This window comes from Salmo salar, unplaced genomic scaffold (assembly GCF_905237065.1).
Source record: "Salmo salar unplaced genomic scaffold, Ssal_v3.1, whole genome shotgun sequence".
NCBI lineage: Eukaryota > Metazoa > Chordata > Actinopteri > Salmoniformes > Salmonidae > Salmo > Salmo salar.
The window spans coordinates 156,880-228,968 of NW_025548932.1; positions in this window are offsets into that span (position 1 = coordinate 156,880).

Here is a 72,089-nt window from a genome sequence, read left to right on the forward strand (position 1 = left end):
TCAGGGTTAGGACCGTTCAAAGCTGGGTTCATGGTTAGGGTTGGGACCGTTCAGAGCTGGGTTAGGGTTGGGACCGTTCAGAGCTGGGTTAGGGTTGGGACCGTTCAGAGCGGGTCAGGGTTTAGGTTGGTACCGTTCAGAGCTGGGTTAGGGTTAGGGTTGGGACCGTTCAGAGCTGGGTCAGGGTTGGGACCGTTCAGAGCTGGGTCAAGGTTGGGACCGTTCAGAGCTGGGTCAGGGTTGGGACCGTTCAGAGCTGGGATAGGGTTGGGATCGTTCAGAGCTGGGTTAGGGTTGGGACCGTTCAGAGCTGGGTCAGGGTTGGGACCGTTCAGAGCTGGGTCAGGGTTGGGACCGTTCAGAGCTGGGTCAGGGTTGGGACCGTTCAGAGCTGGGTCAGGGTTAGGGTTGGGACCGTTCAGAGCTGGGTCAGGGTTAGGGTTGGGACCGTTCAGAGCTGGGATAGGGTTGGGACCGTCCAGAGCTGGGTCAGGGTTAGGGTTGGGACCGTTCAGAGCTGGGTCAGGGTTGGGACCGTTCAGAGCTGGGTCAGGGTTAGGGTTGGGACCGTTCAGAGCTGGGTCAGGGTTGGGACTGTTCAGATCTGGGTTAGGGTTGGGACCGTTCAGAGCTGGGTCAGGTTTAGGGTTGGGACCATTCAGAGCTGGGTTAGGGTTGGGACCGTTCATAGCTGGGTCAGGGTTAGGACCGTTCAGAGCTGGGTTCATGGTTAGGGTTGGGACCGTTCAGAGCTGGGTTAGGGTTGGGACCGTTCAGAGCTGGGTTAGGGTTGGGACCGTTCAGAGCTGGGTCAGGGTTAGGGTTGGGACCGTTCAGAGCTGGGTCAGGGTTAAGGTTGGGACCGTTCAGAGCTGGGTTAGGGTTAGGGTGGGGACCGTTCAGAGCTGGGCTAGGGTTAGGGTTGGGACCGTTCAGAGGTGGGTCAGGGTTGGGACCGTTCAGAGCTGGGTCAGGGTTGGGACCGTTCAGAGCTGGGTCAGGGTTGGGACTGTTCAGAGCTGGGATAGGGTTGGGATCGTTCAGAGCTGGGTTAGTGTTGGGACCGTTCAGAGCTGGGTCAGGGTTGGGACCGTTCAGAGCTTGTTCAGGGTTGGGACTGTTCAGAGCTGGGTCAGTGTTAGGGTTGGGACCGTTCAGAGCTGGGTCAGGGTTGGGACTGTTCAGATCCTCAGATTTGTCTTCTGTCTTTCTCTCTGCTGGCCAGTTCTCCCTTTGTCAGTGTAGCTTCCAAACAGAATGCACAGCGTCTCATTGGCTGCTAGCCTATCCAGCGCAGCGTCTCATTGGCTGCTAGCCTATTCAGCACAGTGTCTCATTGGCTTCTAGCCTATTCAGCACAGCGTCTCATTGGCTGCTAGCCTATTCAGCACAGCGTCTCATTGGCTGCTAGCCTATTCAGCACAGCGTCTCATTGGCTGCTAGCCTATCCAGCGCAGTGTCAAAGCTAGCTAGCAAGACCCTCCCTCCTCTGATTTAGTTATCGCACAGTTGCGCCGCTGCTAATTTCCATAAACCTGGGACTTTCCGAGCTCTTCGCCGCCAATCGTCACTGAATGTCTCCCTGTGTCTCCTGCTCTTGGCAGTGATTGGTCTCTGGTAGTTTTATTGGTAAAGGTCGTGCCTGGTATAACTTGGCTTCTCTCTCTCTCTCCTCTCTCTCAGGGTTGTGTCTGGGGCGTGGCATATAAGCTGCCGTCTGGCCGAGAGCAGGAAGTGAAGTGTTAACTTGACCACCGGGAGAAGGGCGGTTACCGCGTCATCGCAGTGAACTTTCACCCCGACCCTCCGTGACCCCCCACACGACACGCTGACACTCCCCCTACACCCAGCCAAGCTCTGCTCTACATCGGTTCTAATGACAACCCCTGACTACCTGGGTCCCGCCCCCTGGAGCTGATAGCCAATCAGATTGTAGATGCAGTCGGACAGAGCGGACGGAACACTGAATACCTGTTTTCATTGGCTGAGGCGCTGAGGACCCTCCTCCCTGAAGACTCAGACACACACCTCTTCTCTCTCTCGAGGACCTGGTTAGAGAGAGACTAACACACACACTTACTAAATGTGTGTAAGTAAACCATCGCAGGGGATGCTGTTGATTGTCAGTCACGTGATTGTCTCCAGGACCATTCAGAGCTGGGTCAGGGTTATGGTTGGGACCATTCAGAGCTGGGTTAGGGTCGGGACTGTTCAGAGCTGGGTTAAGGTTAGGGTTGGAACCAGAGCTGGGTCAGGGTTAGGACCGTTCAGAGCTGGGTCAGGGTTGGGACCATTCAGAGCTGGGTCAGGGTTGGGACCGTTCAGAGCTGGGTCAGGGTTGGGACCGTTCAGAGCTGGGTTAGGGTTGGGACCGTTCAGAGCTGGGTCAGGGTTGGGACCGTTCAGAGCCGGGTCAGGGTTGGGACCGTTCAGAGCCGGGTCAGGGTTGGGACCATTCAGAGCTGGGTCAGGGTTAGGGTTGGGACCGATCAGAGCTGGGTTAGGGTTGGGACCGTTCAGAGCTGGGTCAGGTTTAGGGTTGGGACCGTTCAGAGCTGGGTTAGGGTTGGGACCGTTCAGAGCTGGGTTAGGGTTGGGACCGTTCAGAGCTGGGTCAGGGTTAGGACCGTTCAGAGCTGGGTTCATGGTTTGGGTTGGGACCGTTCAGAGCTGTGTTAGGGTTCGAACCGTTCAGAGCTGGGTCAGGGTTAAGGTTGGGACTGTTCAGAGCTGGGTTAGGGTTAGGGTTGGGACCGTTCACAGCTGTGTCAGGGTTAGGGTTGGGACCGTTTAAAGCTGGGTTAGGGTTGGGACCGTTCAGAGCTGGGTCAGGGTTTGGGTTGGGACCGTTCAGAGCTGGGTTAGGGTTGGGACCGTTCAGAGCTGGGTCAGGGTTAGGACCGTTCAGAGCTGGGTTCATGGTTAGGGTTGGGACCATTCAGAGCTGGGTTAGGGGTTGGGACCGTTCAGAGCTGGGTTAGGGTTGGGACCGTTCAGAGCTGGGTCAGGGTTAAGGTTGGGACCGTTCAGAGCTGGGTTAGGGTTAGGTTGGGACCATTCAGAGCTGGGCCAGGGTTAGGGTTGGGACCGTTCAGAGCTGGGTCAGGGTTGGGACCGTTCAGAGCTGGGTCAAGGTTGGGACCGTTCAGAGCTGGGTCAGGGTTGGGACTGTTCAGAGCTGGGATAGGGTTGGGACCGTTCAGAGCTGGGTTAGGGTTGGGACCGTTCAGAGCTGGGTCAGGGTTGGGACCGTTCAGAGCTGGGCTAGGGTTAGGGTTGGGACCGTTCAGAGCTGGGTCAGGGTTGGGACCGTTCAGAGCTGGGTCGAAGGTTGGGACCGTTCAGAGCTGGGTCAGGGTTGGGACTGTTCAGAGCTGGGATAGGGTTGGGATCGTTCAGAGCTGGGTTAGGGTTGGGACCGTTCAGAGCTGGGTCAGGGTTGGGACCGTTCAGAGCTGGGTCAGGGTTGGGACTGTTCAGAGCTGGGTCAGGGTTAGGGTTGGGACCGTTCAGAGCTGGGTTAGGGTTGGGACCGTTCAGAGCTGGGTCAGGGTTGGGACCGTTCAGAGCTGGATCAGGGTTGGGACCGTTCAGAGCTGGGTCAGTGTTGGGACCGTTCAGAGCAGGATCAGGGTTAGGGTTGGGACCATTCAGAGCTGGGTTAGGGTTGGGACCGTTCAGAGCTGGGTCAGGGTTAGGGTTGGGACCGTTCAGAGCTGGGTCAGGGTTAGGACCGTTCAGAGCTGGGTTCATGGTTAGAGTTGGGACCGTTCAGAGCTGGGTTAGTGTTGGGACCGTTCATAGCTGTGTTAGGGTTGGGAACCGTTCAGAGCTGAGTCAGGGTTAAGGTTGGGACCGTTCAGAGCTGGGTTAGGGTTAGGGTTGGGACCGTTCAGAGCTGGGCTAGGGTTAGGGTTGGGACCGTTCAGAGCTGGGTCAGGGTTGGGACCGTTCAGAGCTGGGTTAGGGTTGGGACCGTTCAGAGCTGGGTCAGGGTTAGGACCGTTCACAGCTGTGTCAGGGTTAGGGTTGGGACCGTTTAAAGCTGGGTTAGGGTTGGGACCGTTCAGAGCTGGGTTAGGGTTGGGACCGTTCACAGCTGTGTCAGGGTTAGGTTGGGACCGTTTAAAGCTGGGTTAGGGTTGGGACCGTTCAGAGCTGGGTCAGGGTTTGGGTTGGGACCGTTCAGAGCTGGGTTAGGGTTGGGACCGTTCAGAGCTGGGTCAGGGTTAGGACCGTTCAGAGCTGGGTTCATGGTTAGGGTTGGGACCATTCAGAGCTGGGTTAGGGTTGGGACCGTTCAGAGCTGGGTTAGGGTTGGGACCGTTCAGAGCTGGGTCAGGGTTAAGGTTGGGACCGTTCAGAGCTGGGTTAGGGTTAGGTTGGGACCATTCAGAGCTGGGCCAGGGTTAGGGTTGGGACCGTTCAGAGCTGGGTCAGGGTTGGGACCGTTCAGAGCTGGGTCAAGGTTGGGACCGTTCAGAGCTGGGTCAGGGTTGGGACTGTTCAGAGCTGGGATAGGGTTGGGATCGTTCAGAGCTGGGTTAGGGTTGGGACCGTTCAGAGCTGGGTCAGGGTTGTGACCGTTCAGAGCTGGGCTAGGGTTAGGGTTGGGACCGTTCAGAGCTGGGTCAGGGTTGGGAACCGTTCAGAGCTGGGTCAAGGTTGGGACCGTTCAGAGCTGGGTCAGGGTTGGGACTGTTCAGAGCTGGGATAGGGTTGGGATCGTTCAGAGCTGGGTTAGGGTTGGGACCGTTCAGAGCTGGGTCAGGGGTTGGGACCGTTCAGAGCTGGGTCAGGGTTGGGACCGTTCAGAGCTGGGTCAGGGTTAGGGTTGGGACCGTTCAGAGCTGGGTTAGGGTTGGGACCGTTCAGAGCTGGGTCAGGGTTGGGACCGTTCAGAGCTGGATCAGGGTTGGGACCGTTCAGAGCTGGGTCAGTGTTGGGAACCGTTCAGAGCAGGGTCAGGGTTAGGGTTGGGACCATTCAGAGCTGGGTTAGGGTTGGGACCGTTCAGAGCTGGGTCAGGGTTAGGGTTGGGACCGTTCAGAGCTGGGTCAGGGTTAGAACCGTTCAGAGCTGGGTTCATGGTTAGAGTTGGGACCGTTCAGAGCTGGGTTAGGGTTGGGACCGTTCATAGCTGTGTTAGGGTTGGGACCGTTCAGAGCTGAGTCAGGGTTAATGTTGGGACCGTTCAGAGCTGGGTTAGGGTTAGGGTTGGGACCGTTCAGAGCTGGGCTAGGGTTAGGGTTGGGACCGTTCAGAGCTGGGTCAGGGTTGGGACCGTTCAGAGCTGGGTTAGGGTTGGGACCGTTCAGAGCTGGGTCAGGGTTAGGACCGTTCAAAACTGGGTTCATGGTTAGGGTTGGGACCGTTCAGAGCTGGGTTAGGGTTGGGACCGTTCAGAGCTGGGTTAGGGTTGGGAACCCGTTCAGAGCTGGGTCAGGGTTTAGGTTGGTACCGTTCAGAGCTGGGTTAGGGTTAGGGTTGGGACCGTTCAGAGCTGGGTCAGGGTTGGGACCGTTCAGAGCTGGGTCAAGGTTGGGACCGTTCAGAGCTGGGTCAGGGTTGGGACCGTTCAGAGCTGGGATAGGGTTGGGATCGTTCAGAGCTGGGTTAGGGTTGGGACCGTTCAGAGCTGGGTCAGGGTTGGGACCGTTCAGAGCTGGGTCAGGGTTGGGACCGTTCAGAGCTGGGTCAGGGTTGGGACCGTTCAGAGCTGGGTCAGGGTTAGGGTTGGGACCGTTCAGAGCTGGGTCAGGGTTAGGGTTGGGACCGTTCAGAGCTGGGATAGGGTTGGGACCGTCCAGAGCTGGGTCAGGGTTAGGGTTGGGACCGTTCAGAGCTGGGTCAGGGTTAGGTTGGGAACCGTTCAGAGCTGGGTCAGGGTTGGGACTGTTCAGATCTGGGTTAGGGTTGGGATCGTTCAGAGCTGGGTCAGGTTTAGGGTTGGGACCATTCAGAGCTGGGTTAGGGTTGGGACCGTTCATAGCTGGGTCAGGGTTAGGACCGTTCAGAGCTGGGTTCATGGTTAGGGTTGGGACCGTTCAGAGCTGGGTTAGGGTTGGGACCGTTCAGAGCTGGGTCAGGGTTAGGTTGGGACCGTTCAGAGCTGGGTCAGAGTTAAGGTTGGGACCGTTCAGAGCTGGGTTAGGGTTAGGGTGGGGACCATTCAGAGCTGGGCTAGGGTTAGGTTGGGACCGTTTAAAGCTGGGTTAGGGTTGGGACCGTTCAGAGCTGGGTTAGGGTTGGGACCGTTCACAGCTGTGTCAGGGTTAGGGTTGGGACCGTTTAAAGCTGGGTTAGGGTTGGGAACCGTTCAGAGCTGGGTCAGGGTTTGGGTTGGGAACCGTTCAGAGCTGGGTTAGGGTTGGGACCGTTCAGAGCTGGGTCAGGGTTAGGACCGTTCAGAGCTGGGTTCATGGTTAGGTTGGGACCATTCAGAGCTGGGTTAGGGTTGGGACCGTTCAGAGCTGGGTTAGGGTTGGGACCGTTCAGAGCTGGGTCAGGGTTAAGGTTGGGACCGTTCAGAGCTGGGTTAGGGTTAGGGTTGGGACCATTCAGAGCTGGGCCAGGGTTAGGGTTGGGACCGTTCAGAGCTGGGTCAGGGTTGGGACCGTTCAGAGCTGGGTCAAGGTTGGGACCGTTCAGAGCTGGGTCAGGGTTGGGACTGTTCAGAGCTGGGATAGGGTTGGGACTGTTCAGAGCTGGGATAGGGGTTGGGATCGTTCAGAGCTGGGTTAGGGTTGGGACCGTTCAGAGCTGGGTCAGGGTTGGGACCGTTCAGAGCTGGGTCAGGGTTGGGACCGTTCAGAGCTGGGTCAGGGTTAGGGTTGGGACCGTTCAGAGCTGGGTTAGGGTTGGGACCGTTCAGAGCTGGGTCAGGGTTGGGACTGTTCAGAGCTGGATCAGGGTTGGGACCGTTCAGAGCTGGGTCAGTGTTGGGACCGTTCAGAGCAGGGTCAGGGTTAGGGTTGGGACCATTCAGAGCTGGGTTAGGGTTGGGACCGTTCAGAGCTGGGTCAGGGTTAGGGTTGGGACCGTTCAGAGCTGGGTCAGGGTTAGGACCGTTCAGAGCTGGGTTCATGGTTAGAGTTGGGACCGTTCAGAGCTGGGTTAGGGTTGGGACCGTTCATAGCTGTGTTAGGGTTGGGACCGTTCAGAGCTGAGTCAGGGTTAAGGTTGGGACCGTTCAGAGCTGGGTTAGGGTTAGGGTTGGGACCGTTCAGAGCTGGTCTAGGGTTAGGGTTGGGACCGTTCAGAGCTGGGTCAGGGTTGGGACCGTTCAGAGCTGGGTTAGGGTTGGGACCGTTCAGAGCTGGGTCAGGGTTAGGACCGTTCAAAGCTGGGTTCATGGTTAGGGTTGGGACCGTTCAGAGCTGGGTTAGGGTTGGGACCGTTCAGAGCTGGGTTAGGGTTGGGACCGTTCAGAGCTGGGTCAGGGTTTAGGTTGGTACCGTTCAGAGCTGGGTTAGGGTTAGGGTTGGGACCGTTCAGAGCTGGGTCAGGGTTGGGACCGTTCAGAGCTGGGTCAAGGTTGGGACCGTTCAGAGCTGGGTAAGGGTTGGGACCGTTCAGAGCTGGGATAGGGTTGGGATCGTTCAGAGCTGGGTTAGGGTTGGGACCGTTCAGAGCTGGGTCAGGGTTGGGGACGTTCAGAGCTGGGTCAGGGTTGGGACCGTTCAGAGCTGGGTCAGGGTTGGGACCGTTCAGAGCTGGGTCAGGGTTAGGGTTGGGACTGTTCAGAGCTGGGTCAGGGTTAGGGTTGGGACCGTTCAGAGCTGGGATAGGGTTGGGACCGTCCAGAGCTGGGTCAGGGTTAGGGTTGGGACCGTTCAGAGCTGGGTCAGGGTTGGGACCGTTCAGAGCTGGGTCAGGGTTAGGGTTGGGACCGTTCAGAGCTGGGTCAGGGTTGGGACTGTTCAGATCTGGGTTAGGGTTGGGATCGTTCAGAGCTGGGTCAGGTTTAGGGTTGGGACCATTCAGAGCTGGGTTAGGGTTGGGACCGTTCATAGCTGGGTCAGGGTTAGGACCGTTCAGAGCTGGGTTCATGGTTAGGGTTGGGACCGTTCAGAGCTGGGTTAGGGTTGGGACCGTTCAGAGCTGGGTTAGGGTTGGGACCGTTCAGAGCTGGGTCAGGGTTAGGGTTGGGACCGTTCAGAGCTGGGTCAGAGTTAAGGTTGGGACCGTTCAGAGCTGGGTTAGGTTAGGGTGGGGACCATTCAGAGCTGGGCTAGGGTTAGGGTTGGGACCGTTCAGAGGTGGGTCAGGGTTGGGACCGTTCAGAGCTGGGTCAGGGTTGGGACCGTTCAGAGCTGGGTCAGGGTTGGGACTGTTCAGAGCTGGGATAGGGGTTGGGATCGTTCAGAGCTGGGTTAGGGTTGGGACCGTTCAGAGCTGGGTCAGGGTTGGGACCGTTCAGAGCTGGGTTAGGGTTGGGACCGTTCAGAGCTGGGTCAGGGTTAGGACCGTTCAAAACTGGGTTCATGGTTAGGGTTGGGACCGTTCAGAGCTGGGTTAGGGTTGGGACCGTTCAGAGCTGGGTTAGGGTTGGGACCGTTCAGAGCTGGGTCAGGGTTTAGGTTGGTACCGTTCAGAGCTGGGTTAGGGTTAGGGTTGGGACCGTTCAGAGCTGGGTCAGGGTTGGGACCGTTCAGAGCTGGGTCAAGGTTGGGACCGTTCAGAGCTGGGTCAGGGTTGGGACCGTTCAGAGCTGGGATAGGGTTGGGATCGTTCAGAGCTGGGTTAGGGTTGGGACCGTTCAGAGCTGGGTCAGGGTTGGGACCGTTCAGAGCTGGGTCAGGGTTGGGACCGTTCAGAGCTGGGTCAGGGTTGGGACCGTTCAGAGCTGGGTCAGGGTTAGGGTTGGGACCGTTCAGAGCTGGGTCAGGGTTAGGGTTGGGACCGTTCAGAGCTGGGATAGGGTTGGGACCGTCCAGAGCTGGGTCAGGGTTAGGGTTGGGACCGTTCAGAGCTGGGTCAGGGTTAGGGTTGGGACCGTTCAGAGCTGGGTCAGGGTTGGGACTGTTCAGATCTGGGTTAGGGTTGGGATCGTTCAGAGCTGGGTCAGGTTTAGGGTTGGGACCATTCAGAGCTGGGTTAGGGTTGGGACCGTTCATAGCTGGGTCAGGGTTAGGACCGTTCAGAGCTGGGTTCATGGTTAGGGTTGGGACCGTTCAGAGCTGGGTTAGGGTTGGGACCGTTCAGAGCTGGGTCAGGGTTAGGGTTGGGACCGTTCAGAGCTGGGTCAGAGTTAAGGTTGGGACCGTTCAGAGCTGGGTTAGGGTTAGGGTGGGGACCATTCAGAGCTGGGCTAGGGTTAGGGTTGGGACCGTTTAAAGCTGGGTTAGGGTTGGGACCGTTCAGAGCTGGGTTAGGGTTGGGACCGTTCACAGCTGTGTCAGGGTTAGGGTTGGGACCGTTTAAAGCTGGGTTAGGGTTGGGACCGTTCAGAGCTGGGTCAGGGTTTGGGTTGGGACCGTTCAGAGCTGGGTCAGGGTTAGGACCGTTCAGAGCTGGGTTAATGGTTAGGTTGGGACCATTCAGAGCTGGGTTAGGGTTGGGACCGTTCAGAGCTGGGTTAGGGTTGGGACCGTTCAGAGCTGGGTCAGGGTTAAGGTTGGGACCGTTCAGAGCTGGGTTAGGGTTAGGGTTGGGACCATTCAGAGCTGGGCCAGGGTTAGGGTTGGGACCGTTCAGAGCTGGGTCAGGGTTGGGACCGTTCAGAGCTGGGTCAAGGTTGGGACCGTTCAGAGCTGGGTCAGGGTTGGGACTGTTCAGAGCTGGGATAGGGTTGGGACTGTTCAGAGCTGGGATAGGGTTGGGATCGTTCAGAGCTGGGTTAGGGTTGGGACCGTTCAGAGCTGGGTCAGGGTTGGGACCGTTCAGAGCTGGGTCAGTGTTGGGACCGTTCAGAGCAGGGTCAGGGTTAGGGTTGGGACCATTCAGAGCTGGGTTAGGGTTGGGACCGTTCAGAGCTGGGTCAGGGTTAGGGTTGGGACCGTTCAGAGCTGGGTCAGGGTTAGGACCGTTCAGAGCTGGGTTCATGGTTAGAGTTGGGACCGTTCAGAGCTGGGTTAGGGTTGGGACCGTTCATAGCTGTGTTAGGGTTGGGACCGTTCAGAGCTGAGTCAGGGTTAAGGTTGGGACCGTTCAGAGCTGGGTTAGGGTTAGGGTTGGGACCGTTCAGAGCTGGGCTAGGGTTAGGGTTGGGACCGTTCAGAGCTGGGTCAGGGTTGGGACCGTTCAGAGCTGGGTTAGGGTTGGGACCGTTCAGAGCTGGGTCAGGGTTAGGACCGTTCAAAGCTGGGTTCATGGTTAGGGTTGGGACCGTTCAGAGCTGGGTTAGGGTTGGGACCGTTCAGAGCTGGGTTAGGGTTGGGACCGTTCAGAGCTGGGTCAGGGTTTAGGTTGGTACCGTTCAGAGCTGGGTTAGGGTTAGGGTTGGGACCGTTCAGAGCTGGGTCAGGGTTGGGACCGTTCAGAGCTGGGTCAAGGTTGGGACCGTTCAGAGCTGGGTAAGGGTTGGGACCGTTCAGAGCTGGGATAGGGGTTGGGATCGTTCAGAGCTGGGTTAGGGTTGGGACCGTTCAGAGCTGGGTCAGGGTTGGGACCGTTCAGAGCTGGGTCAGGGTTGGGACCGTTCAGAGCTGGGTCAGGGTTGGGACCGTTCAGAGCTGGGTCAGGGTTAGGGTTGGGACTGTTCAGAGCTGGGTCAGGGTTAGGGTTGGGACCGTTCAGAGCTGGGATAGGGTTGGGACCGTCCAGAGCTGGGTCAGGGTTAGGGTTGGGACCGTTCAGAGCTGGGTCAGGGTTGGGACCGTTCAGAGCTGGGTCAGGGTTAGGGTTGGGACCGTTCAGAGCTGGGTCAGGGTTGGGACTGTTCAGATCTGGGTTAGGGTTGGGATCGTTCAGAGCTGGGTCAGGTTTAGGGTTGGGACCATTCAGAGCTGGGTTAGGGTTGGGACCGTTCATAGCTGGGTCAGGGTTAGGACCGTTCAGAGCTGGGTTCATGGTTAGGGTTGGGACCGTTCAGAGCTGGGTTAGGGTTGGGACCGTTCAGAGCTGGGTTAGGGTTGGGACCGTTCAGAGCTGGGTCAGGGTTAGGGTTGGGACCGTTCAGAGCTGGGTCAGAGTTAAGGTTGGGACCGTTCAGAGCTGGGTTAGGTTTAGGTGGGGACCATTCAGAGCTGGGCTAGGGTTAGGGTTGGGACCGTTCAGAGGTGGGTCAGGGTTGGGACCGTTCAGAGCTGGGTCAGGGTTGGGAACCGTTCAGAGCTGGGTCAGGGTTGGGACTGTTCAGAGCTGGGATAGGGTTGGGATCGTTCAGAGCTGGGTTAGGGTTGGGACCGTTCAGAGCTGGGTCAGGGTTGGGACCGTTCAGAGCTTGGTCAGGGTTGGGACTGTTCAGAGCTGGGTCGTGTTAGGGTTGGGACCGTTCAGAGCTGGGTCAGGGTTGGGACTGTTCAGATCCTCAGATTTGTCTTCTGTCTTTCTCTCTGCTGGCCAGTTCTCCCTTTGTCAGTGTAGCTTCCAAACAGAATGCACAGCGTCTCATTGGCTGCTAGCCTATCCAGCGCAGCGTCTCATTGGCTGCTAGCCTATTCAGCACAGTGTCTCATTGGCTTCTAGCCTATTCAGCACAGCGTCTCATTGGCTGCTAGCCTATTCAGCACAGCGTCTCATTGGCTGCTAGCCTATCCAGCGCAGTGTCAAAGCTAGCTAGCAAGACCCTCCCTCCTCTGATTTAGTTATCGCACAGTTGCGCCGCTGCTAATTTCCATAAACCTGGGACTTTCCGAGCTCTTCGCCGCCAATCGTCACTGAATGTCTCCCTGTGTCTCCTGCTCTTGGCAGTGATTGGTCTCTGGTAGTTTTATTGGTAAAGGTCGTGCCTGGTATAACTTGGCTTCTCTCTCTCTCTCTCCTCTCTCTCAGGGTTGTGTCTGGGGCGTGGCATATAAGCTGCCGTCTGGCCGAGAGCAGGAAGTGAAGTGTTAACTTGACCACCGGGAGAAGGGCGGTTACCGCGTCATCGCAGTGAACTTTCACCCCCGACCCTCCGTGACCCCCACACGACACGCTGACACTCCCCTACACCCAGCCAAGCTCTGCTCTACATCGGTTCTAATGACAACCCTGACTACCTGGGTCCCGCCCCCTGGAGCTGATAGCCAATCAGATTGTAGATGCAGTCGGACCGAGCGGACGGAACACTGAATACCTGTTTTCATTGGCTGAGGCGCTGAGGACCCTCCTCCCTGAAGACTCAGACACACACCTCTTCTCTCTCGAGGACCTGGTTAGAGAGAGACCAACACACACACTTACTAAATGTGTGTCAGTAAACCATCGCAGGGATGCTGTTGATTGTCAGTCACGTGATTGTCTCCAGGACCATTCAGAGCTGGGTCAGGGTTATGGTTGGGACCATTCAGAGCTGGGTTAGGGTCGGGACTGTTCAGAGCTGGGTTAAGGTTAGGGTTGGGACCAGAGCTGGGTCAGGGTTAGGACCGTTCAGAGCTGGGTCAGGGTTGGGACCATTCAGAGCTGGGTCAGGGTTGGGACCGTTCAGAGCTGGGTCAGGGTTGGGACCGTTCAGAGCTGGGTCAGGGTTGGGACCGTTCAGAGCCGGGTCAGGGTTGGGACCGTTCAGAGCTGGGTCAGGGTTAGGGATGGGACCGATCAGAGCTGGGTTAGGGTTGGGACCGTTCAGAGCTGGGTCAGGGTTAGGGTTGGGACCGTTCAGAGCTGGGTTAGGGTTGGGACCGTTCAGAGCTGGGTTAGGGTTGGGACCATTCAGAGCTGGGTCAATGTTAGGACCGTTCAGAGCTGGGTTCATGGTTTGGGTTGGGACCCTTCAGAGCTGTGTTAGGGTTCGAACCGTTCAGAGCTGGGTCAGGGTTAAGGTTGGGACCGTTCAGAGCTGGGTTAGGGTTAGGGTTGGGACCGTTCACAGCTGTGTCAGGGTTAGGGTTGGGACCGTTTAAAGCTGGGTTAGGGTTGGGACCGTTCAGAGCTGGGTCAGGGTTTGGGTTGGGACCGTTCAGAGCTGGGTTAGGGTTGGGACCGTTCAGAGCTGGGTCAGGGTTAGGACCGTTCAGAGCTGGGTTCATGGTTAGGGTTGGGACCATTCAGAGCTGGGTTAGGGTTGGGACCGTTCAGAGCTGGGTTAGGGTTGGGACCGTTCAGAGCTGGGTCAGGGTTAAGGTTGGGACCGTTCAGAGCTGGGTTAGGGTTAGGGTTGGGACCATTCAGAGCTGGGCCAGGGTTAGGGTTGGGACCGTTCAGAGCTGGGTCAGGGTTGGGACCGTTCAGAGCTGGGTCAAGGTTGGGACCGTTCAGAGCTGGGTCAGGGTTGGGACTGTTCAGAGCTGGGATAGGGGTTGGGATCGTTCAGAGCTGGGTTAGGGTTGGGACCGTTCAGAGCTGGGTCAGGGTTGGGACCGTTCAGAGCTGGGTCAGGGTTGGGACCGTTCAGAGCTGGGTCAGGGTTAGGGTTGGGACCGTTCAGAGCTGGGTTAGGGTCGGGACTGTTCAGAGCTGGGTTAAGGTTAGGGTTGGGACCAGAGCTGGGTCAGGGTTAGGACCATTCAGAGCTGGGTCAGGGTTGGGACCGTTCAGAGCTGGGTCAGGGTTGGAACCGTTCAGAGCTGGGTCAGGGTTGGGACCGTTCAGAGCTGGGTTAGGGTTGGGACCGTTCAGAGCTGGGTCAGGGTTGTGACCGTTCAGAGCTGGGTCATTGTTGTGACCGTTCAGAGCTGGGTCAGGGTTGGGACCGTTCAGAGCTGGGTCAGGGTTAGGGTTGGGACCCGATCAGAGCTGGGTTAGGGTTGGGACCGTTCAGAGCTGGGTCAGGGTTAGGGTTGGGACCGTTCAGAGCTTGGTTAGGGTTGGGACCGTTCAGAGCTGTGTTAGGGTTGGAACCGTTCAGAGCTGGGTCAGGGTTAGGACCGTTCAGAGCTGGGTTCATGGTTAGGTTGGGACCGTTCAGAGCTGGGTTAGGGTTGGGACCGTTCAGAGCTGTGTTAGGGTTGGGACCGTTCAGAGCTGGGTCAGGGTTAAGGTTGGGACCGTTCAGAGCTGGGTCAGGGTTAGGGTTGGGACCGTTCAGAGCTGGGTTAGGTTGGGACCGTTCAGAGCTGGGTCAGGGTTAGGGTTTGGACCGTTCAGAGCTGGGTTAGGGTTGGGACCGTTCAGAGCTGGGTCAGGGTTAGGACCGTTCAGAGCTGGGTTCATGGTTAGGGTTGGGACCATTCAGAGCTGGGTTAGGGTTGGGACCGTTCAGAGCTGGGTTAGGGTTGGGACCATTCAGAGCTGGGTCAGGGTTGGGACCGTTCAGAGCTGGGTCAGGGTTGGGACCGTTCAGAGCTGGGTTAGGGTTGGGACCGTTCAGAGCTGGGTCAGGGTTGGGACCGTTCAGAGCTGGGTCAGGGTTGGGACTGTTCAGAGCTGGGTCAGGGTTGGGACCGTTCAGAGCTGGGTCAGGGTTAGGGTTGGGACCGATCAGAGCTGGGTTAGGGTTGGGACCGTTCAGAGCTGGGTCAGGGTTAGGGTTGGGACCGTTCAGAGCTGGGTCAGGGTTTGGGTTGGGACCGTTCAGAGCTGGGTTAGGGTTGGGACCGTTCAGAGCTGGGTCAGGGTTAAGGTTGGGACCGTTCAGAGCTGGGTTAGGGTTAGGGTTGGGACCGTTCAGAGCTGGGCTAGGGTTAGGGTTGGGACCGTTCAGAGCTGGGTTAGGGTTGGGACCGTTCAGAGCTGGGTCAAGGTTGGGACCGTTCAGAGCTGGGTCAGGGTTGGGACTGTTCAGAGCTGGGATAGGGTTGGGATCGTTCAGAGCTGGGTTAGGGTTGGGACCGTTCAGAGCTGGGTCAGGGTTGGGACCGTTCAGAGCTGGGTCAGGGTTGGGACCGTTCAGAGCTGGGTCAGGGTTAGGGTTGGGACCGTTCAGAGCTGGGTTAGGGTTGGGACCGTTCAGAGCTGGGTTAGGGTTAGGGTTGGGACCGTTCAGAGCTGGGTTAGGGTTGGGACCGTTCAGAGCTGGGTCAGGGTTAGGGTTGGGAACCGTTCAGAGCTGGGTTAGGGTTGGGACCGTTCAGAGCTGGGTCAGGGTTGGGACCGTTCAGAGCTGGGTCAGGGTTGGGACCGTTCAGAGCTGGGTCAGGGTTAGGGTTGGGACCGTTCAGAGCTGGGTTAGGGTTGGGACCGTTCAGAGCTGGGTTAGGGTTAGGGTTGGGACCGTTCAGAGCTGGGTTAGGGTTGGGACCGTTCAGAGCTGGGTCAGGGTTAGGGTTGGGACTGTTCAGAGCTGGGTTATGGTTTTTCAAAGATGGTAACGTCAGTGATCTTCAGGTCGGAAAGTCGGAGCTCTAGAAAGAGTCCAGAGTTCCCCAGCTGGATGACCGTTCAAATCGATTTCTCCCCAGTCAGAGCTCGTTTATCGATTTCCCAGTTGTTTTGAACGCAGCAAAAGTAACATTGACCTAGCAGGTTTGGTACATAATTCTACTAACCCTGACCCAGCTCTGAATGGGGAACACTGGCCAACTGGGGAACTCTGCCCTCTTTCTAGAGCTCCGACCTGAAGATCACTGACGTTATGGTTTGACCTCGTATTGTTACGAATTCCCAGTAGTTTTGAACGCGGCATTAGTCCTATCGCTAAGGACTGGTTACTGTTCGACATCTCTCACTCTCCAGTGATGTCATGTAAACCTGGCTCACTCTCCAGTGATGACATTTAAACCTGTCTCACTCTCCAGTGATGTCATTTAAACCTGTCTCACTGTAACGCCCTGGCCATAGAGAGGGTTTTTGGTTCTCTATTTTGGTTAGGCCAGGGTGTTACATGGGTGGGCGTTCTATGTTTATTTTTCTATGTTGGTTTGTTTCTTTGGTTTGGCCGTGTGTGGCTCTCAATCAGGAACAGCTGTAGATCGTTGTTGCTGATTGGGGAGTCATACATACGCAGCCTGTTTTTCCTTTGGGGTTTGTGGGTAGATATTTTCTGTTTAGTGTTTTGCACCTGACAGAACTGTTTGGCTGTCGGTTTCTTGCTTTTTGTGTTTAAAGTGTTCGATCTTTTAATAAATTCATGATGAGCACTAACCACGCTGTGCCTTGGTCCACTCTCTCCAAAGACAGCCGTTACACTCACTCTCCAGTGATGTCATTTAAACCTGTCTCACTCTCCAGTGATGTCATTTAAACAGCTGTCTGTCTCACTCTTCAGTGATGTCATTTAAACAGCTGTCTGTCTCACTCTCCAGTGATGTCATTTAAACAGCTGTCTGTCTCACTCTTCAGTCATATAGACGGGTTGGTTGTTTAGCTACAAAACTGACACATGCGTAACTTTGGGCAGTACGGGCTGGGATGTGGACGCATGCGTAACTTTGAGCAGTACGGACTGGGATGTGGACGCATGCGTAACTTTGGGCAGGACGGACTGGGATGTGGACGCATGCGTAACTTTGGGCAGGACGGACTGGGATGTGGACGCATGCGTAACTTTGGGCAGTACAGACTGGGATGTGCTTAGATTGTTGATAACATGGCAACTATATTTAGTCTCCAATGTTTTTTGGAAAACATAAAATAAAGCACAATGAGCACTTGTCTCTCATCCATAGTAACAGTTGTTGGTTAGCTTGCACTAGCTAGCCAATTTTAGTCACGTGACATCAACCAAAACACCTCAAAACACCTCAAAACAAGACATGAAGTCACGAACAAGCCGAACCACTTATGATTCACCACATGGCAGTTTCTGGTCATTGTTGTTAGAAAACTCACCACATGGCTACTAAATCAGAAAATGTACTGTAATGTTAGCCCAGCAAGGGTGCAAGGTAGAACACAGCCTTACATGTAGGACTTAACACTGTGGTAAGTATTTGGAAATCGTTGCAACCCCGTACATTTAGTGTGGCTGTAGTTAGCTAGCTTGCAGTTAGCTTAGCTTGATCCCAGTCTACACTATATTTTACAAAGCCTGAAACTTCAAGCGGGCAATAAATGGTTTTATCCCAAATCCTTCATATGAAATGTAGTTGTGATTGTAAAAGCTGATGCATCATGCCTATTAGCTTGTTACATGGCTAATTGTTCGATTTTACATTTATATCTCAGCAAATAAGCTATATTAGATTGCAATCATAATATAGCAGCCATATCTAGGAAAACCAAAGTTCCAAAGGCTGGGCCTAATATAGTGTATAAGAGGTCATACAATAAAAACGGTTAAATCTCTGTGGATTGATGAGGAATTAAAAAAATGGTATGGTTGAGAGGGACGCGCACATTTAAAAAAAAATGTTTAGTCAGTTAAAAACAAATTCTTATTTACAATGACGGCCTACAGTCAATTTAAGAAACAAAATGGGTATTAGGTGAACATTAGATAATAAATTAAATAAAAACAACAGTAAAAAGACTGAAAAATAACAGTAGAGAGGCTATATACAGTAGAGGCTATATACAGTAGAGGGGCTATATACAGTAGTGAGGCTATATACAGTAGATAGGCTATATACAGTAGAGAGGCTATATACAGTAGGGAGGATATATACAGTAGAGGGGCTATGTACAGTAGAGGGGCTATATACAGTAGAGGGGCTATATACAGTAGAGTGGCTATATACAGTAGAGGCTATATACAGTAGAGAGGCTATATACAGTAGAGGGGCTATATACAGTAGAGGGGCTATATACAGTAGAGAGGCTATATACTGAGTTGAGTTTGAGTTTATTTTATTTTTACAGGGACAGTGCACATTAATCAACGTTTCAGTAAAAGTGCCGGTTTTAGCCAGCCGGCTAATTTTCAACTGCAGTCCCTGGGCAGGTTATTAAAAACAATTACAATATAGACAATCATTGAACAGTGAGCACACGCAGAGTAACATAGGACAAGCAAGACATAGCATACAGACAGAGCAACATAGGACAAGCAAGATGTAGCATACAGACAGAGCAACATAGAACAAAAAGCAACAAGACAAAATCCATAAAAACAACAAAGTGTTTCCACACCTCACAAGCTACAGACAACAGACAACATGGAAAGCGGCAATACACAGCTAGGGATTATGTTCACAAGTCTGATTGACCTTTAGCCATGTCTTCATGCATTTTGTGAAAGTGTGATATGTGGTGCAGTTATGTGTGTCTGATGGCAGTGTATTCCAGACATGGGAAGCTCTCACAGAGAAAGCAGATTTACTAAAGGTGCTTTTCCTTAAGGGAACTATACAGTCACCTCTCATGGCAGACCTTGTGGATCTGCTGCCATATGTTTGGGTTTTCTGTTTTACAAAAATACTGAGTGGAGGGGGGAGCTAGGCCATTTAGGATCTTGAATACAAGACATGCATCGGTGTATTGCACAAGATTTTCCCAACTCAGGAGCTCATGCTTTCTGAGGATGTAACAGTGATGATGGCTATTGGGCTTTCTATCGAGCACTTTGAGAGCCTGTTTGTAGACAGACTGAATAGGTTTTAATGTTGTATAGCAAGCTTGGGTCCAACTAGTCAAGCAGTATGTTAAGTGGGGGAGTATCATCGATTTGAAATACAGTTTTGCTACCTCTGTGGTCAAACAATTTTGTATAAATCGGAAATTAGCTAGGTTGAATTTGGTTATTTGAATTACCTTTTTCACATGCTTTTTAAAAGAGAGGTTGGAATCAAGTAAATCAGATACCACCTGGAGCTTCTCCCCTGACACATAGACATCTGGCTTAGTAGCATCTGTTGCCCTCTTTGTGAAGAACATGCAAACTGTTTTTTTCACATTGAGATGCAAACACGAGTCGCTGAGCCACTTTGTAACCTGGACCATTACAGTAGTGAGTTCTTGTGCAGCTTGTTGTTTGCTCTTTGCATGCACATATATCACTGTATCATCTGCATACATTTGAACTTCAGACCCAGTGCAGACGGAAGGCAGATCATTAATGTACAGGCTGAACAGGAGGGGCCCCAGTATTGACCCTTGGGGCACGCCCACATCATAGCTAAGAGTGGGCGACAGCTCGTTGCTCACTCTGACACACTGAGTTCTGCCTTCAAGGTATGATTTCATCCATCTCAAGGCATCGGGGGAAAAGTTGAACTTGGACAATTTTGTGATGAGAATCTCATGGTTAACAGTATCGAAAGCCTTCCTTAGGTCCAGAAACACAGCCCCAACAACGCCCCCTTTGTCCATCTTGGACTTCACATTTTCCAGAAGAAAGCAGTTGGCCGTTTCTGTGGAGTGTTTCGCTCTGAAGCCAAACTGCATGGAGTGTAATGTGAAGGGGCTGTTGTTGAGGTGGGAAATCAGTTGTTCTGCTACACACTTTTCAACAACCTTCGACACTACAGGTAGTATACTAATGGGCCTGTAGTTACTCACATCAGCAGGGTCGCCCGATTTAAAGATGGCCGTTATTATGGCTGACTTCCATACCCTTGGAAACACCCCCAGACCAATAGATGTGTTGGTGACCTTAGTAATGGGGCCAATGAGTGACTCTTTGTAGTTTTTAAGAAAGGTAGAGTCCAGCCCAAACACATCTTTGGATTTAGAGTTCTTTAGTGAGCTAATCACCTTGTTCACCTTTGACTCAGAAACCGCCCTTATGATGAAGACAGGTTGAGCGTCATTCACTAGCACTGAGCCCAATAAACCAGTGGAGGGGTTCTGTGTCAGTACCTTGACAGAGTCAATAAAGTAGGAATTGAAGGCTATTGCTATTTCAACTGCATCCTGTGTTAGATTGTTATTCACCATGATTTCTAGTCTTTTTGCGGTGTTACTATGGTCTTTCCCTGTTAACTTTTTTAGATTCTCCCAGATCAATTTAGAATTTCCCTTTGCCTCACCAATTATGTTAATAAAAAAGTTTGCCTTGGCCTGTCTGATTTCTTTCATCACCTTATTTCTCAACATGGTAAACCTACGTCTGTCATGCTCTAATTTGGATTTTAGGGCTGTTTTTAGAGCATAATCTCGTTCTTTCATCAATTTCCAAATTTCTCCATTTAGCCAAGGAAGAGTGCTCTTTTGGCCAGGTTTGGATTTGATTTTCTTTAGGAAACCATTTATTGTAGCCTGGATTGTGGATAGAAAAACCTCACTATCAGCTTCCACGTCTGTATAGGACAAGAGATCATTCCAGTTAATTCCATTAATTGCTTTTTCAAAATAGTTTAATTCACTCTTAGGTATTCTTAGTTGATCCGGCTTTCTAACAGTAGAGAGCTTAAACCTGCTCTTAGACAACTTTCTGGCTATAAGTGTCAAATTATGATCAGATAGCCCAGTAACCATATTGAATGATTTAGTCACTCTCTCTGGTTTATTACTGAACACCAAATCAATCTGTGTTTTAGAGCAACAAGTCACCCTGGTTGGCCCTTTAATGAGCTGTGTAAGGTCAAAGGTATTAGTGATCCGTTTGAGGGTTTTCCTACAAGACTTGTCTTCATAATTAATATTAAAATCTCCCATTAAGATGACCTCCTTCCCAAAATTACATTCCCTAAGCATGTTATTAAACTGATCAAAAAACACACTTTTGGTGGAAGGTGGTCTATACATTCCAATAAGGGTAAAGGACATTTGGGGAGACAGTGTAACGTTCAGGCCAATACATTCTAGTTCATTATCACATGACCACTCAATTTGTTTACATCGGATATGTTCTTTAATGTAAATCATCAGACCCCTCCTCTTCCTTCAATCCTGTCTCTCCTGAAAACATTGTAGCCAGGCACAATCAAAGCAGCACATGGAGAGTTTGTATGGAGCCATGTCTCTGAGAGGCAGAGGAAGTCAAGGTTGGAGTCTGTGAGTAGATGTTGAATTTGATCACTTTTTGGAATGACACTACGAATGTTCAAGTGCCCTCCTAGTAGTCCCTTGGGCTTAGCCCGTGGGTCCCAGATGACTCGAGAGTGATTGACACATTGAAAAAAGTTAAATTTTCTGTGTTTTCTGACAGCTGGGTTTAGGCCGTTTTGTTTCGTTTTGATTAGGGGCAGTTCGGTAGCGGAATTAACAATCCCTCCCGCTTGCACTGGATGTGGGGAACTACTTAAAACAGCTTGCGTACCAGAAGCAAAGTCAGGGATCGCATATAGCGGCTTGGGTATGTTTGAAGAGTCCAAATCTATCCTGGAGCCGGGTGAATCGAGAGAAACCATGGGACGATAGCACTCACCCACTTCCACAGCGGCGATGATCTGTGGACGAGGCCATCCCCTGCTTTCCACTCCGGTGAGTATCGCTGGCTCGGTGATGTTAGGTCCAGGATTAAGTTGCACATCCCCGGAGAGCAGCAGGGTAGTGAACAGGTAGTTTAACAGTTTCCGATAAATGTTGGACTTGTGTTTGTCACGCCTAAGCGGTTCAGTGGAATAGGGAGCGAGGTAGACTTGGCCATTATTCAGAACATTATGGTATGCTGTGTATAGTCCGCTCCGGTGGATCGGTGAACCAATGTGTTTGGTGTAGATATTCTCCGGCAGTAGATTTGTGTCATCCCAGCAAGGACGCACTGAGATTATCATTAGAGCAGCTACATAACTGACAATCATGGCAAAGTACATGTTTTACCGGAGAGACACGTTCCTGGTAAAAAAACTCCTTTGTTGTAAACTGTTAAAATGTTAGGTACGATAGCAAAAAAAATCCTTTGAGGACACGAGACGACCGGGAGCTAGCGACCGGGAGCTAGCATTGGCACGCACGCAATCGAGTGGGAGGTGTCGCACGCATTCGAGTGGGAGGTGGCCATCTCTCTCATCATGCATTATTACAGTAGCGAGGCTATATACAGTAGAGAGGCTATAACAGTAGAGAGGCTATATACAGTAGCCAGGCTATATACAGTAGAGAGGCTATAACAGTAGCGGGGCTATATACAGTAGAGAGGCTATATACAGTAGAGGGGCTATATACAGTAGAGGGGCTATATACAGTAGTGAGGCTATATACAGTAGTGAGGCTATATACAGTAGAGGCTATATACAGTAGAGAGGCTATATACAGTAGAGGGGCTATATACAGTAGTGAGGCTATATACAGTAGAGGCTACATACAGTAGAGAGGCTATATACAGTAGAGAGGCTATATACAGTCACCGTTTAGTCGGGCAAATTGAGGTAATATGTACAGTTGAAGTCGGAAGTTTACATACACTTAGGTTGTAGTCATTAAAACTCGTTTTTCAACCACTCCACACATTTCTTATTAACAAACTATAGTTTTGGCAAGTCGGTTAGGACATCTACTTCGTGCATGACAAAAGTAATTTTTCCAACAATTCTTTACAGACAGATTATTTCACTTATAATTCACTGTATCACAATTCCAGTGGGTCAGAAGTTTACATACACTAAATTGACTGTGCCTTTAAACAGCTTGGAAAATTCCAGAAAATGATGTCATGGCTTTAGAAGCTTCTGATAGGCTAATTGACATCATTTGAGTCAATTGGAGGTGTACCTGTGGATGTATTTCAAGGCATACCTTCAAACTCAGTGCCTCTTCGCTTGACATCATGGGAAAATCAAAAGAAATCAGCCAAGACCTCAGAAAAACAATTGTAGAACTCCACAAGTCTGGTTCATCCTTGGGAGCAATTTCCAAATGCCTGAAGGTACCATGTTCATCTGTACAAACAATAGTACGCAAGTATAAACACCATGGGACCCCGCAGCGGTGATACCGCTCAGGAAGGAGACGCGTTCTGTCTCCTAGAGATCAACGTACTTTGGTGAGAAAAGTGCTAATCAATCCCAGAACAACAGCAAAGGACCTTGTGAAGATTCTGGAGGAACAGGTACAAAAGTATCTATTTCCACAGTAAAACGTGTCCTATATCGACATAACCTGAAAGGCCGCTCAGCAAGGAAGAAGCCACTGCTCCAAAACTGCTATAAAAAAGCCAGACTACGGTTTGCAACTGCACATGGGGACAAAGATTGTACTTTTTGGAGAAATGTCCTCTGGTCTGATGAAACAGAAATAGAACTGTTTGGCCATAATGTCCATCGTTATGTTTGGAGGAAAAAGGGGGAGGCTTGCAAGCCAAAGAACACCATCCCAACCATGAAGCACGGGGTGGCAGCATCATGTTGTGGGGGTGCTTTGCTGCAGGAGGGACTGGTGCACTGCACAAAATAGATGGCATCATGAGGAGGAAAATTATGTGGATATATTGAAGCAACATCTCAAGGCATCAGTCAGGAAGTTAAAGCTTGGTCGCAAATGGGTCTTCCAAATGGACAATGACTGCAAGCATACTTCCAAAGTTGTGGCAAAATGGCTTAAGGTCAACAAAGTCAAGGTATTGGAGTGGCCATCACAAAGCCCTGACCTCAATCCCATAGAACATTTGTGGGCAGAACTGAAAAAGCGTGTGCGAGCAAGGAGGCCTACAAACCTGACTCAGTTACACCAGCTCTGTCAGGAGGAATGGGCCATAATTCACCCAACTTATTGTGGGAAGCTTGTGGAAGGCTACCCAAAACGTTTGACCCAAGTTAAACAATTTAAAGGCAATGCTACCAAATACTAATTGAGTGTATGTACATTTCTGACCCACTGGGAATGTGATGAAAGAAATACAAGCTGAAATATTATTCTGACATTTCACATTGTTAAAATAAAGTGGTGATCCCAACTGACCTAAAACAGATTTTTTACTAGGATTAAATGTCAGGAACTGTGAAACTGAGTTTAAATGTATTTGGCTAAGGTTTATGTAAACTTACAACTTACAACTTCAACTGTGTATATATATATATATATATATATATATATATTAGTGGGGAGAACAAGTATTTGATAAACTGCCAATTTTGCAGGTTTTCCTACTTACAAAGCATGTAGAGGTCTGTAATTTTTATCATAGGTACACTTCAACTGTGAGAGACGGAATCTAAAACAAAAATCCAGAAAATCACATTATATGATTTTTAAGTAATTAATTAGCATTTTATTGCGTCCCACCTTGCCCAGGGAGGTTAAAGTTCTTAGACACAATTGATAATTTGAACCAATGAGAAGACTAAAAGGGCAAAGCCTTAGACTAAGGGTAGGCTTCCTTAAGTCTATTTTCCTAGAACGATAAGGGTACAATAATTTTCCTTTGTGGAGTAGTTCAGATTAGTCATTTTGATCTGATTATGTTATTTGAATATCTTTTGATCAGTAGTAGTATTTTTATACATTAATTAGATAAGTATTTTCCTTTAGGTAATCAGCTGTTGTTGTATTCAATGGAAGGGATTTAACACAACAAGGCTGTGGAATTGATATAATAAGTATTATTATATTTTGTTATTGAACAAGGTAATTGAGTTAGCAAGAAAAGTTTAACCTGTTAGGGCTAGGGGGCAGTATTGACACGGCTGGATAAAAAACGTACCCGATTTAATCTGGTTACTACTCCTGCCCAGTAACTAGAATATGCATATAATTATTGGCTTTGGATAGAAAACACTCCAAAGTTTCTAAAACTGTTTGAATGGTGTCTGTGAGTATAACAGAACTCAAATGGCAGGTCAAAACCTGAGAGATTCCTTTACAGGAAGTGGCCTGTCTGACCATTTATTGTCTTTTTTTGACATCTCATTCAATTACAAAGGATCTCTGCGGTAACGTGACAATTCCCACGGCTCCAATAGGCTCTCAGAGCCCGGGAAAAACCTGAATGTCGTCATTTCAGCCCCAGGCTGAAACACATTATCGCCTTTCTCAAGTGGCCGATCAAGGGACTGTGGGCTTAGGCGCGTGCACTGGTCGCCCCCGTCTTTGTGTACTTTCCTCTGTTTGCCGAAAAGGAGATTCCCGGTCGGAATATTATCGCTTTTTTACGAGATAAATTGCATAAAAATTGATTTTAAACAGCGGTTGACATGCTTCGAAGTACGGTAATGGAATATTTAGAATTTCTTTGTCACGAAATGCGCCATGCTCGTAACCCTGATTTACCATTTCGGATAGTGTCTAGAACGCACGAACAAAATGCCGCTGTTTGGATATAACGATGGATTATTTGGGACCAAACCAACATTTGTTATTGAAGTAGAAGTCCTGGGAGTGCATTCTGACGAAGAACAACAAAGGTAATAACATTTTTGTTACAGTAAATCTGATTCTGGTGAAGGCTAAACTTGTTGGGTGTCTAAATAGCTAGCCCGTGATGGCTGGGCTATGTACTGAGAATATTGCAAAATGTGCTTTCACCAAAAAGCTATTTTAAAATCGGACATATCGAGTGCATAGAGGAGTTCTGTATCTATAATTCTTAAAATAATTGTTATGCTTTTTGTGAACGTTTATCGTGAGTAATTTAGTAAATTGTTAGTAAATTCCTCGGAAGTGTGCTAGTTCTGAACGTCACATGCTAATGTAAAAAGCAGTTTTTTGATATAAATATGAACTTGATTGAACAAAACATGCATGTATTGTATAACATAATGTCCTAGGGTTGTCATCTGATGAAGATCATCAAAGGTTAGTGCTGCATTTAGCTGTCTTCTGGGTTTTTGTGACATTATATGCTAGCTTGAAAAATGGGTGTCTGATTATTTCTGTCTGGGTACTCTGCTGACATAATCTAATGTTTTGCTTTCATTGTAAAGCCTTTTTGAAATCGGACAGTGTGGTTAGATTAACGAGAGTCTTGTCTTTAAATAGCTGTAAAATAGTCATATGTTTGAGAAATTTAAGTAATAGGATTTTTTAAGGTATTTGAAAATCGCGCCACTGGATTACACCTGCTGTTACGTAGGTGGGACGATTACGTCCCGCCTAGCCCATAGAGGTTAATAATGGTAGACTTATGTCAAGTATTTAGGATATATTCAAAGCCAACAGGACAGGAATATATGACATATGTAGGTGATCCAGGATCATTGAGGGTATCGAGATAAATTTAACCTGTTGGGGATAGGGGGCAGTATTTGCATGACCGGATAAAAAACATACCCGATTTAATCTGGTTACTACTCCTGCCCAGTAACTAGAATATGCATATAATTGTTTGATTTGGATAGAAAACACCCTAAAGTTTCTAAAACTGTTTGAATGGTGTCTGTGAGTATAACAGACCTCATTTGGCAGGCCAAAACCTGAGAAGATTCCAAACAGGAAGCGCCCTCTCTAACCATTTCGTGGCCTTCTTTGTCATCTCTATGCAAAACAGGGGATCTCTGCTGTAACGTGACATTTTCTAACGCTCCCATAAGCTCTCAGAAGGCGCCAGAACGTTGAATGATGACTTTGCAGTCCATGGCTGAAAAACAGTAGCGCATTTGGTAAGTGGTCGATCTGAGAACAATGAGACTGGGGCGCGTGCACGAGACGACTCCATGTTTACATTTTCAGTCTTTGAACGAAAACAACGACTCCCGGTCGGAATATTATCGCTTTTTACAAGAAAAATCGCATAAAAATTGATTTTAAACAGCGTTTGACATGCTTCGAAGTACGGTAATGGAATATTTAGATTTTTTTTGTCACGAAACGCGCCGGGCGCGTCACCCTTCTTTACCCTTCGGATAGTGTCTTGAACGCACGAACAAAACGCCGCTATTTGGATATAACTATGGATTATTTGGAACCAAACCAATATTTGTTATTGAAGTAGAAGTCCTGGGAGTGCATTCTGACGAAGAACAGCAAAGGTAATCCAATTTTTCTTATAGTAAATCTGAGTTTGGTGAGTACCAAACTTGGTGGGTGTGAAAATAGATAGCCTGTGATGGCCGGGCTATCTACTCAGAATATTGCAAAATGTGCTTTCACCGAAAAGCTATTTTAAAATCGGACACCGCGATTGCATAAAGGAGTTCTGTATCTATAATTCTTAAAATAATTGTTATGTTTTTTGGGAACGTTTATTGTGAGTAATTTAGTAAATTCACCGGAAGTGTTCGGTGGGAATGCTAGTCACATGCTAGTCACATGCTAATGTAAAAAGCTGGTTTTTGATATAAATATGAACTTGATTGAACAAAACATGCATGTATTGTATAACATAAGGTCCTAGGAGTGTCATCTGATGAAGATCATCAAAGGTTAGTGCTGCATTTAGCTATGGTTTTGGTTTTTGTGACATTATATGCTAGCTTGAAAAATGGGTGTCTGATTATTTCTGGCTGGGTACTCTGCTGACATAATCTAATGTTTTGCTTTCGTTGTAAAGCCTTTTTGAAATCGGACAGTGTGGTTAGATTAACCTGTTAGGGCTAGGGGGCAGTATTTACACGTCCGGATAAAAACGTACCCGATTTAATCTGGTTATTACTACTGCCCAGAAACTAGAATATGCATATAATTATTGGCTTTGGATAGAAAATACCCTAAAGTTTCTAAAACTGTTTGAATGGTGTCTGTGAGTATAACAGAACTCATATGGCAGGCAAAAACCTGAGAAGATTCCTTACAGGAAGTGGCCTGTCTGACAAGTTCTTGTTCTTCTTGACTCTCTTTATTGAAAACTGAGGATCTTTGCTGTAACGTGACACTTCCTACGGCTCCCATAGGCTCTCAGAACCCAGGAAAAAGCTGAATGATGTCGAGGCAGCCCCTGGCTGAAAAACATTAGCGCCTTTGGTAAGTGGTCTATCAGAGGACAATGAGACTGAGGCGCGTGCACGAGGCGACCCCATGTTTTTATTTTCTCTCTCTTTGTACTAAAACCCAGATTCCCGGTCGGAATATTATCGCTTTTTTAGGAGAAAAATGGCATAAAAATTGATTTTAAACAGCAGTTGACATGCTTCGAAGTACGATAATGGAATATTTACAATTTTTTTGTCACGAAACGCGTCGGGCGCGTCACCCTTCTTTACCTTTTCAGATAGTGTCTTGAACGCACGAACAAAACGCCGCTATTTGGATATAACTATTGATTATTTTGAACCAAACCAACATTTGTTATTGAAGTAGAAGTCCTGGGAGTGCATTCTGACGAAGAGCAGCAAAGGTAATAACATTTTTCTTATAGTAAATCTGACTTTGGTGAGGGCTAAACTTGGTGGGTGTCTAAATAGCTAGCCCTGTGATGCCGGGCTATCTACTTAGAATATTGCAAAATGTGCTTTCACCGAAAAGCTATTTTAAAATCGGACATAGCGAGTGCATAGAGGAGTTCTGTATCTATAATTGTTATGTTTTTTGTGAACGTTTATCGTGAGTAATTTAGTAAATTCACTGGAAGTTTGCGGGGGGTATGCTAGTTCTGAACGTCACATGCTAATGTAAAAAGCTGTTTTTTGATATAAATATGAACTTGATTGAACAAAACATGCATGTATTGTATAACATAATGTCCTAAGAGTGTCATCTGATGAAGATCATCAAAGGTTAGTGCTGCATTTAGCTGTGGTTTGGGTTTATGTGACATTATATGCTAGCTTGAAAAATGGGTGTCTGATTATTTCTGGCTGGGTACTCTGCTGACATAATCTAATGTTTTGCTTTCGTTGTAAAGCCTTTTTGAAATCGGACAGTGTGGTTAGATTAACGAGAATCTTGTCTTTAAAATGGTGTAAAATAGTCATATGTTTGAGAAATTGAAGTAATAGCATTTCTAAGGTATTTGAATAACGCGCCACGGGATTCCACTGGCTGTTACGTAGGTGGAACGAAATCGTCCCACTGGCCCTAGAGAAGTTAACGAGAGTCTTGTCTTTAAAATGGTGTAAAATAGTCATATGTTTGAGAAATTGAAGTAATAGCATTTCTAAGGTATTTGAATATCGCGCCACGGGATTCCACTGGCTGTTGACTAGGGTGGGACGCAAACGTCCCACCTAGCCCATAGAGGTTAAGTAGCTATGGAATAATCTGGATATTAAGACAGGTTCATTTTTCTAAAAATCCAGGAGACCAACCAGGGGGACAGTGAGACATTTAGTCAATATTTGGAAACAACCCATATTTGATACTGACTGTTATGAGAAAGAGCAACAGACAGATAGAAGGAAGGGCAGACGGAGAAGTCCTCCCCAGCACTGCTGAAACCTTGAGGGTTGGGGAGTAGCAGGAAGAAAGGAGGGGGCCAGCAGGAGTAGATAGGAAGAGAATTTGGTTCACTTAGCTTTAGGATATTAATTAATGGAGAGACTATCGGCTCCAGTGGCATGTATTTTAGTTTTCATTTTAATGTGACTGACTTAGGTTTGAAAGATGAATAGAAAGTTCTTAACCTCACAGCACCTATAACTGATATAGGGTGGGCTAGTACCAGCAAAGGACGCATACGACAGAAATTACCACAAAGGGTGGTTAGGAACTTGCGCCCTGGGGTTATTGGTCCAACCAGGTCGAATTAGTCATCAGAGGCCAGTTATAGGAGGCTAAAGTAGGCACAGGAGGAGTTTTGACCAGGATGGGAGTAGCTTTGTCTAGAAGGATGCTATTGGCATCCTCAGGGAAGTTCCAGATGAATACAGAGCTATGAATCAAATATGTGAAGGCTTTAACACTACATTATTCTGGTGGTTGACAATAAATAAAAGTGTGGATTGGATTAATGACATCTTTTATAATCAACAGAGATTCATGAATGAAACCGGGGATGCAGTAAAGAGGTTCTCTGACCAATTATCCGCCACCGCCCTCATGACCTGGTAAAATAGACTGACTCTCGATATGTTATTGGCAGGAGAGGGCGGTGTAGGTAGAATGATTAGGTTCATTCCTGATAACAGCTCATGTTTGGGAAATGGAAAAGTGTTGTAAGAACTGTATTATGGACTGCTTTCACCTGTATGAGTGTGTTGATGTTGTGTGGGTGTTGTCTCGTCCCAAGTGTGAAAGGTTTAATTACCAGGACTCTAGAGAAATCGATGATGTAGCAGATGGTGAGATATGGACCGACTCTGAGCTCCGATCAGTGGGAGGACGAACACGGGCCTCCAGGCCAGGAAGATGGCTCCATTTCTTTTAACCATGAGGAGCCAATGTTTGATGAAATCATTTTCAACGTTTAGATTGACTGTTCCTTTAATGATAATTATGATGAAAATCCTGTAAACGAAGTGTCATAATTGGAAATAGGCCAAGGACAGTCATTGATGAGTATCAGATGTATAAACATGTATTGGTTTGGTTAATCCTTGTATCACAATTATGTTTCCATATAGCATTTGATAATCAATGTGTATTATTAGTCATTTAAGGGTGGAATGATAAGACAATTATCTAATGAAGGTAAATGAATCAATAATCCATCATTAATTAGTAGTTATGTAGCATGGATAATAAAACTGTAAGTCAATGTACTGAACGTTAGTCCCATCAAGTCTAGACATGGGTGTGTGAGATACCGGGAGGAGCCTTCAAGGTTCTCCTAATCTATGGGGAAAGGAACAGGCAGTGCTGGAACAGTGGTAGCAGGTCAAGGAGGAGATACTGTTCACCTACTGTCTGTGTGTATGTGTGCATAGGTTATCTACTGTTGGTGTGGAGGTGTGTGCATAGGTTATCTACTGTTGGTGTGGAGGTGTGTGCATAGGTTATCTACTGTTGGTGTGGAGGTGTGTGCATAGGTTATCTACTGTCTGTGTGTATGTGTGTGCGTAGGTTATCTACTGTTGGTGTGGAGGTGTGTGCTTAGGTTATCTACTGTTGGTGTGGATGTGTGTGCATAGGTTATCTACTGTTGGTGTGGAGGTGTGTGCATAGGTTACCTACTGTTGGGTGTGGAGGTGTGTGCATAGGTTATCTACTGTTGGTGTGGAGGTGTGTGCATAGGTTATCTACTGTTGGTGTGGAGGTGTGTGCATAGGTTATCTACTTTTGGGTGTGGAGGTGTGTGCGTAAGCGGCGAGAGGATAAAATGAACATCTTTGTGTATGTTGGGCAGAACGTACTCTAAATAAACTGTACAAGAACTTTTGCAGAAAGCTGAGTCCTTGCCTAATTATTAACCTCCCTGGGCAAGGTGGGACGGTTGCGTCAGCGAAAGCAAAACATTAGATTATGTTAGGAGAGTACATAGACACAAATAATCACACCGCCATTTTCAAAGCATGCATATATGTCACAAAAACCAAAACCACAGCTAAATGCAGCACTAACCTTTGATGATCTTCATCAGATGACACTCCTATGACATTATGTTATACAATACATGCATGTTTTGTTCAATCAAGTTCATATTTATATCAAAAACCAGCTTTTTACATTAGCATGTGATGTTCAGAACTAGCATAGCCACCGAAAACTTCCAGTGAATTTACTAAATTACTCATGATAAACGTTGACAAAATACATAACAATTATTTTAAGAATTATAGATACAGAACTCCTTTATGCAAACGCTATGTCAGATTTTAAAATAGCTTTTCGGCGAAAGCACATTTTGCAATATTCTGAGTACATAGCTCGGCCATCACAGGCTAGCTAATTTGACACCCACCAAGTTTGGGACAACCTAAACTCAGAATTACTATTAGAAAAATTGGATTAACTTTGCTGTTCTTCGTCAGAATGCACTCCCAGGACTTCTACTTCAACAACAAATGTTGTTTTGGTTCCAAATAATCCATAGTTATATTGAAATTACTCCGTTTTGTTCGTGCGTTCAGGTAACTATCCGAAGGGTGACGCGCGAGCGCATTTCGTGATAAGAAAATTCAAAATATTCCATTATCGTACTTCGAAGCATGTCAAACGCTGTTTAAAATCAATTTTTATGCTATTTTTCTCCTAAAATAGCAATAATATTCCAACCGGGCAACGTTGTATTCATTCAATGGCTGAAAGAAAAAAATGGAGTAGTCTCATGACTGCGCATCTCCAGTGTCACTGTCCCCAGGCTGACCACTTACAAATTCTCCTGCTGTTCTTCGCCCAGAGACAGCAGACACCCCATTCCACTTTCTGGCGGCTTTAGAGAGCCAATGGAAGCCTTAGAAAATGTCACGTTACAGCACAGATGCTGTATTTTCGATAGAGATGCAACACAAGGACAACAAATTGTCAGACAGGGCACTTCCTGTGTGGAATCTTCTCAGGTTTTGGCCTGCCATATGAGTTCTGTTATACTCACCGACACCATTCAAACAGTTTTAGAAACTTTAGAGTGTTTTCTATCCAAATCTACTAATTATATGCATATTCTAGTTTCTGGGCAGGAGTAGTAACCAGATTAAATCGGGTACATTTTTTTATCCGGCCGTGAAAATACTGCCACCTATCCCAAAGAAGTTAAAGTCACCAAAAATGTGAATAATATCAGCCATGACTTCAAGGTCCGATAGGAATTCAGGGCACTCAGTGAGGAATGCTATATATGGCCCAGGAGGCCTGTAAACAGTAGCTATACAAAGTGATTGAATAGGCTGCATAGATTTCATGACTAGTAGCTCAAAAGACGAAAACTGTTTGTTTTTGTAAATTGAAATTTGCTATCGTAAATGTTAGCAACACCTCCGACTTTGCAGGATGCGCGGAGGGATATGGTCACTAGTGTAACCAGGAGGTTAGGACTCATTTAAAATAGTAAATTCATTAGGCTTAATAAGCCATGTTCCAGTCAGGCCAATCACATCAAGATTAATGTCAGTGATTAGTTCATTGACTATAACTGCCTTGGAAGTGAGGGATCTAACATTAAGTAGCCCTATTTTGAGATGTGAGGTATCACAATCTCTTTCAATAATGGCAGGAATGGAGGAGGTCTTTATTGCGAACACCGCCATGTTTAGTTTTGCAAACAGCCTGCTGCCTGGCCTGCACCCTATCTCATTGTGGAGCTAGGGGAGTTAGAGCCCTGTCTATATTCATAGATAAGATGAGAGCACCCCTCCAGCTAGGATGGAGTCCGTCACTCCTCAACAGGCCAGGCTTGGTCCTGTTTGTGGGTGAGTCCCAGAAAGATGGCCAATTATCTACAAATTATACCTTTTGGGAGGGGCAGAAACAGTTTTCAACCAGCGATTTAGTTGTGAGACTCTGCTGTAGAGCTCATCACTCCCCCTAACTGGGAGGGGGCCAGAGACAATTACTCGATGCCGACACACCTTTCTAGCTGATTTACACGCTGAAGCTATGTTGCGCTTGGTGACCTCTGACTGTTTCATCCTAACATCGTTGGTGCCGACGTGGATAACAATATCTCTATACTCTACACTCCATCTTTAGATTAGCCTTAACGTCGGTAGCCCTGCCCCCTGGTAAACAGTGTATGATCGCTGGATGATTCGTTTTAAGTCTAATACTGCGGGTAATGGAGTCGCCAATGACTAGGCTTTTCAATTTGTCAGAACTAATGGTGGGAGGCTTCGGCGTCTCAGACCCCGTAAAGGGAGGAGTAGTGACCAGAGACGGCTCTGACTCCGACTCGCTGCTTAATGGGGAGAACCGGTTGAAAGTTTCTGTCGGCTGAATGAGCGACACCGGTTGAGCATTCCTACAGCATTTCCTTCCAGAAGCCAACACTTAAATTACCCTTGCCTTACGATTGCGTCTGAAGCTGGGCTTTCAGGACAGGACGATTCTCCTGTATATTTTTCTTCATGTTTTATTTCACCTTTAACCAGGTAGGCCAGTTGAGAACAAGTTCACATTTACACCTACGACCTGGCCAAGATAAAGCAAAGCAGTGCGACACAAACAACAACACAGAGTTACACATGGAATAAACAAACGTTCAGTCAATTACACAATAGAAAAAGTCTATATTCAGTGTGTACAAATGGCGTAAGGAGGTAAGGCAATAATTAGGCCATAGTAGCGAAGTAATTACAATTTAGCAAATTAACACTGGAGTGATAGATGTGCAGATGATGATGTGCAAGTCGAAATACTGGTGTGCAAAGGAGCAAAAAGTAAATAAAAACAATATGGGGGTGAGGTAGTTGGATGGGCAATTTACAGATGGGCTGTGTACAGCAGCAGCGATCGGTAAGCTGCTCAGATAGCTGATGCTTAAAGTTAGTGAGGGAGATATAAGTCTACAACTTCAGCGATTTTTGCAATTCGTTCCAGTCATTGGCAGCAGAGAACTGGAAGGAAAGGCGGCCAAAGGGGGTGTTGGCTTTGGGGATGACCAGTGAGATATACCTGCTGGAGCGAGTGCTACGGGTGGGTGTTGTTATGGTGACCAGTGAGCTGAGATAAGGCGGAGCTTTACCTAGCAAAGACTTATAGATGACCTGGAGCCAGTGGGTCTGGCGACAAATATGTAGCGAGGGCCAGCCGACGAGAGCATACAGGTCGCAGTGGTGGATGATATATGGGGCTTTGGTGACAAAACGGATGGCACTGTGATAGACTGCATCCAGTTTGCTGAGTAGAGTGTTGGAGGCAATTTTGTAAATGACATCGCCGAAGTCGAGGATCGATAGGATAGTCAGTTTTACGAGGGTATGTTTGGCAGCGTGAGTGAAGGAGGCTTTGATGCGAAATAGGAAGCCGATTCTAGATTTAATTTTGGATTGGAAATGTTTAATATGAGTCTGGAAGGAGAGTTTACAGTCTAGCCAGACACCTAGGTATTTGTAGTTGTCCACATATTCTAAGTTAGAACCGTCCAGAGTAGTGATGCTAGTCAGGTGGGCGGGTGTGGGCAGCGATCGGTTGAAGAGCATGCATTTAGTTTTACTTGCATTTAAGAGCAGTTGGAGGCCACGGAAGGAGAGTTGTATGGCATTGAGGTGGATCAGAGAATCACCAGCAGCAAGAGCAACATCATTGATGTATACAGAGAAAAGAGTTGGACCGAGAATTGAACCCTGTGGTACCCCCATAGAGACTGCCAGAGGTCCGGACAACAGGCCCTCCGATTTTACACACTGAACTCTGTCTGAGAAGTAGTTGGTGAACCAGGCGAGGCAGTCATTTGAGAAACCAAGGCTGTTGAGTCTGCCGATAAGAATGCGGTGATTGACAGAGTCGAGAGCCTTGGCCAGGTCGATGAAGACAGCTGCTGTAACGTGCGTCGTAAGGAGTGGAACAAAATGCAGTGGGTAAAGTGCTCATCTTATATATTTATTAAAGGAAAAATCACTTAAACAAAACAAATGACGAAAACAGTCCAATAATGTGCACAGACTATACTGGAAACAACCACCCACAAACACAAGTGAAAACGAACACACTTAAATATGGACTCCAATTAGAGACAACGACAACCAGCTGCCTCTAATTGAAGGTCATTGAAAAACGCAACATAGAAATAGAAAACTAGAATAAACATAGAAATAGAAAATATAGAACATAAATCAAAAAACCCCGAAACGCACAAAACAAACACCCCCTGCCACGCCCTGACCAAACTACAATAACAAATAACCCCTTTTACTGGTCAGGACGTGACAGGAACCCCCCAAAGGTGCAGACCACGAATGCACCTCAAAACAAAAAAAACACAAAAATAACCCCAAACTTAAAGGGAGGGAAGGGAGGGTGGCCACCGTGAATGACGGCTCCCGTGCTACACCGCCCCAATCCTTCAACTATGGAGGTGGCTCTGGCTCCGGGCTTAGTCCCCATTCTAACCTGCCCACCCCGCTGAAGGCTCAGGGCTGTAGACCACTGCTGAAGGCTCTGGGCTGAGGTGCGTCGCCGGAGACCTCGGGCTGAGGTGCGTCGCCGGAGACCTCGGGCTGAGGTGCGTCGCCGGAGACCTCGGGCTGAGGTGCGTCGCCGGAGACCTCGGGCTGAGGTGCGTCGCCGGAGACCTCGGGCTGAGGTGCGTCGCGGAGACCTCGGACTGAGGTGCGTCGCCGGAGACCTCGGACTGTGGGCCGTCTCTGCAGGCTCCGGACTGTGGGCCGTCTCTGCAGGCTCCGGACTGTGGGCCGTCTCTGCAGGCTCCGGACTGTGGGCCGTCTCTGCAGGCTCCGGACTGTGGGCCGTCTCTGCAGGCTCCGGACTGTGGGCCGTCTCTGGAACTGTCGCCGGACGCTCTGGACTGGGACTGCGCACTGAAGGCCTGATGCGTGGGGCTGGCTTAGGAGGCGCCAGACTATTGACACGCACCTCAGGTCTAGTGCGAGGAGCAGGAACAGGACGTAGTGGACTGGGCAGGCGCACTGGAGGCCTGATGCGTGGGGCTGGCTTTGGAGGCGCCAAACTATTGACACGCACCTCAGGGCTAGTGCGAGGAGCAGGAACAGGACGTACTGGACTGGACAGGCGCACTAGAGGCCTGATGCGTGGGGCTAGCTTTGGAGGCGCCAGAACAGTAACACGCACCATAGGGCTAGTGCGAGGAGCAGGAATATTTACAATTTTTTTGTCACGAAACGCGTCGGGCGTGTCACCCTTCTTTACCTTTTCAGATAGTGTCTTGAACGCACGAACAAAACGCCGCTATTTGGATATAACTATTGATTATTTTGAACCAAACCAACATTTGTTATTGAAGTAGAAGTCCTGGGAGTGCATTCTGACGAAGAGCAGCAAAGGTAATAACATTTTTCTTATAGTAAATCTGACTTTGGTGAGGGCTAAACTTGGTGGGTGTCTAAATAGCTAGCCCTGTGATGCCGGGCTATCTACTTAGAATATTGCAAAATGTGCTTTCACCGAAAAGCTATTTTAAAATCGGACATAGCGAGTGCATAGAGGAGTTCTGTATCTATAATTGTTATGTTTTTTGTGAACGTTTATCGTGAGTAATTTAGTAAATTCACTGGAAGTTTGCGGGGGGTATGCTAGTTCTGAACGTCACATGCTAATGTAAAAAGCTGTTTTTTGATATAAATATGAACTTGATTGAACAAAACATGCATGTATTGTATAACATAATGTCCTAAGAGTGTCATCTGATGAAGATCATCAAAGGTTAGTGCTGCATTTAGCTGTGGTTTGGGTTTATGTGACATTATATGCTAGCTTGAAAAATGGGTGTCTGATTATTTCTGGCTGGGTACTCTGCTGACATAATCTAATGTTTTGCTTTCGTTGTAAAGCCTTTTTGAAATCGGACAGTGTGGTTAGATTAACGAGAATCTTGTCTTTAAAATGGTGTAAAATAGTCATATGTTTGAGAAATTGAAGTAATAGCATTTCTAAGGTATTTGAATAACGCGCCACGGGATTCCACTGGCTGTTACGTAGGTGGAACGAAATCGTCCCACTGGCCCTAGAGAAGTTAACGAGAGTCTTGTCTTTAAAATGGTGTAAAATAGTCATATGTTTGAGAAATTGAAGTAATAGCATTTCTAAGGTATTTGAATATCGCGCCACGGGATTCCACTGGCTGTTGACTAGGGTGGGACGCAAACGTCCCACCTAGCCCATAGAGGTTAAGTAGCTATGGAATAATCTGGATATTAAGACAGGTTCATTTTTCTAAAAATCCAGGAGACCAACCAGGGGGGACAGTGAGACATTTAGTCAATATTTGGAAACAACCCATATTTGATACTGACTGTTATGAGAAAGAGCAACAGACAGATAGAAGGAAGGGCAGACGGAGAAGTCCTCCCCAGCACTGCTGAAACCTTGAGGGTTGGGGAGTAGCAGGAAGAAAGGAGGGGGGCCAGCAGGAGTAGATAGGAAGAGAATTTGGTTCACTTAGCTTTAGGATATTAATTAATGGAGAGACTATCGGCTCCAGTGGCATGTATTTTAGTTTTCATTTTAATGTGACTGACTTAGGTTTGAAAGATGAATAGAAAGTTCTTAACCTCACAGCACCTATAACTGATATAGGGTGGGCTAGTACCAGCAAAGGACGCATACGACAGAAATTACCACAAAGGGTGGTTAGGAACTTGCGCCCTGGGGTTATTGGTCCAACCAGGTCGAATTAGTCATCAGAGGCCAGTTATAGGAGGCTAAAGTAGGCACAGGAGGAGTTTTGACCAGGATGGGAGTAGCTTTGTCTAGAAGGATGCTATTGGCATCCTCAGGGAAGTTCCAGATGAATACAGAGCTATGAATCAAATATGTGAAGGCTTTAACACTACATTATTCTGGTGGTTGACAATAAATAAAAGTGTGGATTGGATTAATGACATCTTTTATAATCAACAGAGATTCATGAATGAAACCGGGGATGCAGTAAAGAGGTTCTCTGACCAATTATCCGCCACCGCCCTCATGACCTGGTAAAATAGACTGACTCTCGATATGTTATTGGCAGGAGAGGGCGGTGTAGGTAGAATGATTAGGTTCATTCCTGATAACAGCTCATGTTTGGGAAATGGAAAAGTGTTGTAAGAACTGTATTATGGACTGCTTTCACCTGTATGAGTGTGTTGATGTTGTGTGGGTGTTGTCTCGTCCCAAGTGTGAAAGGTTTAATTACCAGGACTCTAGAGAAATCGATGATGTAGCAGATGGTGAGATATGGACCGACTCTGAGCTCCGATCAGTGGGAGGACGAACACGGGCCTCCAGGCCAGGAAGATGGCTCCATTTCTTTTAACCATGAGGAGCCAATGTTTGATGAAATCATTTTCAACGTTTAGATTGACTGTTCCTTTAATGATAATTATGATGAAAATCCTGTAAACGAAGTGTCATAATTGGAAATAGGCCAAGGACAGTCATTGATGAGTATCAGATGTATAAACATGTATTGGTTTGGTTAATCCTTGTATCACAATTATGTTTCCATATAGCATTTGATAATCAATGTGTATTATTAGTCATTTAAGGGTGGAATGATAAGACAATTATCTAATGAAGGTAAATGAATCAATAATCCATCATTAATTAGTAGTTATGTAGCATGGATAATAAAACTGTAAGTCAATGTACTGAACGTTAGTCCCATCAAGTCTAGACATGGGTGTGTGAGATACCGGGAGGAGCCTTCAAGGTTCTCCTAATCTATGGGGAAAGGAACAGGCAGTGCTGGAACAGTGGTAGCAGGTCAAGGAGGAGATACTGTTCACCTACTGTCTGTGTGTATGTGTGCATAGGTTATCTACTGTTGGTGTGGAGGTGTGTGCATAGGTTATCTACTGTTGGTGTGGAGGTGTGTGCATAGGTTATCTACTGTTGGTGTGGAGGTGTGTGCATAGGTTATCTACTGTCTGTGTGTATGTGTGTGCGTAGGTTATCTACTGTTGGTGTGGAGGTGTGTGCTTAGGTTATCTACTGTTGGTGTGGATGTGTGTGCATAGGTTATCTACTGTTGGTGTGGAGGTGTGTGCATAGGTTACCTACTGTTGGGTGTGGAGGTGTGTGCATAGGTTATCTACTGTTGGTGTGGAGGTGTGTGCATAGGTTATCTACTGTTGGTGTGGAGGTGTGTGCATAGGTTATCTACTTTTGGGTGTGGAGGTGTGTGCGTAAGCGGCGAGAGGATAAAATGAACATCTTTGTGTATGTTGGGCAGAACGTACTCTAAATAAACTGTACAAGAACTTTTGCAGAAAGCTGAGTCCTTGCCTAATTATTAACCTCCCTGGGCAAGGTGGGACGGTTGCGTCAGCGAAAGCAAAACATTAGATTATGTTAGGAGAGTACATAGACACAAATAATCACACCGCCATTTTCAAAGCATGCATATATGTCACAAAAACCAAAACCACAGCTAAATGCAGCACTAACCTTTGATGATCTTCATCAGATGACACTCCTATGACATTATGTTATACAATACATGCATGTTTTGTTCAATCAAGTTCATATTTATATCAAAAACCAGCTTTTTACATTAGCATGTGATGTTCAGAACTAGCATAGCCACCGAAAACTTCCAGTGAATTTACTAAATTACTCATGATAAACGTTGACAAAATACATAACAATTATTTTAAGAATTATAGATACAGAACTCCTTTATGCAAACGCTATGTCAGATTTTAAAATAGCTTTTCGGCGAAAGCACATTTTGCAATATTCTGAGTACATAGCTCGGCCATCACAGGCTAGCTAATTTGACACCCACCAAGTTTGGGACAACCTAAACTCAGAATTACTATTAGAAAAATTGGATTAACTTTGCTGTTCTTCGTCAGAATGCACTCCCAGGACTTCTACTTCAACAACAAATGTTGTTTTGGTTCCAAATAATCCATAGTTATATTGAAATTACTCCGTTTTGTTCGATGCGTTCAGGTAACTATCCGAAGGGTGACGCGCGAGCGCATTTCGTGATAAGAAAATTCAAAATATTCCATTATCGTACTTCGAAGCATGTCAAACGCTGTTTAAAATCAATTTTTATGCTATTTTTCTCCTAAAATAGCAATAATATTCCAACCGGGCAACGTTGTATTCATTCAATGGCTGAAAGAAAAAATGGAGTAGTCTCATGACTGCGCATCTCCAGTGTCACTGTCCCCAGGCTGACCACTTACAAATTCTCCTGCTGTTCTTCGCCCAGAGACAGCAGACACCCCATTCCACTTTCTGGCGGCTTTAGAGAGCCAATGGAAGCCTTAGAAAATGTCACGTTACAGCACAGATGCTGTATTTTCGATAGAGATGCAACAGAAGGACAACAAATTGTCAGACAGGGCACTTCCTGTGTGGAATCTTCTCAGGTTTTGGCCTGCCATATGAGTTCTGTTATACTCACCGACACCATTCAAACAGTTTTAGAAACTTTAGAGTGTTTTCTATCCAAATCTACTAATTATATGCATATTCTAGTTTCTGGGCAGGAGTAGTAACCAGATTAAATCGGGTACATTTTTTTATCCGGCCGTGAAAATACTGCCACCTATCCCAAAGAAGTTAAAGTCACCAAAAATGTGAATAATATCAGCCATGACTTCAAGGTCCGATAGGAATTCAGGGCACTCAGTGAGGAATGCTATATATGGCCCAGGAGGCCTGTAAACAGTAGCTATACAAAGTGATTGAATAGGCTGCATAGATTTCATGACTAGTAGCTCAAAAGACGAAAACTGTTTGTTTTTGTAAATTGAAATTTGCTATCGTAAATGTTAGCAACACCTCCGACTTTGCAGGATGCGCGGAGGGATATGGTCACTAGTGTAACCAGGAGGTTAGGACTCATTTAAAATAGTAAATTCATTAGGCTTAATAAGCCATGTTCCAGTCAGGCCAATCACATCAAGATTAATGTCAGTGATTAGTTCATTGACTATAACTGCCTTGGAAGTGAGGGATCTAACATTAAGTAGCCCTATTTTGAGATGTGAGGTATCACAATCTCTTTCAATAATGGCAGGAATGGAGGAGGTCTTTATTGCGAACACCGCCATGTTTAGTTTTGCAAACAGCCTGCTGCCTGGCCTGCACCCTATCTCATTGTGGAGCTAGGGGAGTTAGAGCCCTGTCTATATTCATAGATAAGATGAGAGCACCCCTCCAGCTAGGATGGAGTCCGTCACTCCTCAACAGGCCAGGCTTGGTCCTGTTTGTGGGTGAGTCCCAGAAAGATGGCCAATTATCTACAAATTATACCTTTTGGGAGGGGCAGAAACAGTTTTCAACCAGCGATTTAGTTGTGAGACTCTGCTGTAGAGCTCATCACTCCCCCTAACTGGGAGGGGGCCAGAGACAATTACTCGATGCCGACACACCTTTCTAGCTGATTTACACGCTGAAGCTATGTTGCGCTTGGTGACCTCTGACTGTTTCATCCTAACATCGTTGGTGCCGACGTGGATAACAATATCTCTATACTCTACACTCCATCTTTAGATTAGCCTTAACGTCGGTAGCCCTGCCCCTGGTAAACAGTGTATGATCGCTGGATGATTCGTTTTAAGTCTAATACTGCGGGTAATGGAGTCGCCAATGACTAGGCTTTTCAATTTGTCAGAACTAATGGTGGGAGGCTTCGGCGTCTCAGACCCCGTAAAGGGAGGAGTAGTGACCAGAGAAGGCTCTGACTCCGACTCGCTGCTTAATGGGGAGAACCGGTTGAAAGTTTCTGTCGGCTGAATGAGCGACACCGGTTGAGCATTCCTACAGCATTTCCTTCCAGAAGCCAACACTTAAATTACCCTTGCCTTACGATTGCGTCTGAAGCTGGGCTTTCAGGACAGGACGATTCTCCTGTATATTTTTCTTCATGTTTTATTTCACCTTTAACCAGGTAGGCCAGTTGAGAACAAGTTCACATTTACACCTACGACCTGGCCAAGATAAAGCAAAGCAGTGCGACACAAACAACAACACAGAGTTACACATGGAATAAACAAACGTTCAGTCAATTACACAATAGAAAAAGTCTATATTCAGTGTGTACAAATGGCGTAAGGAGGTAAGGCAATAATTAGGCCATAGTAGCGAAGTAATTACAATTTAGCAAATTAACACTGGAGTGATAGATGTGCAGATGATGATGTGCAAGTCGAAATACTGGTGTGCAAAGGAGCAAAAAAGTAAATAAAAACAATATGGGGGTGAGGTAGTTGGATGGGCAATTTACAGATGGGCTGTGTACAGCAGCAGCGATCGGTAAGCTGCTCAGATAGCTGATGCTTAAAGTTAGTGAGGGAGATATAAGTCTACAACTTCAGCGATTTTTGCAATTCGTTCCAGTCATTGGCAGCAGAGAACTGGAAGGAAAGGCGGCCAAAGGGGGTGTTGGCTTTGGGGATGACCAGTGAGATATACCTGCTGGAGCGAGTGCTACGGGTGGGTGTTGTTATGGTGACCAGTGAGCTGAGATAAGGCGGAGCTTTACCTAGCAAAGACTTATAGATGACCTGGAGCCAGTGGGTCTGGCGACAAATATGTAGCGAGGGCCAGCCGACGAGAGCATACAGGTCGCAGTGGTGGATGATATATGGGGCTTTGGTGACAAAACGGATGGCACTGTGATAGACTGCATCCAGTTTGCTGAGTAGAGTGTTGGAGGCAATTTTGTAAATGACATCGCCGAAGTCGAGGATCGATAGGATAGTCAGTTTTACGAGGGTATGTTTGGCAGCGTGAGTGAAGGAGGCTTTGATGCGAAATAGGAAGCCGATTCTAGATTTAATTTTGGATTGGAAATGTTTAATATGAGTCTGGAAGGAGAGTTTACAGTCTAGCCAGACACCTAGGTATTTGTAGTTGTCCACATATTCTAAGTTAGAACCGTCCAGAGTAGTGATGCTAGTCAGGTGGGCGGGTGTGGGCAGCGATCGGTTGAAGAGCATGCATTTAGTTTTACTTGCATTTAAGAGCAGTTGGAGGCCACGGAAGGAGAGTTGTATGGCATTGAGGTGGATCAGAGAATCACCAGCAGCAAGAGCAACATCATTGATGTATACAGAGAAAAGAGTTGGACCGAGAATTGAACCCTGTGGTACCCCCATAGAGACTGCCAGAGGTCCGGACAACAGGCCCTCCGATTTTACACACTGAACTCTGTCTGAGAAGTAGTTGGTGAACCAGGCGAGGCAGTCATTTGAGAAACCAAGGCTGTTGAGTCTGCCGATAAGAATGCGGTGATTGACAGAGTCGAGAGCCTTGGCCAGGTCGATGAAGACAGCTGCTGTAACGTGCGTCGTAAGGAGTGGAACAAAATGCAGTGGGTAAAGTGCTCATCTTATATATTTATTAAAGGAAAAATCACTTAAACAAAACAAATGACGAAAACAGTCCAATAATGTGCACAGACTATACTGGAAACAACCACCCACAAACACAAGTGAAAACGAACACACTTAAATATGGACTCCAATTAGAGACAACGACAACCAGCTGCCTCTAATTGAAGGTCATTGAAAAACGCAACATAGAAATAGAAAACTAGAATAAACATAGAAATAGAAAATATAGAACATAAATCAAAAACCCCGAAACGCACAAAACAAACACCCCCTGCCACGCCCTGACCAAACTACAATAACAAATAACCCCTTTTACTGGTCAGGACGTGACAGGAACCCCCCAAAGGTGCAGACCACGAATGCACCTCAAAACAAAAAAAACACAAAAAATAACCCCAAACTTAAAGGGAGGGAAGGGAGGGTGGCCACCGTGAATGACGGCTCCCGTGCTACACCGCCCCCAATCCTTCAACTATGGAGGTGGCTCTGGCTCCGGGCTTAGTCCCCATTCTAACCTGCCCACCCCGCTGAAGGCTCAGGGCTGTAGACCACTGCTGAAGGCTCTGGGCTGAGGTGCGTCGCCGGAGACCTCGGGCTGAGGTGCGTCGCCGGAGACCTCGGGCTGAGGTGCGTCGCCGGAGACCTCGGGCTGAGGTGCGTCGCCGGAGACCTCGGGCTGAGGTGCGTCGCCGGAGACCTCGGGCTGAGGTGCGTCGCCGGAGACCTCGGACTGAGGTGCGTCGCCGGAGACCTCGGACTGTGGGCCGTCTCTGCAGGCTCCGGACTGTGGGCCGTCTCTGCAGGCTCCGGACTGTGGGCCGTCTCTGCAGGCTCCGGACTGTGGGCCGTCTCTGCAGGCTCCGGACTGTGGGCCGTATCTGCAGGCTCCGGACTGTGGGCCGTCTCTGGAACTGTCGCCGGACGCTCTGGACTGGGACTGCGCACTGAAGGCCTGATGCGTGGGGCTGGCTTAGGAGGCGCCAGACTATTGACACGCACCTCAGGTCTAGTGCGAGGAGCAGGAACAGGACGTAGTGGACTGGGCAGGCGCACTGGAGGCCTGATGCGTGGGGCTGGCTTTGGAGGCGCCAAACTATTGACACGCACCTCAGGGCTAGTGCGAGGAGCAGGAACAGGACGTACTGGACTGGACAGGCGCACTAGAGGCCTGATGCGTGGGGCTAGCTTTGGAGGCGCCAGAACAGTAACACGCACCATAGGGCTAGTGCGAGGAGCAGGAACAGGATACACTGGGTCTTGGAGATGCACTGGAGGTCTGGAGTGCATGGCCTGGACAACCCGTCCTGGCTGAGTTGTTACTGTAGCCTGGCACGGGCGGAGTGCTGGCAAAGGGCGAACTGGGCTGTGCTGAGTAATGATGGCTGCTGTGCGTAGAGCAGGTGCAGGGTAGCCTGGGCCTAGGAGACGCACTGGTGGCCAGATGTGCTGAGCAGGCATACTCCTTCCTGGCTGGATGCCACTCTAGCACGGCACTTGCGGGGGGCTGGTATCGACCACACCGGACTGTGTACGCGTATGGGCGACACAGTGCGTATCTTTGCATAACAAGGCTCTTGCTTGATCCATCGCTCCCCATAATAAGCACGGGGAGTTGACTCAGCTCTCCATCCTGAGTCTGCCCAACTCCCCGTGTGCCCCCAATTTTTTGGGGGGGTGCCTCCTCACCTCCTGAAATGGTGGATATAATGCCTCATACCGCCGTCATTCTTCCTTTGCTGCCTCCAGTTCCTCCTTCGGTTGCCGGTACTCCCCAGCCTGCCTCCAGGGTCCCTTTCCATCTAATATTTCCTCCCATGTCAACGACTCCAAATATTTATCCTGCTGCTCCTTCTTCCACTGCTTGGTCCTCTTTTGGTGGGTGGTTCTGTAACGGGCGTCGTAAGGAGTGGACCAAAATGCAGCGGGTAAAGTGCTCATCTTCTATATTTATTAAAGGAAAAAACACTTAAACAAAACAAACGACGAAAACAGTCCAATAAGGTGCACAGACTATACTGGAAACAACCGCCCACAAACACAAGTGAAAACAAACACACTTAAATATGGCCTCCAATTAGAAACAACGACAACCAGGTGCCTCTAATTGGAGATCATTGAAAAACGCAACATAGAAATAGAAAACTAGAATAAACATAGAAATAGAAAATATAGAACATAAATCAAAAACCCCGAAACACACAAAACAAACACCCCCTGCCACGCCCTGACCAAACTACAATAACAAATAACCCCTTTTACTGGTCAGGACGTGACAGCTGCACAGTACTGTCTTTTATCGATGGTGGTTATGATATCGTTTAGTACCTTGAGCATAGCTGAGGTGCACCCGTGACCAGCTCAGAAACTGGATTGCACAGCGGAGAAGGTACGGTGGGATTCGAAATGGTCAGTGATCTGTTTATTAACTTGGCTTTAGAAATGCTGAGCAGGATGCATATAGGTCTCTAACAGTTTGGGTCTAGTGCCACCCCCTTTGTAGAGGGGATGACCGCGGCAGCTTTCCAATCTTTAGGAATCTCGGACGATACGAAAGAGAGGTTGAACAGACTGGTAATAGGTGTTGCAACAATGGCGGCGGTTAATTTTAGAAAGAGAGGGTCCAGATATTATGAGAACAATTAGAAGGCATCATGTTAATGTTACTACTTAGCTTCGGCTGGTGGAGGTCCTGATGAACCACGTCCAGATAAAGCATCCGAAGTGAAAAAATTGAATGAATAAAGTCGAGCAAGGGAATTTTTTTTAATTAAAAAGTAAAAACCGTAAAGTTGGCAGGTAGCAAAGTAAAGTTAGCAACAAACCGCACAGCAGCACGTAAACAAGAAGTTCTGACCGGAAATGACTACAACACTAGAACTACAATAATTGAACTAAATTAGTATAATTATTAGAACAGTAGAACTAGAACAGTAGAACTTGAACTGTAGAACTACAACAGTAGAACTGCAACACTAGAACTACAACACTAAAACTGCAACACTAGAACTACAACTAGAACAGTAAATATAGAACAGTAGATCTGGAACTGTAGAACTTGAACTGTAGAACTACAACAGTAGAACTACAACACTAGAACTGCAACACTAGAACTACAATTAGAACAGTAAATATAGAAGAGTAGATCTGGAACTGTAGAACTACAACAGTAGAACTACAACACTAGAACAACAACACTAGAACTACAACACTAGAACACTAGAACTACAACACTAGAACTACAACACTAGAACTACAACTATTGAACTAAAATATTATAATTATTAGAACAGTAGATCTAGAACAGTGGAACTAGAACAGTGGAACTAGAACACTAGAACTACAACAGTAGAACTACAACTGTAGAACTACAACTGTAGAACTACAACTGTAGAACTAGAACAGTAGAACTAGAACACTAGAACTAGAACACTAGAACTCCCTGGTCAAGTCATCATGATGATACAGCTATATGAGGACAGACTAAACAGTGCTTCCTCTAGCTGACTTTGACTGCAATACTGTAAATGTACAGCACCAGTCAAAAGTTTGTACATACTCATTCTAGGGTTTTTCTTTATTTTTCCTATTTTCTACATTGTAGAATAATAATGAAGACATCAAAACAATGAAATATCACATTTTGAATCATGTAGTAATCAAAAAAGTGTTGATGTCTTCACTAATATTCTACAATGTAGAAAATAATAAAAATAAAGAAAATGAGTAAATGTGTCCGAACTGTTTGAATGTTTTGGCACAAGCATCAACATATGTAGAACTCATTACCGCTCACACGCACGCACACACACACATATGCACACACACGCACACACACACATATACACACTTATAACTAACAGGGCGGTGGTGTAATAATACAACTGGGTTACTGGATGGTAATAATTAACGAACACGTTGGGCCTCAGCTATGGAAACATGTCTATACCCCAAACACTGGAGAGATGGGGGAGGGGGCGGAGAGAGAGGGTGGAGAGCGAGGGAGGAGAGAGAGGGGGAGGGGTGAAAGAGGGGGGGAGAGAGCGAACACGTTGAACAGAGTAGGGCCATCTGGCCTCTATGGAAACATGTCTGTACCCCAAACACTGTGGAGAGATGAGAGGGAGGGGTGGGGGGTGGGGTGGGGGGAGATGAGGGGGGAGAGCGAGGGGGAGGGGTGAGAGAGGGGGGGAGAGAAAGCGAACACGTTGATCAGAGTAGGGCCATCTGGCCTCAGTTATGGAAACATGTCTATACCCCAAACACTGTGGAGGGATGAGGGGGGGGGGAGAGCGAGGGGGAGGGTGAGAGAGGGGGGAGAGCGAGGGGAGAGAGCGAGGGGGAGAGAGAGGGGGAGGGGTGAGAGGGGGGGAGAGAGCGAACACATTGAACAGAGTAGGGCCATCTGGCCTCAGCTATGGAAACATGTCTGTACCCCAAACACTGTGGAGAGATGAGAGCGGGGAGAGGGATAGGGAGGCGGGTGAGAGAGAGGGGGAGTGAGAGGGGGGAGTGAGAGAGGGGGAGTGAGAGAGGGGGGGTGTTTTGGTTCGATTGTGAATTTTTTTTATCACGGTTTTCGATTATGTGGGTTGAATGCTTTAACAACGCAGAATAACACAATTAATAAGTCCCATGATGGTCGTGACTGCTGATGACTGCTGATGACTGCTGATGACTGCTGATTACTGCTGATTACTGCTGATGACTGCTGATTACTGCTGATGACTGCTGATGACTGCTGATTACTGCTGATTACTGCTGATGACTGCTGATTATTGCTGATTACTGCTGATTACTGCCGATTCGTTTTGATAAACTCCCATATCTACTGGGTGAAATACCACAGTGTGGAATCACAGCAGCAAGATTTGTGACCTGTTGCCACAAGAAAAGGTCAACCAGTGAAGAACAAACACCATTGTAAATACAACCCATATTTATGTTAATTTATTTTCCCTTTTGTACTTTAACTATTTGCACATTTGAAATGTCTTTTCCTTTAAAACGTTTTTGATTGATCATTTAACTTGTGTTTATTATCTATTTCACTTGCTTTAGCAATGTTATGTTTCCCACGCCAATAGAGCCCTTTTCATTGAATTGAACTGAGAGACAGAGAGAATTGGTACAAAATATATAGAGTACTGTACTCACTACAATTACTTACAGTGCATTCGAAAAGTATTCAGACCCCTTGACTTTTTCCAGATTTTGTATGTTACAGCCTTAATCTAAAATGTATTAAATATTTTTCCCCTCATCAATCTACACAAAATACCCCATAATGACAAAGCAAAAACAGGTTTTTAGACAAATTTATGAAAAATAAAGATGAGGGAGGACAGTTTATGTTTTCATGAGCACGGCCTTATTTCTATTACAGCTTATTGGATGACTGTCCTTCATACTCCATTCACCCAGTTCAATGTAACAGTGATGGGTTTAGGATACTGTCCTTCATATTCACCCAGTTCAATGTAACAGTGATGGGTTTAGGATACTGTCATTCATATTCACCCAGTTCAATGTAACAGTGATGGGTTTAGGTTACTGTCCTTCATATTCACCCAGTTCAATGTAACAGTGATGGGTTTAGGATACTGTCCTTCATATTCACCCAGTTCAATGTAACAGTGATGGGTTTAGGATACTGTCATTCATATTCACCCAGTTCAATGTAACAGTGATGGGTTTAGGATACTGTCCTTCATATTCACCCAGTTCAATGTAACAGTGATGGGTTTAGGTTACTACATGATACTCTAATGTTCCCTCTACCCATCATGAGGTTGCTACAACCTAGTGAGAGAGAGAAAGAAGAGCCCCAGTGTGGGGGCCTCCGGGTGCTCCTCTGCCGCCGTCGCCGAAGCGCCGGTGGGGCCGGGGAGACATTAAACCCCCTGTTACACACACACACACACACACACACACACACACACACACACACACACACACACACACACACACTTTTTCCCTATCTCCAGTAGGATCTCTCTCTGGGATATATGCAGCTCTGCTTAACGCCAGACAGGTAAAATACGGTCCCTGTTCCTGTCTCACACACATACACACACACACACACACACACACACACACACACACACACACACACACACACACACACACACACACACACACACACACACACACACACACACACACACACACAAATTTCTCTCTCTCTCTCTCTGTCGCGCATTATAACGCTTAACTGACGTGGGATGTATCTGTGCATCTATCTGACAAGGAGTCTGAGGAGGAGTTGGGACATTAAAACAGAACACTGAGGAGGAGTTGGGACGTTAAAACAAGACACTGAGGAGGAGTTGGGACGTTAAAACAGGACACTGAGGAGGAGTTGGGACGTTAAAACAGGACACTGAGGAGGAGTTGGAACGTTAAAACAGGACACTGAGGAGGAGTTGGGAAGTTAAAACAGGACACTGAGGAGGAGTTGGGACGTTAAAACAGGACACTGAGGAGGAGTTGGGACGTTAAAACAGGACACTGAGGAGGAGTTGGGACGTTAAAACAGGACACTGAGGAGCAGGTAGGTCCAGTGCATTCAGTATTCAGATCCCTTGACTTTTTCCATATTTTGTACGTTACTGCCTTATTCTAAAAAGTATTACATCATTTTCCCCCTCATCAATCTACACATAATACCCCATAATGACATAGCAAAAACTGGTTTTTATACATTTTTGCAAATGTATAAAATAAAAAAATGCTATATCACATTTACATAAGTATTCAGACAATTTACTCAGTACTTTGTTAAAGCACCTTTGGCAGCGCTTACAGCCTCGAGTCTTCTTGGGTATGACGCTACAAGCTTGGCAGCGTTTACAGCCTTGAGTCTTCTTGGGTATGACGCTGCAAGCTTGGCAGCGATTACAGCCTCGAGTCTTCTTGGGTATGACGCTACAAGCTTGGCAGCGTTTACAGCCTCAAGTCTTCTTGGGTATGACGCTACAAGCTTGGCAGCGATTACAGCCTCGAGTCTTCTTGGGTATGACGCTGCAAGCTTGGCAGTGATTCCTACCTCGAGTCTTCTTGGGTATGACGCAGCAAGCTTGACAGCGATTACAGCATCGAGTCTTCTTGGGTATGACGCTACAAGCTTGGCAGCGTTTACAGCCTTGAGTCTTCTTGGGTGTGACGCGCAAGCTTGGCAGCGATTACAGCCTCGAGTCTTCTTGGGTATGACGCTACAAGCTTGGCAGCGTTTACAGCCTCGAGTCTTCTTGGGTATGACGCTACAAGCTTGGCAGCGATTACAGCCTCTAGACTTCTTGGGTATGACGCTGCAAGCTTGGCAGTGATTACTGCCTCGAGTCTTCTTGGGTATGACGCAGCAAGCTTGACAGCGATTACAGCCTCGAGTCTTCTTGGGTATGATGCTGCAAGCTTGCCAGCGATTACAGCATCGAGTCTTCTTGGGTATGACGCTACAAGCTTGGCAGCGTTTACAGTCTCGAGTCTTCTTGGGTGTGACGCTGCAAGCTTGGCAGCGATTACAGCCTCGAGTCTTCTTGGGTATGATGGTACAAGCTTGTCAGCGATTACAGCTTCGAGTCTTCTTGGGTATGACGCTACAAGCTTGGCAGCGTTTACAGCCTCGAGTCTTCTTGGGTATGACGCTGCAAGCTTGGCAGTGTTTACAGCCTCGAGTCTTCTTGGGTGTGACGCTGCAAGCTTGGCAGCGATTACAGCCTCGAGTCTTCTTGGGTATGATGGTACAAGCTTGTCAGCGATTACAGCTTCGAGTCTTCTTGGGTATGACACTACAAGCTTGTCAGCGATTACAGCTTCGAGTCTTCTTGGGTATGACGCTACAAGCTTGGCAGCGTTTACAGCCTCGAGTCTTCTTGGGAATGACGCTGCAAGCTTGGTAGTGATTACAGCCTCGAGTCTTCTTGGGTATGACGCTGCAAGCTTGACAGCGATTACAGCCTCGAGTCTTCTTGGGTATGACGCTGCAAGCTTGGCAGCGATTACAGCATCGAGTCTTCTTGGGTATGACGCTACAAGCTTGGCAGCGATTACAGCCTTGAGTCTTCTTGCGTATGACGCTACAAGCTTGGCAGCGATTACAGCTTCGAGTCTTCTTGGGTATGACGCTACAAGCTTGGCAGTGTTTACAGCCTCGAGTCTTCTTGGGTGTGACGCTGCAAGCTTGGCAGCGATTACAGCCTCGAGTCTTCTTGGGTATGATGGTACAAGCTTGTCAGCGATTACAGCTTTGAGTCTTCTTGGGTATGACGCTACAAGCTTGGCAGCGTTTACAGCCTCAAGTCTTCTTGGGTATGACGCTGCAAGCTTGGCAGCGATTACAGCCTCGAGTCTTCTTGGGTATGACGCTACAAGCTTGGCAGAGATTACAGCCTCGAGTCTTCTTGGGTATGATGGTACAAGCTTGTCAGCGATTACAGCTTTGAGTCTTCTTGGGTATGACGCTGCAAGCTTGGCAGCGATTACAGCCTCGAGTCTTCTTGGGTATGACGCTACAAGCTTGGCAGAGATTACAGCCTCGAGTCTTCTTGGGTATGACGGTACAAGCTTGTCAGCGATTACAGCTTTGAGTCTTACTGGGTATGACGCTACAAGCTTGGCAGCGTTTACAGCCTCGAGTCTTCTTGGGTATGACGCTGCAATTTTGGCAGCGATTATAGCATCGAGTCTTCTTGGGTATGACGCTACAAGCTTGGCAGCGATTACAGCCTCGAGTCTTCTTGGGTATGACGCTACAAGCTTGGCAGCGATTACAGCTTCGAGTCTTCTTGGGTATGACGCTACAAGCTTGGCAGCTTTTACAGCCTCGAGTCTTCTTGGGTGTGACGCTGCAAGCTTGGCAGCGATTACAGCCTCGAGTCTTCTTGGGTATGATGGTAGAAGCTTGTCAGCGATTACAGCTTCGAGTCTTCTTCGGTATGACGCTACAAGCTTGGCAGCGTTTACAGCCTCGAGTCTTCTTGGGTATGACGCTGCAAGCTTGGCAGCGATTACAGCCTCGAGTCTTCTTGGGTATGACGCTGCAAGCTTGACAGCGATACAGCCTCGAGTCTTCTTGGGTATGACGCTGCAAGCTTGGCAGCAATTACAGTGTCATGACGTTGGCCTGTGGGTAAGTTTTATGACCCCCCCATAAATACCTTTCTCCCTTCCCCTCTCTCTCTGACCCTACTGAAGGACTTTTGAAAAACCTTTGTTAAATATAGAGAGTCTGGGAACATCAAACAAATGGGGGGAAAGGAACCATATTTCAGTAATAGAACCAGTTGAAAATATGCGTTGGATCTTAATGAGTATGGATGTCAGTTCAGTTGTCATCTGAGACATTATGACTGATGACAGGACAACATAAACTGTACCTGGGAAAGTCTTCACATTCTAGTTGTCAGATTCACATGGAATTGTTGTGCAATTTAAGTGTTTGATATTGAAACTGTTTGTTAGAAGATTAAATGTAATTTTAGCTTCCAAATGAGAGAATTGGGTTTTCATAAGAAAAGTGCCCTGTTTGATCAGTGGCCCGCCCCTGTGAAGAGACGGGGGTTATAAACGATGAAACACACCCTCCTCCCCTCGCCACTATATAAGACAATGACACAATGTAACCAGGGTTCAGGTACGTGAGGTCTGCAGCCTCTGCGTTAAAAGGACTCACATGTCATGTTCAGAACTAAGCCAACCTCGGCGTGAGCTTTGGTTGCGAATGGTATGAAATTTGGATCCTTTCACTACAGAAGTGATACTTCCTAGACATTGAGTTAGCAGCGGCCGCTGTAGACGTGGGCTAGGAAAGGACGGACGACGGATCCAGTCTAACACACGATGAAGATACTACAACGTATCCAATTTACCACAAGAGACATTCTTCCGAGGACAGGAAGATCTCTGTTGGCCAACACCGCCAGCATCTACGACCAACCTACTGAAGCGCAGCTCAGAGTAAATATTTATTGCATTTTCCTTTTCCAAATGGGCGGTAATTTAGAATGCATACGATAATGTATTTCCGATGGCATAGCAAAGCTGTTTCTGTGTTCCTCAGTCTTCACACTCTTTCATTCAAGCCCAACCCCCTTTCTTTGTGTAACAAGCCGCCATGCCGGTTTAGCCCACTAGGGCACATTCTTCTATCATTTCCTTGTAACCATATCTGTTTGTTTTGCATTTCTGTGAATTATTTAGTTAGTAAATAAATAATTAAACCCAATTTTGTATTGCTGATTCAACTTGTTAGCCAGGGTTCGTGCAGATAACCAACAATTTACGATGTTTGGAATGAGATTGACGTGCGGTAAAGAATACATCATTAAATCAGAAGACTCAGAGATCAGATATTATGATATCTGAAAGTTATATTAGGAAAATTATAACTTTGTAATTTGAATATTTTCCTTGGTGCCCCGACCGCCTAGTTAATTACAGTTACACGATTAATCAGTTTAATCGCGTAATAATAATTACAGAGAGTTATTTGATAAACATGTCTTCCGTTTTAATGATGCAATAGACACGACAACAGCCTCGAGTCTTCTTGGGTATGACGCTACAAGCTTGGCAGCGATTACAGCCTCGAGTCTTCTTGGGTATGACGCTACAAGCTTGGCAGCGATTACAGCCCCGAGTCTTCTTGGGTATGACGCTACAAGCTTGGCAGCGATTACAGCCTCGAGTCTTCTTGGGTATGACACTACAAGCTTGGCAGCGATTACAGCCTCGAGTCTTCTTGGGTATGACGCTACAAGCTTGGCAGCGATTACAGCCTCGAGTCTTCTTGGGTATGACGGTACAAGCTTGGCAATCGATTACAGCCTTGAGTCTTCTTGGGTATGATGGTACAAGCTTGGCACACGTATTTGGGGAGTTTCTCCCATTTGTATTTCTTCTCTGTAGATCAGTGGCGGTCGGTGTCGTTTAAGATGAGGACAATTATTTTTTTCATTAGCATGGGCTTGTTTCTGTTACAATATATTGAGTGACTGTCATTCATAATCCAGCTCAATGTAACAGCGATAGGTTTAGGCAACGACATGATACTCAAATGTCCCCTATACCCATCATGAATTTTCTACAATATGGCCTATTTTTGTATTTATTTCACCATTATTTAACCATGTAGGCTAGGTGAGAATAAGTTCTCATTTACAACTGCGACCTGGCCAAGATAAAGCAAAGCAGTGCGACACAAACAACAACACAGTGTTACACATGGAATAAACAAGCGTACAGTCAATAATACAATAGAAAAAAAATAAAGTCTATATACAGTGTGTGCAAATGGCATGAGGTGGTAAGGCAAAAAATAGGCCATAATAACGAAGTAATTGCAATTTAGCAGATTAACACTGGAGTGATAGATGAGCAGATGGTGTGTAAGTAGAAATATTGGTGTGCAAAAGAGCAGAAAGTAAATGAAAACAATATGGGGATGAGGTAGGTAGATTGGGTGGGTTATTTACAGATGGACTATGTACAGCTGCAGCGATCTGTTAGCTGCTCAGATAGCTGACGCTTAAAGTTAGTGAGGGAAATGTAAGTCTCCAGCTTCAGCGGTTTTTGCAATTCGTTCCAGTCACTGGCAGCAGAGAACTGGAAGGAAAGGCGGCCAAAGGAGGTGTTGGCTTTGGGGATGACCAGTGAGATATACCTGCTGGAGCTCGTGCTACGGGTGGGTGTTGTAATCGTGACCAGTGAGCTAAGGTGGAGGTTTACCTAGCATAGACTTATAGATGACCTGGAGCCAATGGGTCTGGTGACGAATATGTAGCGAAGGCCAGCCGACGAGAGCATACAGGTCGCAGTGGTGGGTGGTATATGGGGCTTTGGTGACAAAACGGATGGCACTGTTATAGACTGCATCCAGTTTGCTGGGTAGAGTGTTGGAAGCTATTTTGTAGAGGACATCGCCAAAGTCGAGGCTCGTTAGGATAGTCAGTTTTACTAGGGTAAGTTTGGCGTCGTGAGTGAAGGAGGCTTTGTTGCGAATAGAAAGCCGATTCTGGATTTGATTTTGGATTGGAGATGTTTAATATGAGTCTGGAAGGAGAGTTTACAGTCTAGCCAGACACCTAGGTATTTGTAGTTGTCCACATATTCTAGGTCAGAACCGTCCAGATTAGTGATGCTAGTCGGGCGGGCGGGTGCGGGCAGTGAACGGTTGAAAAGCATGCATTTGGTTTTACTAGTGGTTAAGAGCAGTTGGAGGCTACGGAAGGAGAGATGTATGGCATTGAAGCTCGTCTGGAGGGTTGTTAATCACATTGTCCAAAGAAGGGCTAGAAGTATACAGAATGGTGTCGTCTTCATAGAGGTGGATCAGGGACTCACCAGCAGCAAGAGCAACATCATTGATGTATTCAGAGAAAAGATTCGGCCCGAGAATTGTGGCACCCACCCCCATAGAGACTGCCAGAGGTCCGGACAACAGGCCCTACGATTTGACACACTGAACTCTGTCTGAGAAGTAGTTGGTGAACCAGGCGAGGCAGTCATTTGAGAAACCAAGGCTGTTGAGTCTGCCAATAAGAATGTGGTGATTGACAGAGTCGAAAGCCTTGGCCAGGTCGATAAATACAGCTGCACAGTATTGTCTCTTATCGATCGCGATTATGATATAGTTTCGGGACCTTGAGTGTGGCTGAGGTGCACCCGTGACCAGCTCAGAAACCAGATTGCATAACGCAGAAGGTACGGTGGGATTCGAAATGGTCGGTGATCTGTTTGTTATCTTGACTTTCAAAAACCTTAGAAATGCAGGGTAGGATGATTATAGGTCTGTAGCAGTTTGGGTCTAGATTGTCTCCCCCTTTGAAGAGGAGGATGAACGCGGGAGCTTTCCAATCTTTGGGGATCTCAGACGACACAAAAGAGAGGTTGAACAGGCTAGTAATAGGGGTTGCTACAATTTCGGCGGTTCATTTTAGAAAGAGAGGGTCTATGAAAAAAGGTTTACAGCATAGGAACACACAGGTCGAGAGATCTGCATCTAGATTTACATTTACATTTAAGTCATTTAGCAGACGCTCTTATCCAGAGCGACTTACAAATTGGTGCATTCACCTTATGATATCCAGTGGAACAACCACTTTACAATAGTGCATCTAAATCTTTTAAGGGGGGGGTTAGAAGGATTACTTTATCCTATCCTAGGTATTCCTTAAAGAGGTGGGGTTTCAGGTGTCTCCGGAAGGTGGTGATTGACTCCGCTGTCCTGGTGTCGTGAGGGAGCTTGTTCCACCATTGGGGTGCCAGAGCAGCGAACAGTTTTGACTGGGCTGAGCGGGAACTGTGCTTCCTCAGAGGTGAGCAGGCCAGAGGTGGATGAACGCAGTGCCCTTGTTTGAGTGTAGGGCCTGATCAAAGCCTGAAGGTACGGAGGTGCCGTTCCCCTCACAGCTCCGTAGGCAAGCACCATGGTCTTGTAGCGGATGCGAGCTTCGACTGGAAGCCAGTGGAGAGAGCGGAGGAGCGGAGTGACGTGAGAGAACTTGGGAAGGTTGAACACCAGACAGGCTGCGGCGTTCTGGATGAGTTGGAGGGGTTTAATGGCACAGGCAGGGAGCCCAGCAAACAACGAGTTGCAGTAATCCAGACGGGAGATGACAAGTGCCTGGATTAGGACCTGCGCCGCTTCCTGTGTGAGGCAGGGTCGTACTCTGCGAATGTTGTAGAGCATGAACCTACAGGATCGGGTCACCGCCTTGATGTTAGTGGAGAACGACAGGGTGTTGTCCAGGGTCACGCCGAGGCTCTTAGCACTCTGGGAGGAGGACACAAGGGAGTTGTCAACCGTGAGATCTGCTATATAAATACATTTGATTTGATTTGATCACGCTTATCTAGGGTGTTATCATTTGTCCAACAGTTGCAAACAAGAGTTTCTATTGGACAAATTCAGGTATGTTTATCCCCATTTCGTTCCATTTGCTTCTGTTTAAGAAACGTTTTTCAACAGAATCGGCAGAATGAATACACCCCTGATCACGCGTAAACACAGTTCACTTTCATAGCAGCCACGTTTTATTCCTATGCGCTCTCCTCCTCTCACCTTTTCCCTTCGCTTATGGACTTCAATGCACAACACATCAGCTGTATGTGACCAGGCGAAGAAACCTTTCCTGCCAAACGATATCATAACCGCTACACACAGCCTACATCATTGTCATCATATTAGCTAAAGTAACGTCACATTCAACATAAAGTTGTCATAATTTCTGCTTGCAGTCCAAACACTTAAAAGACACACCCTGTCCACTCAGCCCTCAAATTAAGTGGACACTTCTGATGCCGTATCATGATGTGTGATGAGTGTACACTTACAGGGTGAGGGGGTGAAGGAGGCAGGAATGATTTTTAAATGGACCACCATTGGCCGGAAATTCGTCACTCGTTCATTCCGCGATGATTGTGTTTTCAGCCACCGGTAACTTGTGGTTGCTTTATATGCGCTACAGTCAATTATGATTGCATGTCTACTTATATTAACTATATAATTATTCATATATGCCTACTGTATGATAGCTAGCAAATTAATTGGCTAACTAACGTTAGCCTGCCTACTGTATGATAGCTAGCAAATTAATTAACTAACTAACATTAGCCTGCCTACTGTATGATAGCTAGTAAATTAATTAGCTAACTAACGTTAGCCTGCCTAGCAGGAACTTCTGAAGAAGGAAAATGTTTTATTTCTACAACTTCCAAAAGATAACCAAACAAAAACATATTTGCTGCCGTCATGTGCATTAGTAGCACAATTTCTAACTTATTTACAATTGTTTTTACTTCCACTTGTATGTTGACTTCTCCATTGATGTTATTTTTACGTTTTGCCACTTTTCTTAGCAGATGCACAATCGTCACAAATTGAATTATGGGGAGTTTCAGGCCCCGGAGTGAACATAATTATACACTCGCAAAGACGACTAAAAACGAGGGCTAAGGGCCTTATGTGCGAACTTTCCTTGCTTGGCTAATCATTTGGACCACCCTCCAAGATGGCGACGGGGATTGCCCCAAGGGCATAAGGCAAGGGTAAGTGGACGAAGGTGTGTCTTTTAAGTGTTTGGACCGCAGCCACTGTGTAAGTCTAGGTTTTGTATTGAATCAATGTACCCAGAGGAGGACGGAAGCTAGCTTGTCCAGAAGCCACTTCTGCGTTGTCTTGGCTGTGTGCTTAGGGACATTGTTCTGTTGGAAGGTGATCCTTCACCCCAGTCTGAGGTCCTGAGCACTCTGGAGCAGGTTTTCATCAAGGATCTCTCTGTACTTTGCTCTGTTCATCTTTCTCTTCATGCTGACTAGTCTCCCAGTCCCTGCTGCTGAAAACATCCCCACAGCATGATGCTGCCACCACCATGCTTCACCGTAGGGATGGTGCCTGGTTTCCTCCAGATTTGACTCTTGGCATTCAGGCCAAATAGTTCAGTCTTCGTTTCATCAGACCAGAGAATCTTGATTCTCATGGTCTGAGTCCATTAGGTTCCTTTTGGCAAACTCCAAGCGGGCTGTCATGTGCATTTTACTGAGGAGTGGCTTCGTCTGGCCACTCTACAATAAAGGTTTGATTGGTGGAGTGCTGCAGAGATGGTTGTCCTTCTGGAAGGTTCTCCCATCTCCACAGAGGAACTTCTTAGGAGCTCTATCAGAGTGACCACCAGTTTGGTGGTTCCAAACTTCTTCCATTTAAGAATGATGGAGGTCACTGTGTTCTTGGGGACCTTCAGTGCTGCATACATTTTTTGGTACCCTTCCCCAGATCTGTGCCTCGACATGATCTTGTCTCGGAACTCTACGGATAATTCCTTCGACCTCATGGCTTGGTTTTTGCCAAGCACTGTTAACTGTGGGGCCTTATATAGACAGGTGTGTGCCTTTCCAAATCGGGACCAGCTGATGGTGTTTCTCTGTGATCTGACAGCAGGTAATGTAATTCTGCACCTTATACACCAATTTGTGTGCTGTGGCATAGCTCTGGTCCAGTAGCTCCAGTCCTGTAGCTCTGGTCCCATAGCACCAGTCCTGTAGCTCTGGTCCCATAGCACCAGTCCTGTAGCTCTGGTCCAGTAGCACCAGTCCTGTAGCTCTGGTCCCATAGCACCGGTCCTGTAGCTCTGGTCCCATAGCACCAGTCCTGTAGCTCTGGTTCCATAGCAACAGTCATGTAGCTCTGGTCCAGTAGCACCAGTCCTGTAGCTCTGGTCCCATAGCACCGGTCCTGTAGCTCTGGTCCCATAGCACCAGTCCAGTAGCTCTGGTCCAGTAGCACCAGTCCTGTAGCTCTGGTCCCATAGCACCGGTCCTGTAGCTCTGGTCCCGTAGCTCCGGTCCAGTAGCTCTGGTCCCGTAGCTCTGGTCCCGTAGCGCTGGTCCTGTAGCTCTGGTCCCATAGCTCCGGTCCAGTAGCTCTGGTCCCTTAGCTCTGGTCCTGTAGCTCTGGTCCCGTAGCTCTGGTCCCGTAGCTCTGATCCTGTAGCTCTGGTCCCATAGCTCTGGTCCCGCAGCTCTGGTCCAGTAGCTCTGGTCCTGTAGCTCTGGTCCTGTAACTCTGGTCCTGTAGCTCTGGTCTCGTAGCTCTGGTCCCGTAGCTCTGGTCCTGTAGCTCTCGTCCCGTAGCGCCGGTCCCGCAGCTCTGGTCCTGTAGCGCTGGTCCCGTAGCGCTGGTCCAGTAGCTCTGGTCCCGTAGCGCCGGTCCAGTTGCTCTGGTCCCGTAGCTCCGGTCCAGTAGCTCTGGTCCCGTAGCTCTGGTACTGTAGCTCTGGTCCCGCAGCTCTGGTCCCGTAGCTCTGGTCCCGTAGCTCTGGTCCCGTAGTTCTGGTCCGGTAGCTCTGGTCCCGCAGCTCTGGTCCTGTAGCTCTGGTCCCGCAGCTCTGGTCCTGTAGCTCTGGTCCTGTAGCTCTGGTCCCATAGCTCTGGTCCCGCAGCTCTGGTCCAGTAGCTCTGGTCCCACAGCTCTGGTCCAGTAGCTCTGGTCCTGTAGCTCTGGTCCTGTAACTCTGGTCCTGTAGCTCTGGTCCCGTAGCTCTGGTCCCGCAGCTCTGGTCCTGTAACTCTGGTCCCGCAGCTCCGGTCCAGTAGCTCAGGTCCGTAGCTCCGGTCCCAGCCTCTCCCAAAACACTTTCACTATAACACCTTCACTATCCATAACACCTTTACTATCCATAACACCTTCACTATCCATAACACCTTCACTATAACACCTTTACTATAATACCTTCACTATCATAACACCTTCACTATCCATAACACTTTCACTATCCATACACCTTCACTATCCATAACACTTTCACTATCCATAATACCTTCACTATCCATAACACTTTCACTATCCATAACACCTGCACCATCCATAATACCTACACTATAATACCTTCACTATCCATAATACTTTCACTATCCATAACACCTTCACTATCCATAACAACTTCACTATCCATAATACCTTCACTATCCATGACACCTTCACTATAATACCTTCACTATCCATAACCTCTTCACTATCAATTATACCTTCACTATCCATAACAACTTCACTATCCATAACACCTTAAATATCGATAACACCTTCACTATCCATAACACCTTCACTGTCCATAACACCTTAAATATCCATAACACCTTTACTATCCATAACACCTTCACTATCATAACACCTTCACTATCAATAACACCTTCACTATCCATAACACCTTAAATATCCATAACACCTTAAATATCCATAACACCTTTACTATCCATAACACTTTCACTATCCATAACACCTTTACTATAATACCTTCACTATCATAACACTTTCACTATCCATAACACCTTCACTATCCATAATACCTTCACTATCCATAACATCACTCTCCATAACACCTTCACTATGCATAACACCTTAAATATCCATAACACCTTCACTATCCATAACACCTTCACTATTCATAATATCTTCACTATCCATAACACCTTCACTATCCATAACACCTTAAATATCCATAACACCTTCACTATCCATAACACCTTCACTATCCATAACACCTTCACTATCCATAACACCTTCACTATCCATAACACTTTTACTATCCATAACATTTTCACTATCCATAACACTTTCACTATCCATAACACCTTCACTATCCATAACACCTTCACTATCCATAACACCTTAAATATCCATAACACCTTAAATATCCATAACACCTTTACTATCCATAACACTTTCACTATCCATAACACCTTCACTATCCATAACACCTTCACTATCCATAACATCTTAAATATCCATGCACCTTTACTATCCATAACACCTTATATATCCATAACACCTTAAATATCCATAACCTCTTTACTATCCATAACACCTTCACTATCCATAACACTTTCACTATCCATACTTCTTTACTATACATAACACCTTCACTATCCATAACACCTTATATATCCATAACACCTTAAATATCCATAACACCTTAAATATCCATAACACCTTTACTGTCCATAACACCTTCACTATCCATAACACCTTCACTATCCATAACACCTTCACTATCCATAACACCTTCACTATCCATAACACCTTCACTATCATAAAGCCTTCACTATCCATAACACACTTCACTATCCATAACACCTTCACTATACATAACACCTTAAATATCCATAACACTTTTACTATCCATAAAACCTTCACTATCCATAACACCTTAAATATCCGTAACACCTTCACTATCCATAAGACCTTAAATATCCGTAACACCTTCACTATCCATAACACCTTCACTATCCATAAGATCTTCACTATCCATAGAACCTTCACTATCCATAACACCTTTACTATCCATAACACCTTCACTATCCATAACACCTTAAATATCTGTAACTCCTTCACTATACATAACACCTTCACTATCCATAATATTTTCACTATCCATAACACCTTCACTATCCATAACACCTTAAATATCCATAACACCTTCACTATCCATAACACCTTCACTATCCATAACACCTTCACTATAATACCTTCAATATCCATAATACCTTCACTATCCATAACACCTTTACTATCCATAACAACTTCACTATCCATAACACCTTAAATATCCGTAACACCTTCACTATCCATAATACCTTCACTATCCATAACACCTTCACTATAATACCTTCACTATCCATAACACCTTCACTATCCATAACACCTTAAATATCCATAACACCTTCACTATCCATAACACCTTCACTATCCATAACACCTTCACTATCCATAACAGCTTCACTATCCATAATATCTTCACTATCCATAACACCTTCACTCTCCATAACACCTTAAATATCCATAACACCTTTACTATCCATAACATCTTCACTATCCATAACACCTTCACTATAATACATTCACTATCCATAACACTTTCACTATCCATAACACCTTCACTATCCATAACACCTTCACTATCCATAACACCTTCACTATCCATAACACCTTCACTATCCATAACACCTTAAATATCCGTAACACATTCACTATCCATAACACCTTCACTATACATAACATCTTCACTATCCATAACACCTTCACTATCCATAACACCTTAAATATCCATAACACCTTTACTATCCATAACACTTTCACTATCCATAACACCTTCACTATCCATAACACCTTCACTATCCATAACATCTTAAATATCCATGCACCTTTACTATCCATAACACCTTATATATCCATAACACCTTAAATATCCATAACCTCTTTACTATCCATAACACCTTCACTATCCATAACACTTTCACTATCCATACTTCTTTTACTATACATAATACCTTCACTATCCATAACACCTTATATATCCATAACACCTTAAATATCCATAACACCTTAAATATCCATAACACCTTTACTGTCCATAACACCTTCACTATCCATAACACCTTCACTATCCATAACACCTTCACTATCCATAACACCTTCACTATCCATAACACCTTCACTATCATAACACCTTCACTATCCATAACACACTTCACTATCCATAACACCTTCACTATACATAACACCTTAAATATCCATAACACTTTTACTATCCATAAAACCTTCACTATCCATAACACCTTAAATATCCGTAACACCTTCACTATCCATAAGACCTTAAATATCCGTAACACCTTCACTATCCATAACACCTTCACTATCCATAAGATCTTCACTATCCATAGAACCTTCACTATCCATAACACCTTTACTATCCATAACACCTTCACTATCCATAACACCTTAAATATCTGTAACTCCTTCACTATACATAACACCTTCACTATCCATAATATTTTCACTATCCATAACACCTTCACTATCCATAACACCTTAAATATCCATAACACCTTCACTATCCATAACACCTTCACTATCCATAACACCTTCACTATAATACCTTCACTATCCATAACACCTTCACTATAATACCTTCAATATCCATAATACCTTCACTATCCATAACACCTTTACTATCCATAACAACTTCACTATCCATAACACCTTAAATATCCGTAACACCTTCACTATCCATAATACCTTCACTATCCATAACACCTTCACTATAATACCTTCACTATCCATAACACCTTCACTATCCATAACACCTTAAATATCCATAACACCTTCACTATCCATAACACCTTCACTATCCATAACACCTTCACTATCCATAACAGCTTCACTATCCATAATATCTTCACTATCCATAACACCTTCACTCTCCATAACACCTTAAATATCCATAACACCTTTACTATCCATAACACCTTCACTATCCATAACACCTTCACTATAATACATTCACTATCCATAACACTTTCACTATCCATAACACCTTCACTATCCATAACACCTTCACTATCCATAACACCTTCACTATCCATAACACCTTCACTATCCATAACACCTTCACTATCCATAACACCTTAAATATCCATAACACTTTTACTATCCATAACACCTTCACTATCCATAACACCTTAAATATCCGTAACACATTCACTATCCATAACACCTTCACTATACATAACATCTTCACTATCCATAACACCTTCACTATCCATAACACCTTTACTATCCATAACACCTTCACTATCCATAACACCTTAAATATTCATAACACCTTCACTATCCATAACACCTTCACTATAATACCTTCACTATCCATAATACATTCACTATTCATAACACCTTAAATATCCATAACACCTTCACTATCCATAACACCTTTATCAAAAACAATGTTAATAAGAAAACTCTGTCTGAACACACACACAGATAAAGACAGCAGGAGGCTTGTGGATCTGGTTAGCTCTGATTCTGCATTGTGTGTGTGTGTGTGTGTGTGTGTGTGTGAGTGTGAGACTGTGTGTGAGTGTGTGTGTGTGTGTGTGTATGTGTCTGTGTGTGTGTGTGTGTGTGTGTGTGTGTGTGTGTGTGTGTGTGTGTGTGTGTGTGTGTGTGTGTGTGTGTGTGTGTGTGTGTGTGTGTGTAGGGCTGGATCGTGCTGAGGTGATGTGTCGTCGGTCCTGTGAGGAGCTGAATGATCTGTTATCAGAGCTGCATGGCCTCCACATCGTTACCACTAGTCTGCTGCGTGACCTTCAGAGAGCTGTAAGACACACAGACACATACAGACAGGATTGCCATGGTTACTTCCTAAATGTAATCCATTACAGTTACTGGTTACCTGTCCAGACTTGTAATCAGTAATGTAACTATTGGTTTACCCAAACTCAGTAATCTGATTACATTCAGTTACTTTTAGATTAATTTCCCCTTAAGAGGCATTAGAAGAAGGATTCTGTAACGGTCGTTGTATGAAAGGGACCAAGGCGCAGCGGGTTGAGTGTTCATTTTAACTTTTAATTTAGAACACTGAAAACGCACAGTAATGCAGGCTACACACAGCAATGCACAAACAACTTCCCACAAAGGGACAGGTGGAAACAGGGCTACCTAAGTATGACTCCTAATCAGCAACAACGATGTACAGCTGTTCCTGATTGAGAGCCAGGCCAAACAAAGAAATACACAACATAGAAAACCATAGAAATACAAAACAAGAACATTACCCAAAAACCCCGGAACACATAAATCAAACACCCCTCTTACATAAATACATATACCATTAAACCCCGAACCACATAAAACAAATACCCCTGCCACGTCCTGACCAAATTACATTAACCAATACCCCTTATTCTGGTCAGGACATGACAACAACAACGAATGTTACCAACTGAACCACATCTATTGCAGGATAAATCAATGTTAAAGTTTACATAGCTGGCCATTTATGGATGTTAAATTTGACTTCATGGGTTGGTTATGTAGGTTTCTTCTAACCCTTTGCTTTCTACTACATATAATAATACGATTAAATTATATCTTTACATTAAAAATCAAAGGCCATCACAATTCCAGTCATTCCAATAAATGTTATACCCCTTGATCTTCAAGAATTGGACTTAGAAATCTGGAAGAATAGATTAGCCAAATAGTTTTACCTGAGCATGACCCACCTGAGCATGACCCACCTGAGCATGACCCACCTGAGCATGACCCACCTGAGCATGTCCCACCTGAGCATGACCCACCTGAGTGACTCACCTGAGCATGACCCACCTGAGCATGACCCACCTGAGCATGATCCACCTGAGCATGACCCACCTGAGCATGACCCACCTGAGCATGAGCATGACCCACCTGAGCATGACCCACCTGAGCATGATCCACCTGAGCATGAGCATGACCCACCTGAGCATGACCCAACTGAGCATGACCCACCTGAGCGTGATCCTCCTGAGCGTGACCCACCTGAGCATGACCCACCTGAGCATGAGCATGATCCACCTGAGCATGACCCACCTGAGCATGACCCACCTGAGCATAACCCACCTGAGCATGACCCACCTGAGCATGAGCATGATCCACCTGAGCATGACCCACCTGAGCATGACCCACCTGAGCATAACCCACCTGAGCATGACCCATCTGAGCGTGACCCACCTGAGCATAACCCACCTGAGCATGACCCACCTGAGCGTGACCCACCTGAGCGTGACCCACCTGAGCATGACCCACCTGAGCATGACCCACCTGAGCATGACCCACCTGAGCAAAGCCAGCCCTACTCTGTTGTTATTGATTGTGTTGTCATGGAGAACTGATTGGGCTCATTGATTCCAGGTGATTAATAAATGCCTCACTGATGGAATGGCTTGATGTGATTTGAGCACTACTGAAAGTGCTGTTTACATGTGATAAATGACTGCAATATGCTGCGTTTGCTATTGGCCTGTTGTTGACCTTTCTGCTGGTGACACTCTGATATCTTGATAATATCCAGCTGTTTAAAGGGCAAATCCATAGATGAAACAATAACAAAACGGTCGCCCCGCCTCTGTTTTGGTAAAAGCTGAGGGATGGGCCTGGAGAAATGTAATCCCTCTCAGACTAATAGACAGAGCTGTGGATACAAGGACTGACCCTCCATGATATCAACATTATTGTTTTAAACTTGTTTTGAGGATGTACAGTGTTTGTTTACATTTCCAATGTTTACAAACGTTGGAGAAAAAAAGCTTATATTTTGGATTCTCATGGAGTGTGACACACACACAGACACACAGACACACACACACACACACACACACACACACACACACACAGACACACACACACACACACACACACACACACACACACACACACACACACACACACACACACACACACACACACACACACAGACACACACACACACACACACACACACACACACACACACACACACACACACACACACACACACACACACACACACAGAGTGTCAGTGCTAACCGTAACCAGATCCACAAGCCTCCTGCCGTCTTCATCTGTGTGTGTGTTCAGACAGAGGAGAATGAGGCATTGCGTGAAGCTCTCTCTGAGTTGGGCAGCAATTTGGACAGAGAGGGAGGAGGAAGAGGAGGAGGAGGAGGAGGAGAGGATGATGAAGAGGGAGAAAGTGTGTGTGCAGGACGGACATGCGTATCAGTGGGAGGAGGATTGGGTTTCAGACAGCTGCACATCCTGTACCTGTCACACTTATCGTCGTCGTCAGACGATATGGCGAAATCATCGTCGGAAAAGGAGGACCAATATGCAGCAGGATTGACAATGCTCATCTTGAAGTTTATTAACTCGGAAGTGAACACAAAAAATAATAAACAACGTACTCATGATTTACTAGACAGTCCTGTTAGGCTCACATACGCTAAACAAGAAACAATCTCCCACAAATGACACACACAAACACACCCTAATATATAGGACTCTCAATCAAAGGCAAAGAGGAAACACCTGCCTTCAATTGAGAGTCCCAACTCCAATTAACCAAACATAGAAACACACTCACTAGACTACACATAGAAATACATAAACATAGACCATAAACCAAAACCCGGAAATACTAAATCAAACGCCCTACTACCAAAACACCACCCCGAACCACATAAAACAAATACCCACTGCCACGTCCTGACCAAACTATAATAACAATTAAACCTTATACTGGCCAGGACGTGACAGTACCTGCTCCTGTAATACAACTATATCCTGTAATACAACTAGCTCCTGTAATACAACTAGCTCCTGTAATACAACTAGCTCCTGTAATACAACCATATCCTGTATTACAACTATCTCCTGTAATACAACTAGCTCCTGTAATACAACTAGCTCCTGTAATCCATCTGGCTCCTGTAATACAACTAGCTCCTGTAATACAACTGGCTCCTGTAATACAACTATATCCTGTAATACAGCTAGCTCCTGTAATACAACTAGCTCCTGTAATACAACTGGCTCCTGTATTACAACTAGCTCCTGTATTACAACCGGCTCCTATAATACAACTAGCTCCTGTATTACAACTGGCTCCTGTAATACAACTAGCTCCTGTATTACAACTGGCTCCTGTAATACAACTATATCCTGTAATACAACTAGCTCCTGTATTACAACTAGCTCCTGTAATTACAACTAGCTCCTGTATTACAACTGGCTCCTGTAATACATCTAGCTCCTGTCATACAACTTTATCCTGTAATACATCTAGCTCCTGTAATACAACTATATCCTGTAATACAACTAGCTCCTGTATTACAACTGGCTCCTGTAATACAACTAGCTCCTGTATTATAACTGGCTCCTGTAATACAACTAGCTCCCTGTAATACAACTAGCTCCTGTAATACAACTAGCTCCTGTAATACAACTATATCCTGTATTACAACTAGCTCCTGTAATACAACTAGCTCCTGTAATACAACTGGCTCCTGTAATACATCTAGCTCCTGAGGTTAATACGATGATAGAGGGCCAAGAATGAGGTTAATACGATGATAGAGAGGGCTAAGAATAAGGTAACAGGATGAAAAGAGAGGGCCAAGAATGTGGTTAACAGGATGATAGAGAGGGCCAAGAATGAGGTTAACAGGATGAAAAGAGAGGGCCAAGAATGAGGTTAATACGATGATAGAGAGGGCCAAGAATGAGGTTAACAGGATAACAGAGAGGGTCAAGAACCATTATTCCACTGACAACATAGTTGCGGAACAGGAACAATCCAAGTAAACTATGGAGTTTTTGAAGCAGTTAGGATACAGTACAGATAATTTATTCCTTAACTGTCTAAACTAACATATGGAATTGTTTTAAGATTGGCATACCAAGGATAATTTAGCTATTGTCTAAGGTAACATATGGAATTGTTTTAAGATGGTCATACCAATGATAATTTAGCTATTGTCTGAGCTAACATATGGAATTGTTTTAAGATGGTCATACCAAGGATAATTTAGCTATTTGATTTGGAATTTTAGGACCCCTTTATTATAAAAAAAAAAATATGTAAAAAATAATTTGATGAAACATTGATTTTGGCCTTGGTTATTGCGGGTGCGGCAAAATGCTTGTGTTTCTAGCTCCAACAGAGCAGTAGTATCTAACAATTCATGAGTAAAGCTGTATGTAAGATGTAAGAAGGGCTTTATAAATACATTGTGTGTTGCAGGGTGTGTGTGTAACCTCTCTCTTCTGCAGTGTGTGTTGCAGGGTGTGTGTGTAACTTCTCTCTCCTGCAGTCTGTGTTGCAGGGTGTGTGTGTAACCTCTCTCCTACAGTGTGGGTTGCAGGGTGTGTGTGTAAACTCTCTCTCCTGCAGTGTGTGTTGCAGGATGTGTGTGTAACCTCTCTCCTGCAGTGTGTGTTGCAGGGTGTGTGTGTAACCTCTCTCTCCTGCAGTGTGTGTTGCAGGGTGTGTGTGTAACCTCTCTCCTGCAGTGTGTGTGTGTAACCTCTCTCTCCTGTAGTGTTTGTTGCAGGGTGTGTGTGTAACCTCTCTCTCCTGTAGTGTGTGTTGCAGGGTGTGTGTAACCTCTCTCTCCTGTAATGTGTGTTGCAGGGTGTGTGTGTAACCTCTCTCCTGCACTGTGTGTTGCAGGGTGTGTGTGTAACCTCTCTCCTGTGAGTGTGTGTTGCAGGGTGTGTGTGTAACCTCTCTCCTACAGTCTGTGTTGTAGGTGTGTGTGTAATCTCTCTCCTACAGTGTGTGTTGCAGGGTGTGTGTGTAACCTCTCTCCTAAAGTGTGTGTTGCAGGGTGTGTGTGTAACCTCTCTCTCCTGTAGTTTGTGATGCAGGGTGTGTGTGTAACCTCTCTCCTGCAGTGTGTGTTGCAGGGGTGTGTGTAACCTCTCTCTGTAGTGTGGGTTGCAGGGTGTGTGTGTAACCTCTCTCATACAGTGTGTGTTGCATTGTGTGTGTAACCTCTCTCCTACAGTGTGTGTTGCAGGGTGTGTGTAACCTCTCTCCTGTAGTGAGTGTTGCAGGGTGTGTGTGTAACCTCTCTCTCCTGTAGTGTGTGTTGAGGGTGTGTGTAACCTCTCTCCTGTAATGTGTGTTGCGGGTGTGTGTGTAACCTCTCTCCTGCACTGTGTGTTGCAGTGTGTGTGTGTAATCTCTCTCCTGTAGTGTGTGTGTTGCAGGGTGTGTGTGTAACCTCTCTCCTACAGTCTGTGGTGTAGGGTGTGTGTGTAATCTCTCTCCTACAGTGTGTGTTGCAGGGGTGTGTGTAACCTCTCTCCTAAAGTGTGTGTTGCACGGTGTGTGTGTAACCTCTCTCTCCTGTAGTTTGTGATGCAGGGTGTGTGTGTAACCTCTCTCCTGCAGTGTGTGTTGCAGGGTGTGTGTGTAACCTCTCTCTGTAGTGTGGTTGCAGGGTGTGTGTGTAACCTCTCTCATACAGTGTGTGTTGCATTGTGTGTGTAACCTCTCTCCTACAGTGTGTGTTGCAGGGTGTGTGTAACCTCTCTCCTGTAGTGAGTGTTGCAGGGTGTGTGTGTAACCTCTCTCCTGCAGTGTGTGTTGCAGGGTGTGTGTGTAACCTCTCTCTCCTGCAGTGTGTGTTGCAGGGTGTGTGTGTAACCTCTCTCTCCTGCTTTGTGTGTTGCAGGGTGTGTGTGTAACCTCTCTCCTGCAGTGTGTGTTGCAGTGTGTGTGTGTAACCTCTCTCTCCTGCAGTGTGTGTTGCAGGGTGTGTGTAACCTCTCTCCGGCAGTGGGTGTTGCAGGGTGTGTGTGTAACCTCTCTCCTGCAGTGTGTGTTGCAGGGTGTGTGTGTAACCTCTCTCTCCTGCAGTGTGTGTTGCAGGGTGTGTGTGTAACCTTTCTCTCCTGCGGTGTGTGTTGCAGGGTGTGTGTAACCTCTCTCCAGCAGTGTGTGTTGCAGGGTGTGTGTGTAACCTCTCTCTCCTGTAGTGTGTGTTGCAGGGTGTGTGTGTAACCTCTCTCCAGCAGTGTGTGTTGCAGGGTGTGTGTAACCTCTCTCCTACAGTGTGTGTTGCAGGGTGTGTGTAACCTCTCTCCTGTTGTGAGTGTTGCAGAGTGTGTGTGTAACCTCTCTCTCCTGTAGTGTGTGTTGCAGGGTGTGTGTGTAACCTCTCTCTCCTGCAGTGTGTGTTGCAGGGTGTGTGTGTAATCTCTCTCACCTGCAGTGTGTGTTGCAGGGTGTGTGTGTAACCTCTCTGTCCTGCAGTGTGTGTTGCAGGGTGTGTGTGTAACCTCTCTCCTGCAGTGTGTGTTGCAGGGTGTGTGTGTAACCTCTCTCCTGCAGTGTGTGTTGCAGGGTGTGTGTAACCTCTCTCCGACAGTGGGTGTTGCAGTGTGTGTGTGTACTCTCTCTCCTGCAGTGTGTGTTGCAAGGTGTGTGTGTAACCTCTCTCTCCTAGCAATGTGTGTTTCAGGGTGTGTGTGTAACCTCTCTCCTGCAGTGTGTGTTGCAGGGGTGTGTGTAACCTCTCTCCTACAGGGTGTGTTGCGACGGTGTGTGTAACCTCTCTCCTACAGTGTGTGTGTTGTAGGATGTGTGTGTAACCTCTATCTCCTGCAGTGTGTGTTGCAGGATGTGTGTGTAACCTCTCTCTCCTGCAGTGTGTGTTGCAGGATGTGTGTGTAACCTCTCTCTCCTGCAGTGTGTGTTGCAGGGTGTGTGTGTAACCTCTCTCCTGCAGTGTGTGTTGCAGGGTGTGTGTTATCTCTCTCTCCTGCAGTGTGTGTTGCAGGGTGTGTGTGTA